Raw genomic sequence first — 62,156 nt, forward strand, 5'->3', positions numbered from 1 at the left:
TTTCTTAAAACAATTCGACAAACCCTTCCACAAAACCGCCGCCTGATGGAGCACTGTCAAAACGTCATCTTTGAAACAGGTGTGTCAAAGTATTTGAGAAAACTAATCATATTATCAAACTCTGGTAAGAAAACGAATACGGTGCTCTTTAAGCAGCATAGATTGCCATCTGGTTCATTCAAAATTGTGAAGAAAACTTAAAATTATCTTTGTTTTAAATCATCATTCAAAGCAAAATATTGCCTACCAATGTAACATTTATGACGTAAACTACCAAGTGGTGTACACGTACTGCATATGAGCAAAAGCGAAACATTTCCCCCAAATCATATGAACAAAAACTGATAATTGCTCCCAAATCATATAAACAAAGCTAAACATTAAACCCAAATTATATGAACAAAAGCTAAACATTTCCCCCAAATCATATGAACAAAAGCTAAACATTTTCCCGAATCATATGAACAAAAGCTAAACATTTCCCCCAAATCATATGAAAAAAGTTAAACATTTACGCTAAATCAAATGACAAAAATTTAACATTCATCCCAAATCATATGAGCAAAAACTAAACATTTTCCCTAAATCATTTGAGCAAAAGCTAAACATTTCCCCTAAATCATTTGAGCAAAAGCTAAACATTTCCCCCCAAATCATATGAACAAAAGCTAAACATCCCCCCCAAATCTTATGAGCCAGTAATTGCTCCAAAATCGTATCAACAAAAGCTAAAAACTGCTCAAAAATCATATGAACAAAAGCTATACATTTTCTCCAAAACATATCAGTGTGTGTATACCACGTGATAAATTGTGTCATTAATGCTCCGTCGGAAGGCAATATTTTGCCTTGAATGAAGACTTCAAACAAAGAGAACTTAACTAATTTTTCACCATATTAAATGAAACCTAGCACAGGCTACGCCGCTTACAGAGTCCAACAATCGGTCTTTTACCAGAGTTTGATTGAGAGTTTAGTTTCTTAAAACACTTTGACAACCCTTTTCACAAAACCGCCACCTGATAGAGCACGGTCAAAACGTTATTTTTGAAACAGGTTTGTCGGAGTCTTTGAGAAACCTAATAACCTTATCCAAATCCGGTAAGAAAATGAATATGCAGCATAGACTGCCCTCTGGCTAATTCAAAATTGTGAAGAAAACTAAAAATTATCTTTGTTTTAAGTCATCATTCAAAGCAAAATATTGCCTACCAATGTAACATTTATGGCGTAAACTACCAAGTGGTGTACACGTACTGCATATGAGCAAAAGCGAAACATTTCCCCTTAAATCATATTAGCAAAAGCTAAACATTGGTCCTAAATCAAATGAACAAAAGCTAAACATTCACCCTAAATCATATGGACAAAACTAAACATTCCCCCAAATCATATGTTCTAAGCTAAACATTCACCCTAAATTATATGAACACAGCTAAGCAATTACCTCGAATCATATGAACAAAAGCTAAACATTTCCCCCGATTCATTTGAACACAAGCTAAACATTTCCCCTTAATCATTTGCGCAAAAGCTAAACATTCATCCCAAATTTTATGAACAGAAGCTTACTATTCACCCCAAATCATGTGAATAAAAGCTAAACATTCATCCCAAATAATATGAACAAAGCTAAACATTTCCCCCGAATCATATAAACAAAAGCTTAACATTCATCCCAAATTATATGAACAAAAGCTATACATTCACCCCAAATCATATGAATAAAAGCTAAACATTGATCCCAAATCATATGAACGAAAGCTAAACATTTTCCAAAATAATATGTACAAAGCTAAACATTCCGCAAATTCATGTGAAAAAAGGTTAAACATATCCCCCAAATCATATAAACAAAAGATAAACATTCACCCTAATTATATGAACAAAGCTTAACTATTATTCTTAACCATGACAAAGCTAAACATTCCCGCAAACTATATGGACAAAGCTAAACATTCATCCCAAAACATATGAACAAAGGCTTAACCTAAACCCTAAGTCAAATGAAAAAAACAACTAAATGTTCCACCTAAATCATAGTGTTGCTGGTTCAAAATTGATTGTGTTTTTTTCTTCGACTGGAGAGAAGCCGCTAGTCTGCCTGCTCGACTGCTCGACTGACATGCCCTGAACACCCTCTCACATTCATAAGAATGAGACGCTGTGTGTGATTCCAACACCTCTTGTTGAGAGAATTAACATATCTATGTGAAGACAGCCACTCTCTTTGGTCTCGTATTGATATGATGCTGATGGCCATTTACTAGCAATAGTAAACCTGGATGGGTGTAATGTAAATGCATACCTGTTTTGTCAATTTAAATTTAATTATGTTAACCTAAGATAAAAAGGTCTGTATTTCCAAAGCCTAGCAAAATCATGTGCGTAATTCTAGTCCTAGTATCCTTTAAGGTAGCCAAAGCTTGAGTCATCATGGTGTCGATTCTGTTTCCTATTGGTGACACGAAGTAAATTCGATACAGAGTTTACTTAACATAAGTTGAAAAGAGTTAAATCCCTTTAACTCATTGTGGAGTTTTGCCAAGCCTGTATTTTGCTTGAAAGAAATGACTGTGAACGTTAAGAAATTAATATATCAAAGTAAAGGTGAGGTATGTTATAAGTAACTCAAATGAATGTTTCAGAGAACAACATATAATGCCCAATTTTCATTCGCGACGACACTGACCCATTTAAAAACCGTGGCTATGGGTTTTAAACAGGTAAGTTTTTGTTGTTATGTTCGTATTGGTTTGGTAAAAGATTATGATAAAGTTTGGAAAACTACCGTAAGTCAGGTTTATAACAGCTGTATTTTGATTGATTCGATGCTAATATTTAAAGCTGGGGGAACAACAACATACGAAATATACTACTTAGTTTGTGTCGGAATGAAAACCTCAGATAAACGTATTCGGAATCTGCAAGGGTTTAAGTGAGGTTTTGGAGCTTGATATGCAAGATGGCGACGAAACCATGAAGAAATAGGAATTTTTGGAACATGTTTTCGCCTGGTTATTAGTATAAAGTACATATTTCCAAAATATCATAGCGCGCATTCGGCTCTACAATCACCATGCCTCACTCGGCTTTTTATTTCATGCTTCTAAAGGACGGAATAAAACATTTATTGAAGGAAAACCTTCGGCCAGTCTGTTGTTTACAAATGAGGGAAGCGAGAATTTGATACTTTTTAGGACGTTTAAGCTCACAAAATACATATTTTTTGTAATGGTTACTGCTTAACATTATTTAAATTTGTTCTTTTAATTTCCTGACAATTCCTTTGCTGTACAAGAGCCTTCATGGTCATTTTTTTTTGTTTTAACCCCCTAAATGTGTGCTGAAAATTGTTCAACCACCTTTTGGCATCTGAAATGAAAGACAATTGACGAGTTTTTATAAGTGAAAACAAACTGTGTGACAAATTAAACTTGCGACAAACGTTCCATAATCTTATGACAAACTTTCGATTTTATTATACTATCACGTGTTGAATACTTTCTATGAAAATATTTTTAAAGCGATTTATTGACATTTGTACATTTTGTGAAACTTTATTATGTTCTGTGACAGAGAAAAGTTATTTGGAGACAATTGGTAGAAAAATAAGTTAGTTATTGCTTATAAAAAAAACCACCTTACGTACGAGGGCCTTCACATGTCAACCTTTACTATATAATAATAGTAAACATTGGGGAAAAAATTAGTGGAATTTTTGGTTGATATTTATGTTTTTTATGATAAATGATCATGTTCCAATCATTTTTGGTCTTGAACAAAATTGTTTTACTAAATATTTTAACAGGGGGGTGGCCATAGGGTAGGTCCTGTCAACGTAACTGCTGCCTGTGGATTGTACAACATGTTTGTAGCTCCAATTCACGGAGGTAATGTCCGTGTAAACTTGAACTTTACCTAGATTTCGACCGTCAATGAATTATGTATAAATAGAATCTCAAATTCGTGTTTATTTTGTATCAAATTTATTAAACTCGTCATTTAAGACGTTTAAGCAGAGCCTCGTTTTTATCGTTTTAAAATGAACTCCTTTAATATATTCGATACATAATACGCACTCATTTGAGATACAGAATAACCAGAAACCCATGGCTCTTAAATACATAGGGGATATTTTGATAGGACGCTTTTTTGGTGGCCTGTATCAGGTCGAATTCGGTGTGTAAACAAATAAGAAAAACGTTTTATCGTAATAATCTATTTATTATATACCTTTTTATTGATTTTCTTTTTCTTTTTCGGTTTTAATTCGATTTAAATTTACTGCTATCTGTCAAATGTCCTAACATGGAATTGCTTATGCGTATGAATATGTTACGAACTTTTGTGTATTGAAGTCAAGGGAGGCTACTCCAGCGAAACAAGCCAAGAAGTTACAGAATTCACTTGCTTGAGCAAAATCAGAAGCAAATGTTTCATATCTCAGCCAAATAAACAAATTGCTAACAATTACACAATTATTGAATGTCACAGTACAATAAAAGAATAAGCCTGAACAGTACTTATTTTACGAGTATAAACCAATCGTCATTTCATGAAGACATAACGGTAATTTTACAAAAGTGAATGTTCGTAGGATATTTTAATGATCGTTATATGTAGACCTGAGGGAAATTAGTGTGTAAATCACTATTACTATCTATGACGCGAATTCGCCTTTTTTGTATTGAGGAGCTAATCATGTGTATGATAATGTTTCAATTAATTAATCTTCGAATTGGCAAGCAACTAGTTGTCTAGATAGCTCGGAAGTGTTCTCTGCTTCATTCTTATCCTTATGTTTCTTCGAATACCATGTTCCTGAATATGTACATGCTTTTAGTGGCGTAACTTAAATAAGGGAATGTTATGTATCTAAAATTTGGCTGGTGTAACCAGTTATTTTTGTCACACTATTGTTAGCGACGCGAAAGTAGTTACTAGACTACACATCGTACTAGCATAATACGGAATCAGAAACGACAGTATGGTGATACGGAATGTTCATAACGGCGTCCGGTATTTTCACTATTTGGTATGGAAAAGGACATTGATAGAATGGCCTTCGGTAGAAACCTCAGAGTGAACAATAACAAATGCTGCTGATGAAAACACATGCACTTATTCATGCATGTCATCGGAATCGAAAAAAAAAACCCCGCCATTTTACATATATCTCACGTCGACAACTTGTCTACATGTATAAATGTTTATTTATCGGAATTGGAAAATAGACGACATTTTGGTACGATATAAATTTGGTGACACAGTATGGAAAAATATGGTGTTACCGCATGACCAGTCCTGGACCAAAGGCGTTGCGTCATTTATGCTAAAGGCGTGATATATTGTAATACAATTCATAATAATACGTGGTATTCAGCAACTGGTTATCATAAGTGTTGATATGCAAGTACCTTGCGTTTTTTTTAAAACAATAAAGTTTTTTTTTTTAAAACAATAAGGTTTTTTAAATAAATGCACTAAACTGATCTAGAAGTAAAATTCAATATTTTGTTCAGTACAGAAACCAATTCAAATGTATAAGATGTAATGGCTGCGCAAATATCAGCGTCGCATAAAAAAGTAATATCAGATGAAAGCAGAAATAAATTTATTCTGGTTATATAAAAACAAGAAAAGAGTTTGAACAAAATCGTGTGTAACCATTAATTCGTATTATAAATACATATTAAAATCGCTTTGAGAAATTTAAAGTAAAAGTATCATAACCACATTTCCACATTAGTTTCTGTTTAATTTATACTTGCGAGTGACGTTCTAAGAAATACATTTGTACAAAGTGAAACTTATGGAGAGTCTTAAACAAACACGATTCGCCTTTATATCATCTTAGATTTCCATTACTATCTTTACAGTTAAAACATTACATATCACTAAAAATTTTGGTCGAAGAGCACACACATTTATAAGAATCACATTTAAAATCAGGGCAATTGTGGTCGACAACATTTAGGGCGAGCTACTTGTGGATGATTGAGACGAGCGAGTCGTCGAGTTGGTGCCGTTAGATGTTGTTGTGGTGACGACTGTCGTTGTAGTTGTCGTGGTGGTGGTGGTGGTGGTAGGCTCAATGACCTGAAAGAATAAGTCGTTGTGATTTACTTAAAACTTGTCATACAATAGTTTCGTTTTGATAATTCTAAATGTTTGGTTATTCGTCATCTGATAACGATGCAATAAATGTATAATTTATAATCAAACATTTATAATTAGAACTTATGCAAGTTAACTTTTTAAATATAAATACACATTGAGAGAATTTTCGGAAGCGCTAAATAAACCTACAATAACAGAACAGAAGCCTCGGTTTTATTTAAATCTCTGTTCGATTGTAGCCTCGGTTTAATTTTAATCTCGGTTAGATTGTAGTATCGGTTTGATTTTAATCTCGGTTTGATTGTGTAGCCTCGATTTGATTTTAAGCTCGTTTTTATTGTAGCCTCGGTTTGATTGTAGCCTCGGTTTGGGTTTAGTCTAGGTTTTATCTGAGTCTCGGTTTGACTGTTCCCTCAGTTTGAACTAAGTCGCGGTTTAATTGTAGCCTCGGTTGGATTTAAGTCTCGGTTGATAGTAGTTTTATGTTGGTAGTTCATTGACAGACTTGATAAGTGAAACTCGTTAGACAGTTTTATACCGGGCATCTGCTGGAGGCTACGTCGGTCTGGTTTTTCAACGAAACTTGTGTCTGCCAGTTGTGCGCAGAGATGGCACTTTTATCCACTACTATCATCTGGCGACAACACTGGGAGCTGAAACACATGAATTTTTATGACAGAAATATGGTTGCTCCCTAAGAATCATCAACATTAGTACACCATCTTACATTATCAGCAATCAATAAGCTGAAAAATATAAACTCGAAACCCGTTGGCTCGATATCGCTTGGCTCGAGTTCCTCGTTGGCTCGAACTGGATGTGAAATACCGATTTTATTTACCTCTTTGTAAGAATTCCCGCGTGGCTCGTTATTCGCTAAGCTTGAAGTATTTTGGCCGGTCCATGCGACATCGAGCCTACAGGTTTCAACTGTATTCAATTCAAAAACTAGTAATGTATTCATTGCTTATGCACTAACACACATTGTCCTTACGTTATATTGACCGTGTTTCCGTTTCGCATGAAATCAGTAGCACTATCTGAATGAAAATGATAGTAAAATCCAGTTGGTCCGAACTCGAGAGACATTCGCCAATATACCGAACTGCAGTCACAAGATTGGTAACTCTTTGATTGTGTCGGAGTTAGAGTTGACGCTAACGAAGGTTTGTTTTGTGTTGCAGAGGATGGTGTCGTCTTTGCCAATGACAGGCTGGATACGGTTGAATTACTGCCATTCATGAAATCCGGGACCGGCGATGGATGTGAAGTCTGGGGATTGAAAAGCAATTTCAAACAACTTATAATCTACCATTTTAATAATTATTGATCATATACATTTAGCTTAAGCATTTTGAAAACAATCTTTACTATTTAACAGACAAAAAATTTGAATGTAGGCATATTTACATGGAATTTAAATAAAGTAAAACAAACACCAGCATACGTTTTTCTCATGGACTGTAAGACGTCTGATAAAATATTGGCCCATCTGGAATGTACTTATCCGGACAAAAGGCTTGGCGACGATGGTAATGGTTCTTAAGAGAAAAAAAAAACAAGCAGTTAGCATTGAGTTTGCTTGAAAAACAAAGATAACCTATAACTGGTAATTTTGCAGCAACACAAGTGTGTGTGAGTGTGTTTTTGTGTGTGGTAGTGGGAGTGTAGGTCAACTGAAAGTACTTTTTCCGAAAAATCTTATGACAATATAAATATGCATTTATTCCTAAATGCATCAGATTTTCAACGTGTCAATATCATGTGACTTCTTGATAAAACATAGTATATAAAAATGCAAATTATTTCACCCAAAAACTTGAGCTTTGCCCTATTTCTAATTTTGTAACATCATCCATTTAAATGCAAGTATCTTTTCAGCTAGATTCTTATAAAATATATTATGAAATGTGCTCACAAGTAAACAACAAACTCGCATGTGTATGGCCTTACAAATGTTTTTCGCTTACTAATATTGAAAGATAATGCAATTTAGAATACCATTCGTGTTTGTCCTTCTAGCCCACTTTTTGATTTTGGACGCTTGTTAATTGAAAACACTAGAAAATGACGCACTAAAATTGAAAAACGTCACATGTTCATTAAACAGATGAAAACAAGAAACGCCGTAATGCAACGAAACCAGGTATTCCATGATTGATAGGAGAACTTCAGTATGTGTCAATATATTTGTATATCACGCCTCCAACATAAATGACACTACGTCATTGGTCACGCGGCGACCCCATTTTTTCCATATTGGGTCACCAAATTTATACCAAAATGGCGTCCGATTTTCGATTCCGATGAATAAATGCTACATTAAAACATGTTAACAGGTTGTCGACGTGATATATACGTTACGGCGTTAGTAGGTAACCCCATATATGGGATGTACGAGGCGCTTGAAACAATATTTGGGTTTGAGCGTTGCTCTCACCCGATATGGTTTCCTTTGCCCCCTATATCCCATATCGGGTAACCGACTAGCCCCATACAGTGTGTGAATACCACGTGATGAATTGCGTCATAATGCTACTTCGGAAGGCAATATTTTGCTTCAAATGAAGACTTTAATCAAAGATAACTTCACTATTTTCTCACCATTTTAAATGAAACATAGCGCAGTCTACGCCGCCTACGGAGCCCCGCCTTCGGTCTTTAACCAGAGTTTGATTGAAAGTTTAGTTTCTTAAAACACTTCGACAAACCTTTTCACAATACGGCCATCTGACGGAGCATTGTCAAAACATCATTTTGGAAACAGGTTTGTCGAAGTGTTTAATAAAACTAATCACCTTATGAAACTTCGGGTACAAGACAAAGACAGGGCTCTTTAAGCGGCATAGACTGCCCTTTGTTTTATTTAAAATGGTGTAGTATAAAAACAGTTATCTTTGATTTAAGTCTTTATTTTAAGCAAAATGTTGCCTTCCGACGTAGCATAAATGACGTAATTTATCACGTGGTATACACACACTGTTATAATAGCTCCTAGAGTGTTTGGAATAAAACTGGTCTTAAAATATGACTCAGTGGATAACATGTTTCTATTTTACGAATAACTTCAAGGTTTAGATATAACAAAAGGGTTTAACTGGTTTTCAGGTTCTACGGTATGTTTTTAAGTGACACTGACATTGACCTTGACCCTTTGGAATCAAAACGCAATCTTATGAAAGGTTTCAATAAACTCTATCCATATACCAAGTATGAGTACAATATGTCAACCCAAACTAAGTTTTTGAAGTTATTCAGTACCAACCCTTTTTCTTCTTAAGGTAACAATGACCATATCCTTGACCGTATATTCTATACGCACTCCTAAAAGTCTCCAATTCCTCTTCCTTTTAACCAACTATGGTAAAAAAAGTCAATCATTCTGCTACATAGATGACTTTGACGTCTTGCGTTTATGCTGTATGAACGCAGAAGGGCACGCGAACAATTCCATGAGGGGGATGGCGCTTTTTGTCATTTGCTCAATTTTCCCACTGCTTTCATACAGCATAAACACAACAAGAAAAAAATGAGATCAATTTACAATTAATATAATTATTCCTTATGATTAAAATTAGCATTAACCCTTGCAATTGAGTATCTATTCTTTAAGAAATGTAACCGACAACATACGTTTGTTAAAAAGAATAGCTCAATTTTGTATCGCCGTACATCATTGGTTAAATGACGTAACGCTTATCCAATCGGAGCGCAATATTGAAATAAATAATGGCGTCATAACTCATTGCTTGTTATACAATGTAAACGTCAAGTTTCATCTATACCAAGGACTAGACATATGTATATATATTCTTATAACCAGGTTTTATTTTGGGAAAACTGTTTTTGTTTTGTTTAAATGCTGCTTACGTTGTAGCCCAAGGTGTAAGACCCGCGCGGACGGTGAAATGCCCGCTTGCGTTCATCCCAGCTTTTATTATAAATGAATGTATTTTCGGATTCAAGGAAAACTGCATGTCATCTTCAATCTGTACATCTATATCTTGTTCTGTCTTTCCGACATTTATGACATTGAATGGAATATCTAAAGTTTCATTGACGTAAAAGTCCGTATCTGTAAGTATAAACATGCATTTATTAGTCATGTTGACAAAACTATATTCGACTTGTGACAAATTATAATATTCGCATACATATTATATTATTTCTTAAAAAAACATAAATTGCGTTTTTAACAGCTGCACGTGTCCTCGGGTCATATTCTTTGATTCAGACCGGAAACTCCTTAGATTAATATCAGTATAACATGTTTATTGTCCTTGACTATTACTTAAATCATCGAGAAGATTAATGCATACACATTCCTTTGATTATTTACATTATTATTTGGTTCATTAGCTCTGTCTATTTAAACTTAGCCACACATGGGTCAGTAAGTTACTTACATCCATTGGTTCTAACTCTTCTGAAAACTGTGTTCGCAATATTCATACATTTTTGTAAACTTTGTGCTAGAAAGAGATTTTCCGCAAATACCGAAGCTTCGGAAATATTTTAAGTACTGGTGACATAAAAACAGCCATTATCTTGGCATAATGCTGTATTAAATGTTTACCACTTTTTAGCAATTTACCTTAATGAAACTTGGTACAGACAACATTTTGACCGCGATGCGACATCTTGCGACTGATTCCATTTATTAGAAACTCAGACGACCACTGAGATCGGTGAAACCACTTGTGCCCATATTTGGAATAAGATAATGATTATTCAGCGATAGGTTTTACAAATTGTCAGTGATTATTCGTCAACGTGTCAGTGTATGGGCTTGAAACCGAAAAGCTACTAGAAAGTGAATCATCTGCGACTGATTACGACTGTACATGGACTGGTCTGTGACTAGGTGTTGATCGAAAAGGATCAAAACGTTATTAATATTAAAAGCCGCTTGTGAGAAAAAAACAACACACAACAACAGTAGAACAGTTGCCGATGAATCAACGGTCGATCACCGCCTCGTCGGTGCTCAATCGCGGAAAGATCGCCACAACTTTGAAGAAGAGTCAATACGCTTGTCTTGACGAAACCGATAGCACAGTGGTAGCCTTCATATAAAAGCGCCTAGAAACATCTAGGAGACAAATGAAACCTCTGAGCGAACAAATCATTTGCAACCAGTCTTTTGTGCATGGCCAAAAGACTTGCAACGACCCACTTTGAGGTGCGACTTGAATTGAAAATTGTAGTAATAATAGCGAGATTTGTCATCCTGAGAAGCCTCCAAAACCTTTGCCATAATTCATATTTTCGTCTTAAAGAAGTTGCCTTTTGGTCGTAATGTTCGTGTGACCAGGCCAAAGCTTTTCAACAATACCTGAGTCAAATCTTAGTCTTAGTCTTAGCTAATTTTACCACATAAGAATATGGTACAGTAAAACACATCTTGTCCGACCACATATGGGACTTTAAAAAATGGTCTTAATAGCGGATTGGTCTCATTACAGAGTTTGTGATGATTACGGTTGTGAAGAATCATGTGGTGGAATACATTAAATCTTACTTTGTTTTGCTGGGTATTGGTACAACACTGACTTTATGAGGATTTTGGGATTAAGGAATGTATTAGAAATATGGACAAAGGGTCTTTTTATCATCACATGCAACGAGTAATTATGCTTTTAAAAGGTATAAAATCATGGAAGATTTTGAATCATAATACGCTTTTATTATGGTAAAATGAGTTGAAATTGGGAGATTACTTTGTTATGTTTGTGGCATTGGGCATTGGGTTTAAAATAATTGGTAAAAGCGTCGGTCAAACTCGAGAGAAACTGTCTTACCAGTAAGTGGTGGTACGATGAGTCGCAATGTGACCGGCGTTATTTCAATGGGATCAGTGCGACGAAAGGTGTGCCGTGTTCTATCTCTACCCTCAATAGCGACCATAAAAGGCTGCAAATTGGAAGTTGCAAACTGCTATGTTTGTTTTCTACGGAGTCTTGTCATTCGTATATAGGTCTTGAACAATAATTATTGTAGTAAACCATTACAAAAATATGTTCTTTAATTTAAAAGACTGACACTATATCTGAGCGACACTAATTGACTCCAATCAAATAGAAAGTGTTATATTTGTGTGTTTAAAGTAGTACATATTTGGCTCGGTTCTGTAGTTTCCATTTCGTATAATATTATCATTTAATAAAAATTGTCTTATTCAGGAACTCTATAGTAAGTGTTTTCCTTAATAAGTATTTTCCTGAAGACTTATTTCCCTTTGTTGTTGAAAATGACATCTAAAACTCACTTCGCGCATTAATTAAGCGTTCATGCGTGTTCGATTAATACATTGTGAGTTCAAAGGTCTCAAAATAAAACGTACCTGATATCTTTACAGTAATAAACAATTTAAAATCTGTATATGAAATCGTATGATTAAGTTATGTATACCTGTTCAGGAATTGTAATGTTTGTACTAAAATAAGACGCTCCACTTCTTCCTCCAATGTTTGTAAGCGGTCCAAAGCTTATTGGCAATATAGAGTCTCTTTTCATCAGAAAAGCGACCGAAATTTTGTCCAGCATGTAATAGTTATTGACTCTTATAATAAGCCTGTAGGTAGACCCTGGAATATTCATATGGTGATATTTATACTTTTAAATGCATGTTAATATATATAAGAACTTGTTGTATGTTGTAGAGTTGTACGTTCTCGTTTATAACATTCATCTGGTGATGCGGTCTTGGATTACCGGTCAGACTCTCCAGGCAAAAACTTTGAGAAACAAATTAGGCGTAGAATATTTAAGTATGCTATTTAATCTGACCAATATACTTGCATGCTCTTAATTTAATAAAACAAAACATCACTTATCGTACTATATTTCTCGAAAAAGTTTTCTCGACACTATTTAAAAGGAGACAGTTATACAATGCATATCGACATAATTTTTTTTTCTAGCTTATAATTGTACGAGAAATGGGTTAGTAGTTTCCACATGCCTTTCATGCCTTTCAATATGTTAGTGAATAAATGATGAACACTTTATAAGGGTGATATTTTAATGAGCGAAAATTATTCTCTCCTCTGTGCCTGCTGGTCTGAGTGATTGAATTGATATTGGTGAGAACGCGGTGTCCGTTTTTTTATCTTTCTTTCGCTACTAACATTGTCTGTAAAATCGCTGGTACTGGGCTTGGTTCTGTTTATTTATAGCGCTGTTCTTATCGTTCTTAATCTGACATCCGCGGAAGTCATAATTCAGTTACGCCATGAAAACCGGCAGCCACAAAACGAAATATGTCCTTATTTGTTAAACACTGGTTTCAGTTGCTTACCAAGTAGGCAGAAGAGATCTGTGCCACCTGTGAGCGAGTCTAGTTGGATTTGATCTATATAAACTATATTAACTTGTTTAAATGTTTTTCTCCTGTGTTTTGATGCGTTCTTTTATCAACTAATTTAAATTCTTCAACGTGTTTAGGTTAAACTACAAAAACAAATGTTTATAATTAAAGAAAAAAATTCTTTACCAATATGATATATAGTCATGTGATCTGCAAGGTGGCATAGTAACCTGACACATACCTAGAGGAACATCGTTTGCCTTTTCCGTTATTAAACATACATTAAAACTAATTTTAAGACTAAGAAGTCGAAGAGAGGTGCTCTACACATTCATTTTATACATTGAATATATGTGTGATATAAATATTTTGAAGTCATTCTTAGTCATTGACAGTAATGAATCAATGTTAGTCTAATTCTTCAGAAGAGTCAACAAAAATGAATTATCAGAAAATGACATATATATCATGCGCCGTATATCCATTGCAAAAGGATATTACAAGGGACATTTTTTATAATTGTATTCAATTACTGTTATTTCTTTTAACATTTTTTTTTTATAGTTTTACAAGACCAATCCGATGCTAAGCGTTGTATGATGTTTTATGAAGCACTGCGTATAAAAAACGTTACCAGCAATGAGTCTTCCTTGGACGGGGTAATGTCCCAAACCGTTTGGTCCCGGTTCAACAAACTGATAAGTGAAGTCAACGGGACTTTCGCCTTCAATAGTGACATCCCACACGGAGGGATCCATTTTCATAACGTTCCATCGCCCATAATCAGACGACTGAAATGTTGTTTTAATATGTAAGTGTCGGGCAGATTATGCATCATAAATGGTATTCATCAATTAGTCTAAATACGACAAAAAAGCTTTATATATAGTTTAATATTTTACCTGGGAAATGTTAACATCAAGTGTGGCAGCCATAGATCCGGAAGCGGCCTCACCAATGATGGTTGGTCGTATGGAGGACGGTAAATCTAAACAAAATTGTACATATCTTAAGTAGTAACTCATACCTAATGAGCTCTACATTCGGTTACCAATCCAAATCGGTAACCCAAACATTTATTTACAAAATTATTTGTCGCATATTTTAGTCTGCTTGTATATTTTGAGTGTGTCTGGCGTTAAGTGAAATGTTAAGCCTTGTCACTATTCCACTGAACAGAGTCTTGGTTAAAATTGTCGACACTTGAACTTGCACCTCTAATTTCTCTTATATTAAAAGAAAAAATCAAGTTGTGTTTGAGAACAGTTCTTGGCCCTGTTTCAATTAAAATCGTAAGACTCAAGATCGTAACTTTCTTGGCGTTACACCGTTTTTGGCGTTAATGCGTTTTAATAAAAGTATTTTAGGAACATTCAGCAAAGCATTTTAGCAAAGATTTTGTCCGGAACATATCGGGTGTACTAGAGAACTCTTAAGCAGCTATGTTTTAAGTCTTACGACTGAGATATCTTCTTGAAACACGGCCCGAATGAGCATTTCAGAACAGCATAGTAGAGGAAAAATGTAAATAATCAGATAAAATTTAATGTTGTATTTACCAGAAGGGTTCGTAAGTATCATTACTGGTTGTGCTCTAACTGCTTGAACTTTTACGACGAATTTAGTCAATGTGTTGTCTATTGATAAGGGAAACTTAGATCCTGCTGGTCTGGTGTATATAAACCGCATAAGTGTTACTCTAAACGATGATAAACTTTGCTAAAACACAAAACAAAACTTACTGAACAAACAGACCAATTGTGAGTTGACCAAAACACTCTTACAGTGAGCAATTGTTGAAAGGATATCATTGCATATACTGTTTACAAATATATTTATCTATTGCTGATTATTTTAAGTAGACACAAATATGTTCTCATGTTTTAATACGAATGGTTCATACCGAGAGCATATCCACTGCGTTAGCCATATTATTCTTGTTCGTGTAAAACACGGGGTTGCCAGAGATGTTAGCCAGCAACTGGTATAATTCCACACCGCTAGCGGAACGTGAAGCACGTCTTCTTGGGACTGCAAAGATTCAGTCAAAAAATCATAAAAATAAGCGAATGATAAAAATATCCACCACACCACATAACGCAAAACAATAATAATCTTTTTCAAAATAAACTTTGTATGCAACAAACGGATATCAGAAATGGTTGGGAAGGCATATTTACTCTGTGCCTTTGCAGGCAATACTTATCTAAGAAAGTTCGAATACCGGATTACCATTTGAAGCGGGGAAATATTCGGGCGAGATAGCGTTTAAGTTCAAATTATCTAGAAGTAAATTATTTAACTACCCAGTTCAGAATATTCTTCCGTCATCATTACTATGCTTATGTTTATTCCTGTCTGCTTTATTGCGTTCATTATCGATGCATATCTTTCAGAAATAGCAAATCTTTCGCTGTCTTCTAGTATAAGTACCAAATGTTTTACTCCAACCAGCCAGGAAATACCTGGAATGATATAAATATACAAAATGCTATAGCATATCTTAAAAAAAACATGTTAATACGACAAAACTGTTGTAATACAAATGGAAACATATCTTCAAATAAGTGTTACAACGATCTCACGTTTATTCAAAGTGTGTGGTTTGGTAAGAGTCCTTTGATTTGCATGGCCGATTAGCTTTGCTTAAAATTCAAACTAACAAGGTCAAAGTAAGTTTTGTTGACTGCAGTGTCCCTTGTATGCTAAGCAATGTTACCAATTAAATGAGAAAAAAGGTAAAACATAAAACGAAATTAACAATCTAATGTATTAGTATCTGTCTTTGAAGGTGGGGAACATATTATTTAAAAGAAACAGACTGTCCGCTGTATCATCGATTGCTGGATTATTTTGTGAATGTAAAAGTATTCCGGTCCCTGGCAGGTGGTTGACAAAGCGATCTACGTCAGATGATCTTACGACACTGACACCAAGGCCTGAAAGATGAAGCAGATACTTACATTAACTTCTGTATGTTTAGGAGGAGATATCTGGAATAAAACACTCGCGATTGAAATGAAATTACACAGTCTTGTCGCCCTATCCTTTCCTAATGTTTTGGTATATAATTTGCAATTTAAACATCTACTAGAGCGTCTGCTTAACATGTTGTTGTCTTAAATGTGTTAGTTGATGAAAAGATACGTGGTATTGTACTATATATTTTTTCGGAGTGATCAGGCAAATATCTCTGAGCTTATTGAAAGAAACTTGATTTAAAATGATGATATGTTCGGTGGAACTAAGCGCCATCTTTATTGAATAGTTTAGTGAACGCTAACAGTCGCTCAAGTTTGCTAACTTTTTTGTTTTAGTTGTTATCCCTGCTGCATCACAGCGTATACAATGACATTGGGGAATAAAATGACAAACATCCACCTTAAACACATTAAGTTAGCAATAACTCAACTGATCACATACTGAACACAAGATCGCGACAACGCTCAGAAAGCTTTCCGGATGTCAGCCATTTTAAACCTGACGGCGATGCAAAAACGCCTCACCGTATTTGGATGTGTGCGTTTGGAAACGTTGAAAACAATTTGGCATAGTAAAGAACATGTACTTATTTATAGATTGCAGTTTTCGTAGATCAAATGAAACGCACTATTGTATTTAAGGTATACGCATCTGTGTTTGTGTGTAACATTTCTGAGGAATGCCTTCAGATCGTCTCTCTCTAGACTTGCGCGAACGACGAATAATGTATCAGAACATTTGGCATCGTCGTCCACTGCTAATTCTGAAAATATAAACAGAATAAAATCCATCTTTTGAGCAGAGATCATTATTTTCAAATCTGAACTCGATTTCACTTTCTTCAGTATGTACAAATACGCATGTGTTCAAACAATATAAATATACATATATATATATATATTATACCTCACATAAATTTGTCCCTTCTGTATATATAAACTCGATCGGTCCGTATATCACTGTATTTTGATGAAAATCTAGTTTAATGACGTCAGCGGTACATATTATATTTTTGGCCGGTCCGGACCTCGCCAAAGATGTAATATGGACCGCTGAAGTCATACAATTGGTAAGTGCGACTTGCTATTTTCACAACGACAAAAACTTGTCGCAAGTAAACATTATTAGCTTTGTTCATTAAAACACATTTAAATCGCTTTAAAAATATTAAATTGTAATGAAAAGTGTTCGGTATAATATAAGAAATATAACACACTACTTCGGCCCATATGGCATTATAAGGACCGATCAGTCAGCCCCCGAAAGTGAATGGACCTCGGCTAACGCCTCGTTCCATATACACCTTCGGTGGCTGACTGGCCGGTCCTTATAATGTATTTTGACCCTCAGTGGTGTGTTATATTTTTCTTAAATATAAGTAGTACATACCTAACAGATCTGCAAACGTCTCATTTGAATAATCGTTTAAACCATACAATGGGCTCACAAAAAGACACAGTAGAATTAAAGGCAACATTTTGTGCCCACATATGTGTGCAAATGTTATCAATGTAATTTAGTCAGCGTTCATATAACCATTACTTGATTTATCTGTATGTCGCTCTTGAGTATCAACATGACTTTAGCCTTTGACCAAAATGCCACTTTACAATAACAAATTGAGTTGTGACTGTTGGGGGTAATACGCATTCATTAAGGGATCAGACCTACCCATATGTACATATTTGAATCCCAATTCCTTTTTGGTGGCATTTAAAAAGAGTTTTGTTTGCAAAAAACGTTTTAAAGGTTCAAACTTATATAACGAATCAGTTTTTTGGCATGAAAAGATGACCAAATATGTCATTTACGTCCAATTTCAATTGAAATAAAAAGAAAATATACAAACTGTGATAACTTTATGTATCGTACTTTTTCTTGACATATATAAGCGGGAAAGTGTCAATTTTGACTAAGTCTGTCTAAAATAACGTAAAGCCTTTCAATGATTACATGGCGTTTACCTCAACAATTTGAAGAATAAATGTAACTATCATACAGAAAGGTACTTTAACAGAGCTTGTGTCAATTTTCAGAATTAAGTCAACCTTAAAAAATGCCTTTTCTGGTGATATGTCGAACTTGTATATTGTTGGATACACAGTTCTCTTATCCCGCTAGTATATTTGTCAGCAATTAAATACCTTTCGAAATATACTAAAATTATATAGCTTATTTGTGGGTCGGACTCCCTAACATACCAATAGTCCTAGGGTAATGGAACAACGGCTGTCACCTCAGTAACTTCCTCTTTACCCTGGAATTTTAAAGCGATGGGTATAAAGGAATAAGAACATGCCATGTGTTGCTTGGGTAACAAAGTATGCCGACACCAAGGGAGTTTTGTCATAATAAGTTAATTTAGTCCTACATTATTTATTTTAAAAGCGATTTACCACACAGTCACAGTAAGGGGATTTTTGTACATTGATAACATTAAAACTAGAAATAGAGTAATGCAATACATACTGATCAGATGATCTTATTGTTTAAACAGGTTGTTAAACCCTTAAAGGCCATTAGCTATAGTTGTGATGTAATGAAAAGTAACAACAAAATGTAATAAACACATATATGTACATTATTTGTAATATTGGCAGTACAAAAGCCTTAAGCCATGAACAAAAACATTGAAAATGTGATGTGCACATACTGTAGATGTGTCATTTTTTATTAGTAAGTAATATACAGACAACACAATATAACAGGACTATGATGTGTTGCAAAGATAATTAATATTGTTATCTATGTCAACAAACAATTAAGATATATAGCATAAGGCTCATGTTTGCCCTCTAAATGTGTCTTTGACCTAAAGTGGAGAAAAATGCTTACATTATAAGCGCGACACAAAATACCTTGGTGTTTACATTAAATCATATTAACAATAACAAAGATATTTTCGGACAACAGTTATAACGGATCTTGTTCGTGATAGTCGAACTTACATAAAATAACAACAGAGAAATCCGGCAATTATCATTTTAAATGATATATCCAGTCACAGTCCCCCACCAAACGAGGTCTGTATTCTTGACGGAATTAAAAACGCAGAACTGCTCGTCGTGAAGTGATTTCCTTTTGGATCAATAATAGATGTAATGTAACCTTAAGCTTAAAAGCAGGCGTTTGTCTACGATATTCTCTTATGATTAAATGCGATACAGTATTAGAATGACATTGAATATTTCTGCATAAAATCACCTATTTTGGCGTGCTTCGTAGGAAGTTAGCCATACATTGTTCACATTGCGAATAGTTTAACGCCGAATCATTGCTGTGTAGATAAAAGACTTAATTTCAAGCATGGCAAATATGAATTACTAGTGTGTGTATACCACGTGATAAAATTACGTCATATATGCTACGTCGGAAGGCTACATTTTGATTAAAATGTAGACTTAAATCAAAGAAAACTTTTCCTTTACTTCATTATTTTAAATAAAACAAAGGGCAGTCTATGCCGTTTAAATAGCCCCGCCTTCCTTGTATTACCGAAGTTTGATCAGATGATTAGTCATCAAACACTTCAACAAATCTGTTTCCAAAATAGTGTTTTGACAGTGCTCCGTCAGACGGCCGTATTGTGAAATGGTTTGTCGAAGTGTTTTAAGAAACTAAACTCTCAATCAAACTCTGGTGAAAAACCGAAGGTGGGACTCCGTAAGCGGCGTAGATGTTTCATTAAAAATGGTGAAGAAATAGTAAAGTTATCTTTGTTTAAAGTCTTCATTAGAAGCAAAATATTGCCTTCCGACGTAGCATTTATGACGCAATGTATCACGTGGTATACACACACTGACTACGTAGACCAACACATTTAAAATGATATGAGCAACCCACGCATTCTTTTTAACGGGGATACCACGAGGTTCTGCATATGCGTTAAAATATTACAATTATTGTATGCCAAACGGGTTTCGCAGACTGAATGTGAACATAATCATTTTTAAAGCGCAAATAAACCTTCTGGTTACGCGATGTTCGAAAAATATTCTCTCGTTCATGTTTCATGGTGGGATTTTTGGAATCACTCCGTAACCACAGTTGGTGTAATCTTATCTTAGCATGTGTGTTATCATTCCCAAAAGGCGTTTCAAAACGTTTTCTCGATCAATTATTGTTCTTAAATGTTATCCATCTTGTAATTGTCTATAATGCACTAGTCTATTGTAACCATGGCCCCTCCAGGTCCGGGGGTATACCGGAGAAAGCCAGGGAAATGGGCCGTGCTTTAACCTTCCAGGTGGCCCCGCAGTGCTGGATGACTGCGGTGGTTTTGTCTTCGAGCAAAACAACGGAGAATGGACCTTACACTATTAGTTTTATTGTTATCTGCAATCTTTCGAAACAGCCCTTTGTGTTTTTACCATTTATATTATTGTACCGGAAATGCTGATACATACAAACACAAAACTTCATACGATTAAATCAAGTCATTTATGGGTTGTAAGCTTAAAATAAGATAAAATGAATAATGCTTCTACATCTTTGGTTAATTGGATATTCGGAGTAAGATATTCCGGATCACATGAATGCCCGTGACCATTCTTTTTACACCGACCTTTGTAACACAAACGTGTCCCAACAACAATATAATTTTCGAAATATACGACCCGTTTATTTTATTCGATCGTTTATTGTCATATGTATATAGCACATGATATTAAACATTGAAAAAACAGTTTCAGAAAAGATTAAGCTGTTGTAAACGTATGTGCTAATGGCCGCAGATACCATTGATTACCCAAACATATGTGTATGCGAGCTTTAAAGCCATTTAACGCTAAAAAATATGTGTAATTGGGCCCATATACCATTTTACAGCTTAACGTATGTGTTTATGGGTCCATATACCATTGGATATCCAAAGATATGTGTAAGTGGGCCAAGATACCATTAAACATCCGAACGTATGTGAATGTGGGCCCATATACCATTGAACACCTTAGCTTATGTGTTAGTGGGCCTATATACCATTGGATACCCAAAGATATGTGTAAATGGGCCCGTATACCATCGAACATCATTACGTACGTGTAAGAGGGCCCATATTTCTTTGAACATCCAACCGTATGTGTAAGTGGGTCCAGATACCATTAAACAACCAAACAAATCTGTAAGTAAGCTCAGATATGATCGAATACCCCAAAAGCAAGGACAAGCAATCTCCAGTAAAAAGTAAAGATGTTTTCAAAAATAAAAAAGTTTTTTTATGATTCTGTGTTTTTATTAATTTTGACGTATACAATCACATGTTTTGTACATAGGTGTTTCTGTCCTTTTCGATATGTCAGAATGCATTATTGAATTGACTGATGGTTCATAGTTCAAGGAAGAAACACACATACATTTTTAAGCTGAGAAAATAGGGCAGACAAGCGTTTGACTACTGCAGAACAATATTTTAAAATAACCATAATGTGTTAGTTATAAAAGTATAAACGTATTTACAATATGATTAATATGTTACGATTGTTAAATCAATGATAGAGGACGGAATGCATATGTTAGAGGTAGATCAGTAAAGTGTTAAAACAAACATAAACTATAATACAAAGAAAAATCATAAAACCAAAGAATGAATGAATTATTGAGACAGTGCTATATCAATGAATGTACAATATATACTATATAAGTAATGATTTCCTTCAGAGGGACAAAGAGAAGCCACAGGCCACAGAGTTTAAAAAGATGAACTGCACGGTTCCCCTCCAGGAAGCTAATAGTCATTTTATTATACCGAACAATACCAATATGTATATGAAAAACTACAGAAACAAGCTCAGAAGCCAAATGTTTAAACATTAACCCCGTACACCAAGATTTGTAACCGCTGCACTTAAGATTTTTATGAAATTTAAAACATTTATAAACCAACTTAACGGTTATTTCATTTATACTCGTATGTATCTACTTTAAACTTTGTTACAGCAATATCCCTCAGAAGTAACAGTCAAACCATAAACCCGCTTAGCAGTTATCTAATAAATACACATTTCAAAAAAAAAACAAAAAAAAAACAGAATATGTAATTTTGACACAAGGATCTATAGCGATAGCAGTAAAACCATTTTCTTTTCGTTCTGCCAATTTCATAAGCGAGCAATAGCAAATTATACTTTAAAATTTAGAAAAATCAAAATCAAATATGTTTCATAAATGCGTGAACTAAACGCCTTTTAAACAAATGCGACGAGGAAACAACGTTCTATTCTCTTACAACAACGGTGTGTAACGATGCACCATCGCCTGAAATTATGACACTCTGTCCATATATGTCATATAAGGAACATTTACCAATCTGAGTAATATAAGAATGTTGTTCTATGAATTTCGTAAACAGAAATGTTCCATCTTTCACACATTGTTCTAGAGTAACAAGATGAACATTATATAATGCCCTTGACTATGTCCTCTCTCATGAATTGTCTAAATTTAGACATCCCACACACAGTATTAAGTTCATACATCTTTCATTTAGAACTTCTTTCTTCATAGGAACTTTGTCTTTTGAATTCATACAAAGCTGATTAAATTTCGGTGAGACAATTATTACTATATGCGCATATATGTCAAATGCATTCTCTGCAAAATCCAACCAATACACATTGCACATAGGGCTAGAAATTATTAATTTGATCCCATCATCCAATAGATGGAGACAATTCAAATTGTTTGTCTTCAGTATAATCTCCTGTGTGGTAAAGCGAAATCACTAAAATGTATGTTGAAGATAGCGATCAGCTGTATACATTGCATCGACATCTCATATCGTCCTTGATGTGTTCCTCTGGATCATATTCATGTTTTGAATAATCGTGATTCTCCGAAACAATATCAGGATCATATTGCAGTGGCTTAATCTCTTCTCGACGGTAAATATCTAAATCAGCGTTAGAATGTAACTTTTTCGAATGTGAACACAAATCGTCGTTCTTTGTTGTCATGTTATTTGACAGAAATGTTTGCATCTCCGTTCCAGTGGAACTTTGTTGGTTGTACATCTCTGAGAAAAATAAAAATAAACATATCATACATTTAATGGTACTGAGTAGCACAGGTCGGAATATATGTAAGCCATCGGTACTGGCACATTCAGTCGAGCACCCGGGTTTTCGACTCCTAGACTGGCCATACATTTGACTTACTGTGAATGAATGCTATTGAATCCCATAGATCCAGCCTTGGATGCTATAAATAACTACCTTACAATTCAGAATGATTATTAGAAATGATCATTTAATTTAAGTTTAGAGGCACAATAAACCAGAGAGAAATAAATAATGTCAAAACACATACCACTATCTGAATTGACGGCAACTGGCGTCCGAATAGTAGGCCGTGATCGTGATGATTTCTTTGTCCTACATCGACGTACCACGAACACGATTGTTGTTATAACAATTGAACCAAACGCAGTTGCAGACACTATTGCAATTATAATGGAATGGTTAAGAGAAGTGTCTACTGCTGGCTGCAATGCGTTCTCCTCAACTGAAATGATAAAAAATGAAAATGGAACAGTATTATAAAAATGTCCAATGAGGTGTGTTGGGGGAGGTGGGGGTTTTAGTGCGTACTCTTTAACTGAACCGATATAAAATGAAAAAAACAGTGTCGCCATCGTATGGTGCCCAAACAGGCGACAATGTGATATCCTCAACTGAAAGGATAAGAAATACAAAAAACAGTGTCGCCAACGTATAAGTGTCCAAACAGGCGGCAAGGCTTTCTTTTCACCTGAAAGGATAAGAAATGAAAATAAGAAGGTACCGCTATCATAGAAGAGTCCAATGATGCTGGCAATGCGTTATTCTCAACTGAAAGGGTAATAAATGAAAATAAGACAGTGTCGTTATCGTAGAAATGTCCAATAAGGGGGCAATGCGTTCTCCTCAACTGAACGGATAAGAAATAAAAAAAGACAGTGCTGCAATCGGTACCAGTGTCCCCACGGGCGGCAATGCTTTTTAACAACCGAATGGAAAAGAAATGAAAACAAAAACAGTGTCGCTATCGTAAAAGTGTCCACTACGGCGACAATGAGATTTCCTCAACTGAAAGAAAAGACAGTGCACCTATCATAGCAGGTGTGTCAATATATTTAAATGACATAACTAGAGCGCAAAGACAGAGACAGATTCTAAAATCTGAACCATAAGATTTTATTTAATTTTATATTAAAAACATGGTAGGGTCTGCGTTTAAATTTTTCACTACTGATCTTGTCCATGTGTTTTTTTTCTGCACTTTTGTAACAAAACCTTCTTTTGACTATAAAATGATATAAGGCATTTGAAATTAAAACTTACCTAAAATGAATTGGTCGCCATAATGAAGGAGCAGTCGGTTGTTACGGCAATCATCTGAATGATCATGCTGGTTGTTGTCTAGAGGGCATACCGCATCCAGCTGATAAGGTTGAGAAAAAATGTTGGATTTGTAGCGAGTAGACATCAATATCTTATTTATAATAGGACGCAGATTGTTAAAAAATTGTAAACAACATATGCAAATTCTGTTTTAATATGATAGTGACATTTTGTCATCCATAATAACTATCAGACTTTACTGCTCTTTTTACCTTTGCCCGCGGTAAAAAATGTTGACGTCACTCACCGAGACCGAATAATTTCCGCTGTAATTGTATGATCTCTGTGATTGCAATGACTGTTCTGTGTCGCCTGGTATTATACCTGAATTTTGCTGCAAGATAGAGATTACAATTTTGACATTCAGATCCCAATATGACGAAAATACTAAGGTCAAATCTCAATCTCAGGTCTCAACTCATTTTACCACACAGTTTGAAAAGTTATTAAAATCATTTTTGTTTTCAACCTTTTAAAGGCGCATTCTATCACAGAATATGTTTAATAACGCCTTAGATTAAGATTCTAAGGGGAAAATATTCTACAGTTAAAAAGTATTTGAGTGCAATTCATCGTTTTGTAACAATGACTCAAGAATATTTTTTGCACTAGAATTAGTTTCCTTTTTGAAAAAATGACAAAATCGTTTTATCAGTCACACTGTATGTAAAAATACATCTCCAAAAAAGTATAAAAACATGCAAGACTTTGAATCCTACTATGCTTTTAAGTGGTTAATTGAGCTGAGATTGAGATTTGACTTCAGTATTTTAGAGATATTGGGACCTGATGTCAATTTATATGTCAAATTATCTATATATACTGATGATCAAACATGTTTATTTATTGTAATGGTGATGAAGATATAAAAAAACAACACTTTTTTATATTAAACAATATTTTTATAATGAAAATAGATACACACTTACTTTGTTAAGAATTTCACAACAGTTGCTGTGAATATTCCCATCACTTATGATCACCTCGGTGTTTTCAAGGAAAGGAGGCAAATTTCTGAGGCGGATATAAAAGACGCCGCTACTATTATTATGCCACCAGTTGAGGACAGGTTGGTTATAATTGCGGATGTAGCACTTGCAAATCTGACCTTTATGATTATCTGAAAAAAGAGTGGAATGGATCGTTTCATTACATAATATTAGTAGTTGCTTCAATCATCGTAGATCTCTATTAATGTCACACATTGCAATATATTTTATCTTTATTTCTAGTTACTTTCTTTTCACTTTTATTATAGGATAAATCTCAATTAGAAAATAAAAACAATGTATCAACTAACGAAAATATGGCATAAGATTGTTTCTATTTACGACTAAATTCGACTAACAGATACATTGAAATGGGTCATATAAAAACATTGCTTTTAATATTTAAAAAACATTTTGTTTAAAACATAACAGTAGATCGAACTTGTTGCATTACAACATAACATTCCTAGAAGCTAAAACAACTTTGGTGAATTTGGTTTTCTGGTCACCAAGTCTGACAAGTGGGTTTCCTCAGGGTACTCTTGTTTCCACCAGAACACAAGACCATACTCTCACGTAACATCGTCCCACCAGAATGATTAACGTAATTTTGTAATAACTTATTTCAAAATCGTTGTAGAATAATTTAGCTTAAAACCCCCAAAACGTTGGCATAGTTTCCAGACACATGGATCAAAGGATGTAGATTCTACCAAACACTCAAGAAGATGCACGCTGGGCATCAAACACAATCAACTGCTGAAGACGTTTTAGTTATGAGTTTGTTAAATAACATTTTTTTGTTGTTTAAAGGAATTAATATCCTGTAAAAGGTTAAATTAAAGGGTTCCTCTTCAATTCCTCTCTTGTAAACACTATATGTATAAAGGTGGTCGATTCACAGCATTATTTGAAAATACTGTACATAAAATGGACACATTGTACATGCATTTATAAAACCAACCGTTGTTATGTTTAAAAGCTAAAACATAAGTTATTGTTCTTCATATATATAACTTACCAATTGACATTGGAAACACTCTGTCATTTGAACACAAGACACCACACGAATTTCGGGCAACATCGCGTTTCCCACGTCGGCACGGTCTGGTAAACCTTTTCCCCGACACGCACCAAACTTGCACGAGAATCTCGAGATCTGGTTCTCTCAACAAAGGGAGACAAGTAAGGTGGAATGTAACCTGGTCCTGTAATAGAGAAAAATAAGACCGCTGTTTGGAGAACACCAATCTAACCATTCGATTAGCAAAGCGGTAATAACAGTGTGTGTATAACATGCGATAAATTGTGTCATAAATGCTACGTCGGAAGGCAACATTTGTTTCGAATAAAGATTTTAAACAAAGATAACTTCACTATTTCTTCACCACTTTAAATGAAACCTAGCGCAGTCTACGCGACTTACGGAGACCGCCTTCTGTCTTCTACCAGATTTTGATTGAGGGTTCAGTTTCTTAAAACACTTTGACAATCCATTTCACAAAAGTTTCACCTTTGTTTATTTAAAATCGTGTTGTGAAAGAAAAGTTATTTTTTATTTAAGTCTTTACTTTAAGCAAAATGTTGCCTTCCGACATAGCATTTATGGCGTAATTTACCACGTGGTATACACATACACTGAATAAGTAGCTATTTTGTAACTGGATAAACATAACATATCTGCATAATCCAATATAATCGCAAACGATCTCGACATGTTGACTAACTGGTATATTATTTAAATCGTTGACCAGTAAATTGTCAGTCTTTAAGCAATCGTGTTACACAGTCTCTTGGTACTCTCACCTCACTCCTTTGACACACTCTTTGACAACAGAGAAAATAATTTCAATCATTAAGTCATCGTCGGCAACCACAGTACTTTTTCTGTTACACTTCATACACAACGAAGCATACGTAGTGCGTATCGGGGGTATCCGACGATGTCCTTCAGTGTGCCAATTAAAAGCCAAACTTAAACAGTTACGCATGTTATTTTATTGCTTACGTGTTTCTGCAACAATGACTGCTTTGTCTTCAGCACAAGACAGACCTTGTCATAGTCGATGTCATTCACATGGAAGAAATTGAAGTAAAGAATAAACTTGCGAGGGATTCTGTGCTCTGAAAAAATATGCCATAAATGAGTTCAATAATAATATTCAGTTTAATTCGACCTTAGTGGATATAATTGCAGAAATTAGACCTTCCCTTTTTATCGACAACAGAGCAAAAGATACCATCCACTCGGCAAGGAAATTTCAAAACAAATATCAACGTGGACGACGTTTGGCAAGCATGGCCGACTAACAACGTTTGGTTTATGTTTGTGGCAACTTCGGGTTCTAACTCAGATCGCAAATTTGGTTAAATCAATTGCCTTCATACCTCACGCAGTTTTTCACGGCCATCACACAATTAGTTTACATAACATGTTGTGAACGAATTCAGAATTGTGACTTTTAATAAACAAATCGTAGACCCCCTTGGACACTATCGAGAATGGATTCAATGTCTAAATTACAAGATATGTGATATTAAACGTGATACAATCAAGTTATATTTGAAGAGATAATTGCGTCGTCATATAAAGTAATGTATGCAATTTGGGAATGAAATTCAAGATTTACGATCTAAAACACAATCTAAAACATCTGAAAATAAATATCGTCTTTTATCCTTCTTTGCATATCTGTGATTATTTCACAATATCGTAAACATGGTAAATCTTCATAATAAACTTACCATTTGAGAATATACCACAAAACAACTCTGTGCTAAGTGTTAATCTAAATCTAATCTACATGAGCTCTATTTTCGGTAAATGTAATAATTAGGTCTATTTGAAATTTGTTTTCATGAGAATATATACTATTTTGCTTTTACAATATGCCATAGTGTGTGCACAAATGTTAAACGTTCTTCCATTTCATGTACAGACCCGCCATTCAAGTACCTATATTCTTTCTTATCAATGAACTGATAGAAATTAATGTTCTGTTCTGTAAATATATTTCAGTTATTAATAATTGTTTTGAGGTACATTTTCGACGTTCGCCCATCATGCATTCGTCATGAAGGCTTCACTGTTCGTTTTATGTATATTTACCTTGTAGAGCTGTGTACGTCCAGCTGATGTTGCTCAAGTATTTTCCATTGCCCGGCATAGACGTGGTGACATCAAGAAAAATGCTGGCATTTATGTCTTCCACCAAATTTCTTTCCTTTTTTGCAACTTTACGGCAATCTCCTGTCATAAGTTATGATAAAGTTAACATAGCAGTTACTAAATTATTTTAATGACTAAGATGATTCTATAAATGCAAGGTTATTTATATTCCTGACAATGTTGATTTTATTTCTGCCGATTAACTCACGAGTTATAATACATCTTTATGCACCAGTCAATTGTAACCACGCCCTCCCTCCTAGATCCGGGGGTATACCGGGGATAGCCGGGGAAATGGGCCGTGTTTTTACCTTTCAGGTGACCCCGAAGTACCGGGTGAATGCGGTGGTTTTGTTTTCGCGCCAAATATAGCTGGGAATTCGCCTTACCTAGGCTCCCTGGGGTGCGGGGGCATTTGGCGGGGATTTGACCCTCAGTTCGTCCACGCAGGGCGGAAATTTTACCCGGGGTTGGCTGGACCGAAAGTCAAAGTCCCCGCTGGGGGGCCGTGGTTACAATTTACTGGTGCATTATAAGCAATGGTTGTCCGCTTCTACAAAAGTGTTCATAGTAGTAGTAGAAGTAGTATAGTCTACCCTGTAAACGCATTACTTAAAGTTTAAGTCACCCCAACCTCCGAAAAAAACGCGCCAAAAAGACGATACTGTACTGAATAGGCGTATCCCACCATCATTTTCTTTGCGTCACCATTGGGTAATTAATTGTATGAAAGAAACGTTATTTATATGAAAATTTAGTCTTATGCGTACCTTACCATAGCTGATCTAATTCATTTTGCTTATATCAAAATCCCTGTATACCTATACTTAAGAATGCCTTAACATACTTTCCCCGTGACTGACTCCTGAAAAGATACTTAATACAACCACGAACCTATAAACCTTACCAACTCCTCTAATCTCCCCAATCCATCCAAGAACCTCATGACCCTGTCCTTTGTATTACTCAAAGATACTAAAGTAGTGCGTTTTTACTACTTATAGTCAAGAAATATAACAACAACCCACCTTGTCTTATAATCTTTGCGGCGGTGATATCTACTGTCTCCCCGTGCACAGTCTACAAAATATGAGGAAACATCATTATTATGATTATAATTTATAACATACATTTATGGAAAAACGAACTCATAATAAAACCTTTGAACCTTATTATAAGTGTAACACTTAATTATAAAGATTTGCAGTTCTACAACATAACAGACATGACGTCATATTTTAGTTCCCCTGTTTTCGTTTTTCTCAATCCGCCCTTCTTAATCATTACGATTTAATTTGACGATCTAACGATAATTTAATGAAATCTGTAAAATTCCGTGACATTTTATTGTCTCTGGACTCAATTACTGTTTTATTTTTGCGTTTTATAGGTGTAATAAAACATTTGGGCTTCGCATATTTATTGTAGTCCGAAGAACTTCACGATTGTGCGTGCACCGACCGATCTTTGAAATATTCAATGTTTATATCAACACTTATTACTTGCATGAAGCCCTAGATGGTAACCTAACAGCAATGGTGAAACTAACACGTCCCTCACAACTGAACGTAGTTTAAATTCGACTGTTAAAACAGCGGCAGCGTCATTAAGGTGGTGGGATACGTTGCTCCGTCAAAATTGACGTTCAAAATAAAATATCTTTCAAATTCTTTGAAAATTGGCCAGAAGATGTGTCAGGCATGTTTTCCTTATTTTGGCTAAAATGATTTATGTCGGCGTTGTCGGTTAGTGCAAAAAGAGGCTATCTAATACATTACCCCTTTTTTACATTTTTGATACGTTTGGCGTTACTAAACAGCCGTTTGTGACTATAAATTTAATATGGAAATTGCTGTAAAGATGCCTTACTACAGTTATATAACTAATACAATATGCATTTTCAACAAATGTGCCAATTATTAAATGTGCAGAAGATAAGCTGCGTGTCATTAGATAACCTTCATCGGAAAGGTATTTTATTTCGCATAAATGATTAAAGGAGGCTTAGCACTTTATGCTGACCAATTTCCAGTACATTTAGAAAATATTTCATTTTTGACGTCAAAATTTTGTTGAGCAACGTACCCCACCACCTTAATGTCATTTTTTCTTCGACGTCACAAACATTTTACCATTATTAGACATTACTTGACCATTCACACGCGTCTTTTTTGTACTACTTTAAAAGAGATTCACTGAAAAAATGCATTCACCGGAATATGAATGCAATTGGTGTTTGAAAATCGGACTCCATTTTCTATCGATAATCATATCGAATCGGACCAAGCATTTCGATATACTATCGGACAATAATTGAAAGTTTATAATACCAATAAGGAATACATTCTTTATACATAGTATAATTATGATCATGTAAACAGTTTAACCTGGAATCAGTACGTGTGATGCTATAGTCATGCTTTTTGCAACAGTATGTAAATTTTCATGAAATATATAAACAATTAAGAACAGTATGTAATTTTGGGAGAGTTTTATAAGTTCTTAAGCAAAAGTGTTTACATTCACCGCATTTGTGTCGACTTTGACCACAAAACACAACTAAGTCTAATTACAGGAATTACTTTGGTGACATCGATTTTGGACAACCACAATCGATTGTCGTCGACATAGCATTGTCAGCGACAATTTATCGATTGTACTCGATAATAGTTTCATCACTAAATGCAATTGATAGCCCATGCGTTCGTCACGAATATAAATATTATATATTGAAAGATCTTTTGAAACACAATATACCTTTACGCTGAATGTGTTGAGACATTTTGCAAACAACTCGTCGACTTCCGTAGGTCGTATACACTGTACTGCACCAGCAAAGGCTAGGACCAGCAATACTTGGAGGAGATGCATATCATTTCTTTGACAGATATATTCGTGTTCGTGAAGTTAATCTAGCGCAGTCGGGTTACCAGTGTTTGAAACGGCATGGTTCGGGCAAGATTCATCGTATTCCACTGGAAAAAAATATCAAACTTTTTTTTTTACTTTCGACAAGCAGTTACAAAACAACTCGGTGTTATCGTATGTCACTGCACGATGAAACATATATTTAACGCGATTCTGGTCCACATCGAGAATTCTTCCCCGAGGGTACCAGCGGTATCGAGGCTTGCCGATGATCGGGTATTTTAGGTTCTTTCATGCATTTTTTAGGCACAATCCCATCGTCGAACAGTTAAAGGAACCCAACTTTAAGGTCATGATAAAGTCTGAAGTCTAAAGCCGTAGACAAAAGTAAGTCAAATAAAACAGAAACATTTTGTAAATATTTGATTTAAGAATACTAAGTATATTGTTATAACGTAATAAAGATCGATACATAGACACAATTAAGTAAGTCAGTAAAAGCAGATGCTAAGAGGTATGCTTGTTAAAACGGATCGATTTTGAATTTTACTTGATCAAATGTCTTGATTATTATTATATTCACTTCCATTGACGATATAGACTGGGTTTTCATTAGCCAGCCATTAAAATGTTAATTTTGAGTGTTCAGTAAAATTCCACGCTGCCACTTCAGTGTTTATTCATTGTAACAACGAGACGCGTTGGCGTGAATAATTGTGAAGAACATAAAAGTATACAATTCAGTGCATAATTAGGCCAATGAAAATAGTTTGGTTAATGTAACATTCTTATGATCATTTTTTTATATATTTGTTTGTATGTTTGTTTATTTGTTCGTTCGTCCGTTCGTTAGTTCGTTTGTTTGTTCAGGCATTCATTCGTTTGTTCGTTCGGCCATTCATTCGTTCGTTCGGCCGTCCGTCCGTCCATTTATTTATTTATTTATTTATTTATTTATTTATTTATTTATTTATTTATTTATTTATTTATTTATTTATTTATACATTCATTCATTCATTCATTCATTCATTCATTCATTCATTCATTCATTCATTCATTCATTCATTCATTCATTCATTCATTCATTCATTCATTCATTCATTCATTCATTCATTCATTCATTCATTCATTCATTCATTCATTCATCTCCATCCATCCATCTATCCATTAAGACAACATTTTACTTTTTATCAAATGACTATAAAACGGTTTAGGTCAACGCCTTGTCCGTAGGTAAGGTCGGGTAGCGTGAACCGAAATTATTCTTTTTTGGCCTTATGGTAATAATTTTGACACAGTTAATGATTTTTCTTCATTGTGCAAAATGTCAATTTGCAATTTACATTTTAAATCTGTATTCATCATAATCGCGTTAGAAATCAGCTCGTACATACTATTAATCGCCTTGGCCAGGGTATTTTGCAACAATTTTCAACAGTGTTGATTATAATTTGTAAATTCATTTATACATATGCTCGTGAACAATAATTAATACTGAAAATACAAAATTGCCATATCCCAAAATAATTCAGATACCAGCGAAGAGTTGAAAATGTGTGCTCTAGTGAAAATAATTAAGTTGTATTGACAAATCTTGGAATTAATCACACCTGATATAGGACCATGTTTTTATTACGTTTTAATACCACGTGATAAATTACGTCATAAATGCTATGTCGAAAGGCAACATTATTTTACTTGAAATGAAAACTTAAAAAAACAAAGATAACTTACTTTTTAAGACCATTTTAAATTGTTTAAGGGGCAGCCTATGCTGATTAAAGAGCCCCGCTTTCGTTTTAATAACAGAGTTTGCTTATGCGATAAGTTTCTACAAACTATTCGACAAACCTGTTTCCAAAATAATGTTTTGACAGTGCTCCATCAGGCAGCGGTTCTGTGAAAAAGTTTGGTAAGTGTTTTAAGAAACTTAACTCTCAATCAAACTCTGGTAAAAAATAAAAGGCGGCGTAGACTGTGCTAAGTTTCGTTTAAAATGGCGAAGATGTAGTAAAGCAGCTATCTTTGTTACAAGTCTTCATTCAAAGCAAAATATTGTCTTCCGACGTAGCATTACAATATGACGTATTTTATCACGTGGTATACACACACTGATTATGCCACAGCGATATTTCATAAAGATATAACTATTTTGCACATGATATGGCCAGACCTCAAATGTAATGAAATGTTATAATTTTAATTACGTTCGTAATATCTTGACTTTGGTGCAACGTCTGGTTGCAAAATACATTAATTTGTCAAGTTCAGCGTTAAAGAGTTTGACGCCATCCTGATATTCAGTCCTCACTACATGGTGGCACTTTATGTGACAATTAATTTACATGAAACGGCCTGTCAGTCAAACTAGCCCGTCGATACCCGACTGACCAGAGTCCAGATTAGGCGGGGCTTATCAGGTGCCCGTTGCTATCAGCCATGACCTCCGATAATCTGCACATATCAACAGTAAAGTATTAATAATTATGCTGTTTTCTATATTTTAAATGCAAAATATGTTTCTCATAACTAAGAGATGGTTAAGAAAATTAAGAAAATCCGAAATACTTACATTCTCCCTTAATGCTGCTCAAATTAGGCATTTTTTGTATTTGTTTTCAACTCTCCATTTAACGTATAAATTTAGCGTATAATATTAACAATATCTTGCGATATATATTAATTTTGAAAGTTGTCTCCTTCTTATGCGTAAAGTTTTAAATCCGAAGCATATTAAAAATTTGTCTTTAAGTATGTTGCACAGATTTTTAGGAGTATTTTTTTTAATTGAACACTCAACTCAGTTGATTTGAGTTGCATTTTCTTCTGCAATTGAGATAAAAGATCTAATATCATAAAACTTACGTATAGATAAATCCAAATCCTCTTTGTAAATGACGCCAAATCAAAGTATAAGCTTTTGAATTGATTACGGCGATAATAATGATCATTTCTAACTACGTTGTTGCTTGTTATAACAGTTTCGCATTTCAACAAATACGGATATTAAAACATTAAAAGAAACATTAAGGTAGTTATATCAATGATTATAATTTATAAAGCTTTTTATTGAGAAAGGAAGAAAAACAGCAATATTTTGACATTTAACTTTGATAAACGTTGTTTTTGTGGACTTTCGTAAAGGAAAGTAATGCATGTTTTGTTTTCCTAAATTTGAGTTCAAATAAATACTTTATTTTTACTGGAACGCACTCACGCCCACACCCACGCACTGACACACGCACGCACGCACGCACGCACGCACGCACACACACACGTTTTTTTCCAGTCAAGTATATGATAGCAATTATCATTTCATTTGTTGAAGCACGAATCATGAGTAAAAAACATACATGGTCAATTGAATTGATGCTTGTGTAATATGAACGCGTGTTGTAGGGTCCGGTGACGCCTTCCTTTAAACGACATGATAAAATGAGTGAAATGAGGTCTTTACATGTGTTTCATGTGATTTATTTCATATGCTTTGCATTTAGGCTATGGATGTTATGTCATTCAATGCTATATAAATGATATGTTATGTTATGTTATATTCATAGCATAGAATGCCTCTCAACAAACTAATATGTCTTTTGAGAAACTCAACAAGGACATATCGGCCGCGGAGAATTCCTACGTAATTTTGGATGGGTCAACGCTATAAACCTGTACTATATTACAATGCTCAAAATAAAATATGATCATTTTGATATATAATTGATATATAATAGCTTAACCAATATCATCATATTCAAATTTAATATTTAATAAACATGTGCAGATTTGAAACTGCTTTTCCCATGCGCCAAACAATACAGACTGCAATCAGGTAGGTGGGGATTTTGGGTATTCTCTCCGATCTGAATTGTGCGGGTATTCTTTGAAAAGTGCCATATTGATGAATTATTTGTAAATCCAATCGAAAGTCGGATAATTATTGTGCCTTTCATAACTTGCCATGTACTTAATTAGAACACTCGTTTAAATGTCCGAAGCTATGAGTTAAAGCTTTACTCTATCACAGATTGAACGTTTTGACTACTTTTTAATTTCTTGTCTTGGAACTTCCAGTGTTTGACACTAAGACTTTTAGAGAAGGGGTCCACCGGACTCCTTAATTCCAAAATCAAGGAGTCCGGCATAAAATTAAGGAGTCCAGGACAATTAGAACATTTATTCAAATTTATTGACTCAATGCTCCAGCTAGCCCTAAATAACAGGTTGGGACACCTGCTGCCCTTTTCAAGTACCCGGCTGCCATTTTACTACACCCTGCTGTGCCCTTTTGTTTGCCAGTCAATGTCCAGAAATGAGTTATAAATGTACATACTTTTGACACTTACTTAAAGTTAACAGCTGAGGTAATAAACTGTAAGTATTGAAAGAAGTAACATTAAATAAAAAGTTGAGTACTGGCCATAAAGGCCAATTTAATTCACATCAAAAGTGTCATTTCTGACCTACCCCCTAGCTGGAGCACTGATGACTATTTATTCAATGATTTCACAGAGCCTTTGGTATTTCATTTCGGAAGGGCAAACTAGAGATATGTATTCTGAGAGCACATTTAAGTTATATTTTAATTGTTTTATTCAAATAACACGAACATGACTGAAACTATTTATCTAATAGATTATAATATGACTTGAAAAAATTGCCATGAACTGCATATAGAACTTTGGCCTCTTGTGAAGCGGCTGTGGAGCCATCAGATATATAAGTGAATTAAACGGGGCATTATCAAATACTGAATTTGTTTTATTGGAACATTCATCTGCAATCAGTGCAATGAGACACTGACATGCCTTATATGTTGTGCCAATGCTAGCAAGCTTGGTACATGGTGACATAGTCTGTGTAGGACTGTCCTTATTTCTGAATAATGTTCAGCATCCATAAACAGAATGCACTACCTGTCAAAGATAGCTTTGTTCAGCTGAATTAACAAGCAGCCAGCTGGTGTTTAACTTAATTATTTTTCCTTTTTTTGCATTTTCTTAGCTTATAATATTATCATGGCCCTTAAAAGTTTTTTGATGGCTTTCAATCGCACGTTAGAGCGCACAGTGACAAAGCTCCCTACAGTCAGGTATTCTAATTAATACAGATGTCAGTTCAAAAATCAGCCAAGACAATTGTTTTAACCATGCTTGCTGAATTTCCTTTCTCTATAAATTACAAACTCTTTATGTTTTGTTTTTTTCTTTTTCAGTTCTTTAATTTTACGCTGCCGGTTGCGAAATCCATTTTACCGTTGACAAAAACATTGTTTACGTCTAAAATCAACGAGGAATATTTTTTGTAAACACTGTTTGACGGGTTTTATCAATTTAGTTACCACATTACAAACATTAAAAGATACATCAATACCAGTCTATGACGTCACTTACTACTTTAAAGAGCGTCTAAATAATAACGATTTGACGAGTCGCAAAATAATTACATACGAGCTTTCGGATACTTTTAACCTTGGGATACGATTTGTGTACAATTGGATTTTGAAATGAAGGAGTCCGACGGACTGCCTAGACGGAAAATCCGGTAGTCCGAGCCGAATTTTAGGAGTCTCGGACTACCGGACTCCCGTTAGTGTCAAACGCTGGGAACGAGCCAATTTATGCGAAAATGTGTGTAAATCAGTCATAGAAGACTGCTGACAGATACGCTTTAAGCCATAGAACATTAATTTTCGAACATTAATTTTCGAACGGAAATAAAAAAAATCTGCGATCTGATCTTTTGTCAGGAGTCTTTTATCACTGGTTTTCAGATATTTACGCATTTCAAGACATAAAAGTTTTAAAAACGGGAAATATGTGAGAGTGCAGCTTTAATTTATACTCGGTTTTCAATAATCCACAAATCGTTTTAAACACCACTCCATATATGTTTCCATATAAATAGTGTGTTTGTATCAAATAGTAAATGAAATAAGCTTAGTTCGAGAGCAAATATCTTTATATTTTCTAAATTAAGTTTTAAAACCATGTAATGATGTTGTAAAATGGTGTGCTTTCTTTGTAACGTTGTGAGTGTCGGGCCCTTTAACGACTAAAATGTCCGGCTGCTTGGCTAGTCTCTATTATTAAAGGGACTGTACTCCGTATGATGAAACAGCGAAGAAAAAAAAGAAAATTGTCGAAAACTGTCATAAACTGGGTATCGATGTGTACAATGCATTGAAATTTACTAACTGAAGTGCCACATAGTTTACATTTAATTTATTTTTCGCATGTTTTTCGTATTTTTCCATTAAAAAAATATTACTAGGTATGTCTACCTAGTAGTATTCATTACTGATGCTGGATTGGCAAGTCGATGTTATCACGTGATAGGACAATGTTAGGTATATAGTTTAAATATTTCAGCTGTTTATAGTTAGCCTTCGTAGCACAGTGGATACAACACTGGATTGCAATTTTGGCAACACCGGTTCGACCCCGGTCTCCGACTCGATTTTTGTTTACATTTTGGTATGTTTTTAACAATTATGATAACAAAGAGTAAAACATTTTATTAAATAATTGTCCTGAGATTCGTTATAGAAAAAACTTTGGTGCCAATCTGGTGTACAGTCCCTTTAAGTTCCTATTTATTAAGAACACATCCTTGAGTGCGCATGTGTAAGTAAAACAGACGGAATGACTAAGTGAACTTATTAGAACTAATAAAATAAGAAAAAAATTCAAATAGGCATACATACTAGTTAAGTCAAGTTAAAAAATTATTCTGTAAATAAAGGCTTCCGGACCAAAATACATTTCAAAATAGTAAACTGGGTTGAGACCTATGTTTTGCAGTTTGGACATGTTTATGAAGATTTTCTCATTTGTACAGATATTGACAAAAATAAAACTTAAGGTTGTCCTGTTAGCGCAGTGATTAGCGCACTCGTTTCTCACCTAGGCGACCCGGGGTCAATTTTTGATGATAACTGTTTAAATCCCTGACTGTGCGCATGTGAGTTTGGTTTGTTGTCACCAAAACGGACATGTGGGTTTCCTCCGGGTACTCCGATTCCCCCCACAACACAAGACCACACTCTCGAGTAACATCGTGCCAATATAATGCTTAAAATAATGTTGTAATAACTTGTTTAACAATCGTTGTAAAATAATTCAGTTTAAAGTAAAATAAAACTTACATTTTACCCGATTAATTGCGGTATAGTTACCTCCATTTTCTATTCTTTAATATAAAACAAAACCTTTACTCACACATTTTGTTCACTGATTATCATAAAGATTCTTAGCTAAGTTTAATCACATTATTTTTACATACTGTCTCAATCCTAACAACTATCTTTGTAAATGGTATTTACTGCTGGAAATGAAGTATAATAAAGCCTAGTTTATCTTAAATCCTTTGTAAGGTTGCGTATTGATTAGCACTTCTTAAAGTAAAAACACATATATCATCCAGCTATATAAAACAGTCTTATCAAGTATGGTCACATTCGGTTTAATTTTACTTTAAAACAATTCTAAAACTGAGTTTTTTTGCAGAAATAACATGTCTCTTTAAAGCCATAATCATCGGGCTGGTGAAAATTGAAGGCACGAAGGACGTGTTTGTAGACATTTCAAATTCCCATATGATTTTCTGTAATTACTTTGTTTGCTTGAGCAGGCCGTTAAGACCATATTCAATAGCACACAATTACCAAATCAAATACATGCGATTGTTAGATAGTTTTGCCAAGGACATCTATAGTATTATTATACAAACTCTGCTTTTTAGATCAAACAACGTTCTTATTTGAAAGAACATAGGCGTGAACATTTAATAGGTAAAAAATGAAGTTAGCAGATAGTCTATAATTTTTTATACTTCGAAAATAATCAGGATTAGTAAGCATCGCCGCGTTGCTAATCTTTTCAGATAGCTACAATCCTTCAGAGCATGGCGTGTTTGTAAATTGCTTCTACGGCCATGACGCATGCATTGAATTCCCAAGTCCGTGTAACATTACCCTTATATAGGCATGTAGCATGTTATTAATTCCCAAGTCGATGTAACATTTCCCTTATATGGCGCATGCAATTAATTCCCTAGTCCATGTAACATTTCCCTTATATGGGCATGTCGCATGTTATTAATTCCCATGTCGATGTAACATTTCCCTTATATGGGCATGGCGCATGCAGTTAATTCCCTAGTTCATGTAACATTACCCTTATATGGGCATGTCGCATGTTATATATTACCTAGACATGTAACATTGCCCTTATATGGGCATGGCGCATGCAGTTAATCCCCTAGTCCATGTAACATTGCCCTTATATGTGCATGGCACATGTTATTGATTCCCTTGTCCATGTAACATTTCCCTTATATGTGCATGGCACATGTTATTTAATTCTCTGGCCCATGTAGCTATACCCGTGTATGGACATTTCGCATGTTATCAATTCCCTAGTCCATGTAGCTATACCCGTGTATGGACATTTCGCATGTTATCAATTCCCTAGTCCATGTAGCTATACCCGTGTATGGACATTTCGCATGTTATCAATTCCCTAGTCCATGTAGCTATACCCGTGTATGGACATTTCGCATGTTATCAATTCCCTAGTCCATGTAGCTATACCCGTGTATGGACATTTCGCATGTTATCAATTCCCTAGTCCATGTAGCTATACCCGTGTATGGACATTTCGCATGTTATCAATTCCCTAGTCAATGTAGCTATACCCTTGTATGGACATTTCGCATGTTATCAATTCCCTAGTCCATGTAGCTATACCCGTATATGGACATTTCGCATGTTATCAATTCCCTAGTCCATGTAGCTATACCCGTGTATGGACATTTCGCATGTTATCAATTCCCTAGTCCATGTAGCTATACCCTTGTATGGACATTTCGCATGTTATCAATTCCCTAGTCCATGTAGCTATACCCGTGTATGGACATTTCGCATGTTATCAATTCCCTAGTCCATGTAGCTATACCCGTGTATGGACATTTCGCATGTTATCAATTCCCAAGTCCATGTAGCTATACCCGTGTATGGACAATTCGCATGTTATCAATTCCCTAGTCCATGTAGCTATACCCGTATATGGACAATTCGCATGTTATCAATTCCCTAGTCCATGTAGCTATACCCGTATATGGACAATTCGCATGTTATCAATTCCCTAGTCCATGTAGCTATACCCGTGTATGGACATTTCGCATGTTATCAATTCCCTAGTCCATGTAGCTATACCCGTGTATGGACATTTCGCATGTTATCAATTCCCTAGTCCATGTAGCTATACCCGTGTATGGACATTTCGCATGTTATCAATTCCCTAATCCATGTAGCTATACCCTTGTATGGACATTTCGCATGTTATCAATTCCCTAGTCCATGTAGCTATACCCTTGTATGGACATTTCGCATGTTATCAATTCCCTAGTCCATGTAGCTATACCCGTGTATGGACATTTCGCATGTTATCAATTCCCTAGTCCATGTAGTTATACCCGTGTATGGACATTTCGCATGTTATCAATTCCCTAATCCATGTAGCTATAGCCTTGTATGGACATTTCGCATGTTATCAATTCCCTAATCCATGTAGCTATACCCGTGTATGGACATTTCGCATGTTATCAATTCCCTAGTCCATGTAGCTATACCCGTGTATGGACATTTCGCATGTTATCAATTCCCTAGTCTATGTAGCTATACCCGTGTATGGACATTTCGCATGTTATCAATTCCCTAGTCCATGTAGCTATACCCGTGTATGGACATTTCGCATGTTATCAATTCCCTAGTCAATGTAGCTATACCCTTGTATGGACATTTCGCATGTTATCAATTCCCTAGTCCATGTAGCTATACCCGTATATGGACATTTCGCATGTTATCAATTCCCTAGTCCATGTAGCTATACCCGTGTATGGACATTTCGCATGTTATCAATTCCCTAGTCCATGTAGCTATACCCGTATATGGACATTTCGCATGTTATCAATTCCCTAGTCCATGTAGCTATACCCGTGTATGGACATTTCGCATGTTATCAATTCCCTAGTCCATGTAGCTCTACCCTTGTATGGTCTTAGCGCATGCAATGAAATCCCTAGTGTATGTAACATTACCCTCATTTGGGCATGGCGCATGATATTAATACCGGAATGAAGTGTAAACCAAAGTTGACGTGTACTCTTATACATGTAAGCTAATCACTTTAAAACACAAACAAAGGAAACAGCTGTTAATGATATGTGTCGCTTTATTTGCAAGTATATGTGCATATTTAAAACTGAAGCTATATTTATGTTTATATTTATAGTCATGAAATACAAGTAGATTGTAAATATAAAGTTGTAACTGGTTAACAGTATATCTGCCAATAGCACAGCTACAGCGGTAATATATAGCTGTTGTAGGATTTGATGTATAACCTCAGCTGTAACAATACTGTAATAACATCTCAAGACTTCTGTTTTCCTACTTGCTATAATTATGTTGTGTTTCATTAAGGGCATTTATTACAATTCGGAAGTGCCTATCCATTTTAGCTGTTTCCAATCTTTATAAGGTTTAAAGCAGAATAGTTTGTGTATAATGCACCAACTGAACAATCTGAATCTACCTGTTTTTACAGTTATATCGCATTGTTTGTACTCCTACACAGGCTATGGTTACTTTATTGGCTACATCATGGAAACGTTCAACCATATTGTTTCTTTTTAAGAAACGTGAACTCTTTTCTGACGTTGTTTTAATAGAATCAAGCCTACATTTTATGACAATGAAATAACAGATAGGCAATCACTAAGTACGGCCTAATCATTAAGAATTTCAACTTTCGCGGGGTTTTAAAGGTTCACCTTCGGCCACTCATCCGATACGAGATTGTATTCTAAGTCAATTAGATGACATGAAGTAATATCTTAATGAATAAGAAGGGATTGATCGCTACGCTCACTCCGTTCATTCTTGTTTATTAAGATTTTACTTCATGTCATCTATCTTTTATGTTATGTAAAGTACGCAAGTGGAAATTTCTTCCCATAAATGATATTGCGGGTCATGAACCATTATAAACCAATGCCGGTGTTAGTTCGTGCACAAATATAAAATAAAAAAAATAAAAAAAACTTATTTAGTGGTCTCTTACTTAATATGCGCAATTAAAATATCAACGTGACTGGAATATATGATATGATAGGGGAGTAACTACTTAAACCGAAACTTAATTTCGGTTGATACACGGCATTTCCTTGATAATATATTCAAGACGCAGTTTCACATGGAAACGCCCACATAGGGTCATTTCAGTTTATTTAACTTCATTTGAAACGCCTTATCAGAAACGAATTACGTTTAATTTCATTGTTATTAAACAAACCAATAATTAAACGGTTGAAACTCGTTAACGAATGTTTTTGTTCAACGTCAAGACGTGACAAGCGAGCTTAAAGCTGCACTCTCACAGATTGAACGTTTTGACAACTTTTTATGTTTTGTCTTTGAACGAGCCGATTTATGCGGAAATGCATGGACACGAGTGAAATAAGAATGCTGACAAAAAATCAAATCGCAGATTTTCATATTTATGTTTAAAAATTGATGTTTTATGCATTTTTCTTAAACGGTTTAAGCCATAAAACATTAATTTTCGAGCCCAAATATGAAAATCTGCAATCTGATATTTGGTCAGCAGTCTTATTTCATTGGTTTGCTGATATTTACGCAAATAATGGCTAATTCCAAGTCAAAAAAATAAAAAAAATGTCAGAGTTAGTGTTTGAGTTTTGGTATTCTAAACAATAACGTCAGAGGGCTGGGCGCAGCCCGGCGCCAACTTATGAATGCTAACTTCTTTAGTTTCCTTTCGAATGATACTACCAAGTACTCATAAAAACCTCAATAAATAAAATCAATGTGACTATAAATGCAAGATAAGCGATTGTTTTTGTCCGAGGAGTTCTAAATGATTAAATGATTCTCCTAACGGTTATCTGATTGGCGGGGGCAACAGCTTGAACACTAAAATCCAGAATTTGAGCGAACCCGGAAAACATTTTAACCAGACAAGCTTTCAAGCTTGTGCTGATTTAATACGACCACTGCAAAATATACAAGAGATGTCGTAGGGCAGCACGCCCGACTATACGCCGATCTTAGAAGTCGATACATAAATGATGTGAAATGTGTCTGTCAGAAGCAATCCAAAAGAAAGCCAAAATAAAAAAAGTAAAAGAGTTAATCAAAGGCCTCAGTTTGTATTTAGGATTATATGAATTTGCGTAGTCCAAGTATGGGATGGCCGTTAGCATATACAGTCGAAATCCGTTGGGTCAATTTCCCGGGGACCAGCCAAAGTACTTTGAGCCTCGCAAATATCGAGCCAAGCGCAAATGATAACATAGAGTAAAAGAAGATTTGTTTTTCACATCAATTTCGAGCCAAGGAAGAGATCGAGGCAAGCGATATCGAGCCAGCGGGTTTCGGCTGCATCTGTATGAAGTATAATATCCATTGAATAATTGTAATTAAACGATTTTGTTTTTATTTTACTCAAACTGACGCAATACTACTATTAAAACAACTTCGGTAGAAGTTTTAAACTAAGTCAAGAGTAGACACAAGGAAGATAGAAAGGTAAAACAAAATTGGTTGTCTAGATTAAACTATTTATTATATACGTGCGGGTGGTGATGACTAAATAAACCATTTATCACTGTTATCAGTGGGTTAATGAATATATACAAACAGACACGGGGTTTCTTTTCACGGAAGAGGAATAGAAAGTAAAGATTATACATTTGAACCACTATCAGTTAACGGATGAGCATATCGAACATACATATAGACTAGATAGATGAGAGAAAGTAACATTTATCATGATTAAGAATGGGCGTAGTGAGCGTAGTAAACGCACCCTTCTTAACCATTTAAATATTACTTCAGGTCATATAACTGTTTTAGAATACTACCCCATTAAGTGGCAGAGTGTGTATCGGATGGGTGGCAGTAGCCGCGGGCCTTTAAAAACTAATGAAAGTTGAAATTCTTAATGATTACGCCTATTATTTATTGATTGCCTATCAGCAATTTCATAACCTAAGATGTTGGTTGTATTCTGACTTTGTTTCTGTGTCGATTGCAAGGTTTAACGCGACGTGTCGCAATAATTACGCTGACGTATCTATTCAATTAGTGAAAAAGTCGCAATAATTATTGCTACATGTCGTGTATAACTCGCAAGTCGTCATTTAACACGTCAAAATAACAACATGCTCAAATCATAATTATGAATAATTACGATTTACCCTTTCGAAGGTGTTTAATAATTATGCATTACACTCAATTTATATATAAGAATTAAAACTTAACGATTTACTTTCGCTTTTGAATGGTATAATACACCTGTTTCAGGAATATGTAAATGGCAAAACATGTCACTACATTTCTCTACCTTAAACTATTTATCAAATCATGCAATTTATTAAGTATGTTATGTACCAAATAGAACATGTATATCTATACGAGTTTAAGACTTTTATTAAAATGTTTGAACTTTCTGAAGTTCAAATTCCTACAACAGTATGAATAATCAATTGAATTTGAATATCTCATACTGCGAATAAGTTTAACCGTATAATCGTTTTTTTGTGAAACGTTAAATTCGTAATACAAAAAAAACCCATACCTAATAATATAATATGAAATTTACTTACTTACCAACATAGTTTTCAGACTGGAAAATAAATCCTTATGTCAGCTAGCATACTTTTTATCACACCAACACTTTGCGTAACACAAATCTTTTGTAGGTTATTATCAGTACATAACTTCTTTATCTTTATGGAGCGTGGGTAGATTGTTGTCACCTTGCACATCGCAAATTCGTGTTCAAGGCTCACGTCTCGTTTCTACTTCAATAACAGCGATTATTGATCAACTTTTAAACCTGGGGTAGATATGCATCGTCATTCAGTGTCAGCTTTGAGAGTAGATCGAAGATTAATACTCGTAGCAAAGTCAGTTTAAACATCTTTAAATTATTGTAATTCGTCACGTACAGTCCATTGTGAAAAGCTGGTGATAGGATTACATACTGTTCAAAATTGATATTAATCACAGTTTAGACTAGAGTGCATTCAAAATGAAGATCACACTCGTGTAACATTAGATAGTAAATGTAATATTAAAGCTGCACTCTCACAGTTTGAACGTTTTGACAACTTTTTTTATTGTTTGTTTTGGAACGAGTAAAATTTTGAGAAAATCCATGGAAACCAGTTATAAAGACTGCTGACAAAAAAAATAGATCGCATATTTTGCAATTAAAGTTCAAAAATTTATGAATTATGCATTTTTCTTAAACCGTTGTAACGGTTTAAGCCATAAAACATTAATTTTCGAACAGAAATATGAAAATCTACGATCTGATTTTTTGTCAGCAAATAAATCATTTGTTTCCAGATATTTACGCACAAATTTGCTCTTTCCAAGACAAAAAAATAATAACTTGTAAAAATGGTATATCTGTGAGAGTGCAGCTTTAAAGTTGCCCTCTTACTCACAAATCAGATTTACCACATTTTATACAATTGTTTTAATGTACCAAAAAGGATGACTAAATGTAGCAAACGATGGTTCTTATGAAGGATACCGAGTTCACGGCTAAGAATTGAGTGGTAAACTGTTAGAACAAAAAATAGCAATGAAAATAAGGAGGGGGACGACAAATAACAAGTGCTACGCGTCAAAACAAGCTTAAGCATTCTCAGTGTATGTATAACACGTGATAAATTACGTCATATATGCTACGTCGGAAGGCAACATTTTGCTTGAAATGAAGACTTAAAACAAAGATAACTTTTCTTTTACTTAACCATTTTATATGAAACAAAGGGCAGTCTATAACGCTTTAAGAGCCCCGCCTTCGTTTTTTTACCAGAGTTTGATTAGGTGATTAGTTTTATCAAACACTTCGACAAACCTGTTTCCAAAATAATGTTTTGACAGAGCTCCGTCAGACGGCCGTATTGTGAAAAGGTCTGTCGAAGTGTTTTAAGAAACTTAACTCTCAATCAAACTCTGGTAAAATACCGAAGGCGGCGCTCCATAAGCGGCGTAGACTGCGCTATGTTTCATTTAAAATCGTGAAGAAATAGTGAAGTTATCTTTGTTGTAAGTCTTCATTCGAAGCAAAATATTGCCTTCCGACATAACATTTATGACGCAATTTGTCACGTGGTATACACACACTGATTCTGTATGCCACAATTAAATCAAGCCAATGGACAGAAACATTTGCTGCAAGAAAAGGTCCCACAAAATGACCAAACAGATTTAAATCAACTAGTTATAGCTTAAAGTAAAGGTCGGGAATCTTCAGTAACCTGAAGACAGTACCAGACAAGTTGACAAAAACATTATGTCACATTCGTTAAGAATGTTTTTACGATATGAGAGATCTATATGACGTATGACACTGAGTCTTTTGGCTTGTCCTGAGACAAATTAGGCATACTAGCAAAGTGAAAAAGGTAGAAAAATATATTGATATGTTTGTTGTTCATTTATGCGTATTGTTAAATTGCCAAGATCTTGGTTTCTAAATGACATTTAAGCATTTGTCCGTGTGTTCCTGACCCTTTTAATATGAAACAATTTAGCGAATGTTATAGCCAATTCCATAACACATATCAAAGCTAGTAGTAATATATACGCTGATCCGTTATAGCCATCTACGAAGGCAAAAACGCGAAGACGAGAAGGTGAAAGAAGGCGAAGACGCAAAAGTATGAAGAAGAAGGACGAAGGCACAAACGCGAAGACGAGAGGGTGAAAGAAGATGGAGACTTGATAGTGCGAAGGCGAAGGTGCGAGGAGAAGAAGTCGAACTTTGCTCCTTCGCGTTCTACTGCCGTTTCTTCGTGTATGTGCGAATACATAATGGTCCTAACAGAACACCGAAGGTCATTGACAATCAAGTATCTGCGCTAACGGGGGAGGGCTAGTCTAGACAATTTAAGGGGTGGGGGGCACCGGTGCACCCCCCCCCCCCCGGGTGGACCGTTACGCCCCCCCCCCCATTTAAAAGTATATACTGCTTTTTATATCAATATGAGAGAAAAACGTAGAAATAGGAGTAATAAAATACGTCCAAAAAGTACCATATCGGACTAGAAATTGTTTAAATGTAGTGGGTCAGTACCTCCAAGCCACCCTATCAATCACTTAAAGCATAAAATACGTCCAATAAGTACCATTTCGGACCAGAAATTGTTTAAATGTAGTGGGTCAGTACCTCCAAGTCACCCTATCAATCACTTAAAGCAATTAAATTTCGGTTCTGAGGGAGGGGCGCATGTCAAAAGGCTTTGCCTCTAAGCTACATCCCCGCTCTCGTTAAATACTGGTCCCGCCCCTGATCTATGTACTTTAAAACGAAAATTGAGTTTGGGCGAGTCCTTAGTTGGAGAAAGGTCACCTTAAGTCCCTGACCTTCAAACTCAAAAACGAAAATTGAGTTTGGGCGAGTCCTTAGTTGGAGAAAGGTCACCTTAAGTCCCTGACCTTCAAACTCAAAAACGAAAATTGAGTTTGGGCGAGTCCTTAGTTGGAGAAAGGTCACCTTAAGTCCCTGACCTTCAAACTCAAAAACGAAAATTGAGTTTGGGCGAGTCCTTAGTTGGAGAAAGGTCACCTTAAGTCCCTGACCTTCAAACTCCAAAACGAAAAATGAGTTTGGGCGAGTCCTTAGTTGCAGAAAGGTCACCTTAAGTCCCCGACCTTCAAACTCAAAAACGAAAATTGAGTTTGGGCGAGTCCTTAGTTGGAGAAAGGTCACCTTAAGTCCCTGACCTTCAAACTCCAAAACGAAAAATGAGTTTGGGCGAGTCCTTAGTTGGAGAAAGGTCACCTTAAGTCCCTGACCTTCAAACTCCAAAACGAAAAATGAGTTTGGGCGAGTCCTTAGTTGGAGAAAGGTCACCTTAAGTCATGACACAATATATACACTATATACCTTCCAAGAAATCTAAGTTTGGCAATAAAGCCATGGATGCTTGTTGATTCCATATCTGGTTTTGTGTGTTGAGTATCGTTTGCTACATGGGAAAACATTCCGACCCAGTTGAAAGGGGGCACCTTTAAGAGACTGGTATGCACGTTTGCTGTCCGAATCGAGGTTGGTGAACAGTTCTTTCATGTAAACTGTGATAACTTATACATCCATAAGATAAGCACCTGAATAACAAGCATTCAAAACATATATCCCATTAATATGAAGATGCCATGGAAACGCACCAATAGCCCAGCGCTGCCAAAACCTAGTTCAAAATGAATAACAAAGGCTCGGTTCTGTAAATGGCCTACAGGCATAATGTCAAGACACCAGTCAAGATGTTGAGTACTTTCCATGCCGCTTGGGTAGATAAAAATCGTATACCCAAGATTGTCACAAAAAATAACAATTACATTGGCGGCGTGGAATTTAAATTAACGACATGTTTCTGACGTTATTTAACTTCCAAAGAAAAACCATGAAAATGTGAAAAATAGTATTTTTCAAATTACATCAAAGATTCGTGATCACCGCTTTTATATTATATAAACCGAACACTGATCGACAGTTCACCTGGCTCCAAATTATGGAAGAAGTTATTGAATCTGTTGCAGGTAAAGATCTCGGAATGAGGATGGAGTTTGTTAAGGCATCAATTAAAGGTTATAATAAACTTTATTTGCCGGCCAACTGGGAGGGGGGGGGGGGGTTATGGGCATTTGTGGCCCCTAGGTCCCCCATTGTCTAGTTAGTCTGATATTTACTGACTAGTCCATGACATTCACTAATTATACTCTCTAAATGCGCTCTTAAATATGATTTTGTTTCACCTTGAAACAAATGAACTTTTTTACATATCGTGTATAATTTTCCACAGTTTGTATATTTAGACCGATGAAAATGTCTACGGACTTTTATAAGTTGGTTCATTCGCAATTTTTTAAAACATTTCTTTGATAACTTTTCAATTCGATTTTTAAATAAGGTATTTTGAGAGTACACAATGTCGTCTGCTATTTCCTGTGTAAATAACAAGGTTTCATTACAAACTATAGACGTTCAAGGACAGTTGAGACTTCTTGTTGATCAATATGTTCAATGCAATAATTACACTTTGCATTATCCCATAAATTTTTAAATAGTTGTTCTCCGTTGTCTAGATTTCTATATTTAAAGATGCACTCTTACTCCCAAATAAGATTTACCATAATTCACAATTCCAAAAAGGATGAATAAATGTCGAAAACAATGGTTCTTATGAAGAATACCGAGTTTAATTTGAAAGAAATGAGCATAAAACACGGTATTTCCACCTCATGAGACTAAAGTAAACCACATAAGTTTTTTAGCACTCACCAGTCATTTAATATTTTGCGCTGTCTGCAATTAAATACACGGTTACAATCTTGTTATCAGTAATTAATATTTTCCATAAATGCATTATTTAGTACGTAGTTGAAGGTGTATCAGTCAAAGTTTATGTTTGTTATACATGTGTATGTATTGATTTTGAATAAGAGTGTCACTTTAAATCATTGATTCCTTTAAAAATCGTAATTCAAATTAACGTGAGTATTTGCATCAGATAGCAATGGACAGAAGTTCTTGACATTAAGTTGATGAATTTAAATAAACTAGAATTGCACCATCGTCGGCAACCACGCTACTTTCTTCAGTTACACTTCATACATGAATCATAGCTTAGTGTGTATCGGGGTTATCCGACGATGGAGTTGCACAAAACATAGTCAACTGTACAAGCATGTATCCTATGACATCGCCGCGTGTGGCCATTCATTATATAAATATTGTTTAACTGGAAGATGTCCTTTAGCTTACGTTCTTAATTAATATTTGATTTTTCAGTATTACTTCGTTTAATATACATACTAAACGTGTAACGTTCAAACTAAAGCACCAGTCAATTGTAACTACGGCCCCCAGGCCCGGGGGTATACCGTGGATAGTTGAAGAAATGGGCCGTTTTATTACCTTCGGGCTGAATGCGGTGGTTTTGTCTTCGCGTCTAATATAGCGGGGAATGGGCATTACCTAGGGTTCCTGGGGTGCGGGGGCATTTGGCGGGGATTTTACCATCATTTGGTCCCTGCAGGACGGGGATTTTACCCGGGCATGGCTCGACCGAAAGTCAAAGTCCCCGCTATTCCCCGGACCTGGGTGTGTGTGGGGGGGGGGGGGCGTGGTGACAATTGACTGGTGCATAATTTAATAACATTGATGAAAAACAATATCTAGATGTCCCTGAATGTTCCAATACGGATCATCCGTTGAGTACAGAGAAACCAACAGCAGATAAAATATTTACCTGGTTTACAAGGATTTTACTTAAAAAAGATGGAACTAATTTACAATCAGTATTAAACACAGTAATGTATTTAGAAATATGTATTTTGAGAATATTCAATTCAATTTAATTCATGTCTCGTAAGTTAAAGTCAATTCAATTCAATTTAAGTCAAGTCAAGTCACGTACGTTCAAGTCAAGTGTTTAAAAGGTAATAAAAGGCAACAGGTCCAACATAATAGCGTACAACATTTATTAAATAGATCAGTTATCAGTTGTGTCATGGGAGTGTATCAATACAAGCATAAGTTAGACTTTAACAATGGTTGTTTCCCTTTAACTATGATGGGTAAATAGGGTGGTTTTGACTTGAAATGAGTATAGAACGCATTTAAATCCGTGAATATTGGAATACCAGTTGAATAAGTATTATTGGCGTACTATGTGAAATAATAGCGTAAAATTGCACAACAAAAGACAGTTGTGGAGTTCCATAGACATTTCTAAATTTCTAACATGATATACTTACTTACAATTTAAAACATTGATATTCTCAATATATTGTCAATACATACACACATAATTGTCTCTTTTGCTATTATTACGTGCAATAATGTAATTTACCTAATTTGCGTGAATTTATGACATCCAGGCATCTTTTTTACTTTTGGTAAATACATCACTAACATTGATTTCATAATTATTTTTTTGTTGTTGAATGCAGTCTTCAGAATTGATCAGTGGCAAACACAAAAATGCGAACACCAAATATCATTGGTTTAACAGATCCATTACATTTTATTTCATGGGTGCTTTCCATGCTAAAAATGGAAGCAAAAGATAAATCAATTTTTAACAATTCAAGTCCGAAGTGGTACATTTTGAGCTTATTTCATTGTCTTTTTTCTCCGATATTGACATGAAAAATCAATTTGACCCTTTAAGGGGGGCGGGGATGCGAACCCTCTGAATCCGCTAGAATTTCGTGGCACATCACCGTTGAAATGAGTTAGGTTTCAATTTAAGATTAAATTAAACTTCTTTTGACGGCAAGCTCGGGGGACATGGGCCATGTTGCCCCCCCCCCCCCCTCCCCCGCTAGAGCCGCCAAAGCTTCTACGATTGATTAAAACATTTATTGTCTCTACAAGGAAATAATTGGATAGATTTCTTAATCGTTCTTAAAGCTGCACTCTCATAGATTGAGCGTTTTGACAACTTTTTTTTTTATTTTTTGTCTTAGAACGACCGAGAATTTCATATTTAAGTTCAAAAATGGATGTTTTATGCATTTTTCGTAAACCGTTAGTAACGGTTAAAGCCATAAAACATTAATTTTCGAACGGAAATATGAAAATCTGCGATCTGATTTTTTGTCAGCAGTCTTATATTATTGGTTTGCAGATATTTACGCAAAAAATCTCTTACTAAGACAAAAAATAAAAAAGTTGTCAAAACGGTAAATATGTGAGAGTGCAGCTTTAAATATTAATATCATGTTATTATAGGTGTTATAAAATATGTTTTGTTCAATAAATTCACTAAAAGTTATGTACATTTTTTATTTCAAATTACTGAAGAGATACTAAAAAATGACTTGAGAAGTTAATGAATACTGTCCCAGACTATCAAATTCCAGAACAAATGAAACTCAAACTCTCAATATAATTTCAATGTATATAGCATGTTTCATCATAATCTCTTACAGGCGTAAAAGGAATATATGTGTTACACAAACACTGTACGAATTTGGCCAATCTTTATGACAGCCATAAGGTTTACACATCAACTACCTATTCTAGTTTACGCCACTGTCCACTGTGAGCTGAGGTTCGGCGGGGTTTCGTTTGAGATTATTTCGACGGCGGCACTGTCGTTTACTTCAGTGATGTCCTCGGGCACTGAGAGTAATGCAGGGGAGCCGGAGTCCTCAATCGCGGTCCGAGCTGGTGAAACGGCCTTACGCTAACTGTCCGACTTTGAAGTAAGAGGTGTGGGTTCGGTGCCAAGTTCAGAAAAGCGATTCTGGGTTTCGAACATTAACCAATATTTGGATGGATGAATGGTTTGCTATTATGTCTGTTGAGGGAAGTAACTTGCGGGACTGTCGGCCTTGTCTGTTCGTACTGGGTCGTGATTTCAGATTGTAACAGAGCTGAGGAGAACTGAGGAGTGGGGCCTGTGAGGAATGCCCTTGCGCATATCTGAAGAAAGGACCGTTGTAGATCCGCTGCCATATAATGGCTGTTATCAATATTGGTGTTTTCGTGCAAACCCATTATGAATTTTAAAAGGTGAACCCCCTTGGCCACTGGGATGATTCCTTGGGTAATTCCTGGGGTCATTCCTGGGGTAATTCCTGAGGTGGTCTTGGGATGATTCCTGGGGTGGTCCTGGGATGATTCCTGGGATGATTCCATGGGTGATTCCTGGGGGGATTCCTGAGGTGATTCATGGGGGTAATTCCTCAGGTGGTCCTGGGATGATTCCTGGAATGATTCCTTGGGTGATTCCTTGGGTGATCCCTGGGCTGATACCGGGGGTGATTCCCGGGGTGGTTCCCGAGGTCGTTCCTGGACCATCACGGAGTCGTTCCATAGGTCGTTCCTGAACCATCCCGGGGTGGTTCCTGAGGTCGTTCGTGGACCATCACGTTGTCGTTCCTGAGGTCGTTCCCGGACCATCACGGGGTCGTTCCTGAGGTCGTTTCTGGACCATCCCGGTGTGGTTTCTGAGGTCGTTCTTAGATCATCCCGGGGTGGTTCCTGGTGTCGTCCCTGAACGATTCCGGGGTCGCTCCTGAACCATCCCGGGGTGATCGTTCCTGGACCATCCCGGGGTCGTTCCTGAGGTCGTTCCTGAACCATCCCGTGGTGGTTCCTGGGGTCATTCCTGGACCATCCCAGGGTCGTTCCTGGATCATCACGTGGTGGTTCCTAAGGTGGTTCCTGGACCATCCCAGGATGGTTCCTGGGTTCGTACGTGGACCATCCCGGGGTGGTCCCTAAGGTCTTTCATGGACCATCCCGGGGTGGTTCCTGGGATGGTTCCGGCTCCTGTGGTTAAATGATTTTGTATTTTGAGAGTGAGTCCCGCTTGACGTACTGTTTCAAGCTGTGCAAACTTGTAGAAGGTAGCCAATGTATAGCCGTTCGTTGGACACCGGCTGTTTCTGGTCTATCAACACGATATACGTTACTTATTTGTGACATCCCTGTCACGCTGAAGTATGCTGTCTTTAAACAAGTTCCGTTTTGAGTACCGCGCTAATAACTTTTTATTGTTTTCATTTAGTATACAGAGTCACTTAGTCCATATAAACAGCCGCGTCAGAGGCTATGAATATTTCTGTTTATGCAACGTTATGGGGAACATAATGAATGTCCAAATGATAAAAACGATCCCATAACGCGCATAACTCTGGCTAGGGGTAATAATGATCCTTGCAGCGCCTCATTTACACCGCATATGAAAAGATCGTTTTCCACGAGTTTCCACGAGGCGTGACTGTAAATACACACACCGAGATTTCAGTCATTGAGTTCTGTTGACGAAGTACACGTAAGTTGATTTTTTACGGGATCTCTCTTGCCTACCAAAATATTTGTATGACTTTCCTTGTTTTGTGGATTTTAATCGGATACTTTTGATTTCAGTATTGTAATATATGTTGCCATTGGCAAGAGTTTTATTATCATGCTGCCTTCAACTGTTTAATTGTAATAAGTCGAGAGTTTTCCTCTTTTAATAAAAAAGTTCATGAACACTCCCGTCTTGGTTGTACGATTCATAGTCGTTTGATGGTAATGAACTCGTGCTTAAGTGACATATGACCTGAACAAAATGAACTGCTGTTTAACCTTAAAGTATTTTTTAGCTCGATTATTCGAAGAATAAGGAGAGCGCTATGACTACTCACCCTGGCGTCTGTGTCTGCGTCAGCGTCACACCTTGGATAAGGTTTTGCATGTAAGCACCTTAGTCATTATCTTAGCAAATGCATCAATTGTATTGAAACTTAAGATGTGTTCCCAACGTTCTAACCTACTTTATTTATGAAGTTTGATAACTTTATCTTTCATTCATGCAAATTATTTCCCTTTATTTTTCGACTTAAAAATTCTGGTTTAACACACATAGATTAATATCTCGGCAATCCATCCCTCATCCATCCTACTTAAATAACCAAGTAAGATAACTCTACTTTGCATGAAATGCTAATTATGGCTTTTTTTTATTCGAATTAGAATATGTATTGCATTGAAACTTTATACATGTGCTCCCAACCATTCAACCTTCTTAATTAATCAAACAGTATAACTCTTGCATATAGTTTAAATTTTGCCCTTTATTATTCGACTTAGTAATTCATGTTTAGAGTTTGCATGTAAGCCAATCTAAGTCAATTATTCAGCAACTTAACCTGATGTATTGTATTGAAACTTTATACAATCAGGTATGACAACTCTATCTTGCATACATGTACCCCGGTATAATGCAAAATTTCCCATTTATTATTTGATTTAGAAATAATGGTTAAGGTTTTGCATGTAATTTTACACTGATCCATGCATGTCCCACCAAAACTGTGCAATTCTTAAACTTAATAGCGGTGGAATAGTCGAGCTTCCGTCTCTGTGACAGCTCTTGTTTTCTTCAGATTTGGGTCTTGTGACTGTTCGTGCAAAGAGATAGTTCATGCTTAAGATTTTGGGCTCCTGTCAGCTCCCCTTTTATTGCTAGTTTGGTTCCTTTTCACATTTCATACCCATTCTTGGTGTGTTCAAGTTATTGGCTACTTTTGAGTTGTAATTAATATAAACGCACAGACCACAAAAATGGTTAAGCAAATTAATTGTAATTTAAGATATTAATATGATAAACCCGCTAAGCTCCGCCGTTGACCAGGCATGACTGGTACACGTTTGTCCAAAATGGCCGTCAACGAGTATTTTGACAATTTTATGACATTGTTAATCTCAAGACAGGGAAACATAGAAATTGTCAAATTCCTTGAACGCTTATTATTGTAGCTACCACACACATGTATGTAAAGGTACATTTATATTCTTTCATTTTCTGTCTCTGCTATCAAAGTGGGAAAATTTAAGTTTGTATAAGGGAATTGTGTTAAATATTACATATTTGCTTATTTTTTAGTGAATTTCTTAAAAATGCAAATAATAATAAAATAACCCATTATTTACAAAACGTTTTAATGGACATTTTCCATTAGAAATGAAGATGACATGTACCATATCGCTAAACGTAAGACGTAAAAATAAAAGCTGGAAACATATAATGTCTGCTTTCTAAACTTTAGACTAAAGCAGACGTCATGGACCATATGACATTATTTCAAACCGTTTCCAGTCATAAACAAACAGTATTTAGGCAAATGAATGAAGTTAAAATTGCTATGCTATTGCTATGCCCGTTACCTGCAGGATGGCTATAAACTATCATGACCCCTACTTTCATGTGCTATGGTGTGGGAAAAGGTCAGCTAAATGACACGACATCCCCGGTTGTGGTTATGCCTAAACGTTGCAATTTTCGAATGTGATTTGTTGTTTTTTAGCTCGACTATTCGAAGAATAGGTGGGCTATACTACTCGCCCCAGCATCGGCGATTTTCACTATAAACTCCAATACCATTCATTCAATTGACTTAATACTTCACTCAGTTGTTCAGGGCCATCATATGATGAGGTTAGATAACTCCATATTATTCTTTACACAGATTATGGCCCCTGATTGACTATGAAACTTAGGTTTAAGTTTTAGGGCAAGTTGGAATATTTATTAATAACTTTTATATCCTTTGTTCAATTGACTTAATACTTCACACAGTTGTTCAGAGCCATCACATAATGAGGTTAGATAACTCCATATTATCTTTTATACAAATTATGGCCCCTGATTGACTATGGAACTTAAGGTTAAAGTTTTTGGGCAGGTTGGGATATTGTTTAATTACTTCTATACCCTTCATTCAATTGACTTAATACTTCACACAATTGTTCAGGACCATCACCCAATGAGGTTACATAACTCCATATCCTTAGTACAAGTTATGGCCCCTGATTGACTTAGGTTAAAAGTTTAGGCGAGTAAAAGTTAAGGGCAAGTTGGGATTTTATTAAAAAAAACTTCTATACCGTTCATTAAATGCTCTTAATAAAATTCAAAATAATTAACGACCATGTTACAACAAGAAACATAACTCCGTTTTAAGCCTAAATACAAATTATGGCCCTTGAATTTTTTTTATATATATATATATTTTTTTTATTTCCTTTGAAAGGCATATTTGTATAATCTTAACCACATTTTCATAATGGGAAATCAAGTTATTTGACTTGCGTCATTGTTTCGGCGGGCTGGTGGGAGGGCAGCATCAAAGTCACCTTATGTATCGAATAATTTTAGTTAGGTTTGACATGAAGAGACCAAACTTGGTATTATTATATCGTTATTGTATTCTAAGTCAAAGCGGCGTAGTCGAGCGCGCTGTCTTACGACGGCTCTTGTTGTTGCACTACTTTCTTTAAACATTAAATAGCAGTAAATATTGTGATCAGCAATAAATTGATGATAGTAGTCGAATACGTTTAAGGTATAATTTGCAGATTGCGGCGTTGTTACTTGATATGTAAGAGGTAGATGGCCACCTGACAGCACTGTTAATGCTTGATATGTACTTGGTGGATGGCCGCCTGACAGCACTGTTGCTTGATATGTACTTGGTAGATGGCCATCTGACCGCACTGTTGCTTGACTGTTTCTTGACATTTACTTGGTAGATGGCCATCTGACAGCCCCGTTTCTTGATATGTACTTGGTAGATGGCCGTCTGACAGCACTGTTGCTTTATATGTACTTGGTAGATGGCCATCTGACAGCACTGTTGCTTGATATGTACTTGGTAGATGGCCGTCTGACAGCACTGTTGCTTTATATGTACTTGGTAGATGGCCATCTGACAGCACTGTTGCTTGATATGTACTTGGTAGATGGCCGTCTGACAGCACTGTTGCTTGATATGAACTTGGTTGATTGCCTTCTATCAGCACTTTTATTAGATCTTGATTCTTTCTTTTGCATGTGAATTGTGTCTTTGATAACTTGCAGTTAATTTATCAGATGATATGACTTTTATATTATACTAAGTTGACTTTAAATATATGCTGCCTTAGATGAGGGTAACATGTTTAGTTTTGCATTCATTTTTAAAAGTTTTGGGTGACACTGAGTTTCTAATCCAGCAGAAATATATTAATCCCAGAGATATTCATGTATTGTTGCACATTCTGATTGCATGTATTGGTCTGAATTTAAGTATAAAATTCATAAATAAATTTTATTACTGAAACTTATACAAAATATAAACCTTAGGTAGAATTCCCAATCTAAATTACATGTATATAGAGTGCATCCTGGACCATATCTGTGACCGTTTTCACATACATCGTCTTAGCCGCAAATGTGGACTTCGGACTCAAGACTCCGACTCATGGCTGTTAAAACGGTATCCACTAATGTTTTTGGGTCCACAGTTTGAGTAAAAAATCTGAGTCTGAGCCTCAAATATTAAGTCTATAATTTAGGAGCTTAAATGCAACCTTCAAAAATTGCGGCTTGACATAAGGCAGTTATGAGAAATATGATTATTCAGAGGCAAGTCTGCCACGTCCTCATGCCTTTCGTGGCAGAAGTAACTCTCTTGAGGACCTGAGGGAAGAAGAGATCTTGACATTTAGTTCAACGTACATTAAGACTCCCAAGAAAAGGGTCTGAATGGCGTAAAACAAAGAAGCAGCTAGAACAGCTTTCCATTTTCACTCTTCGTTATTGTCCACCCAGTATTTCTGATAATATAGTTTTGCATACAGAGTGCAATTATTTATCGTAGGCAGCTTGAATTTGGTAATTATTTTTTAAAGTTTTTTGTTTTGTGATACTTGATTTAAAAAAATGACTTAAGTTTGGAAATGACTAGAGGATTCAAGAATACCTACCCTTAAACATCTGCTTTCACTTTCACTCCTCGAAATGGTACCGGCCGTTTAATTCTGAACAGACATGTTTGGACACGTATGTCATTGTTATGGTATCGTATATGGAATTGCTTAGTTGAAGTTTCATTTTGTGCCCCTATGATCTTATGAAAATTTGATAAACGTTTAGTGTTAGAAAGAGCGCTCACAGACTAGTTAAAACCCCAAACCCTGGTTTTAAAAAATGGTCTATTTTCACTGTGATGTTCATACTTGAGCTCATAATGGACTTATTTTTCGCCAAAAAACTGTTGAAGGTTTTGCAATTAGATGTAAGCATAGGCAGGAAATGTGTGATTTGTTGCATTAAAAGGTTATACAACGGTACTTATCCATGAAACATATTTCATTAATTTTAATCTCACAAATTATTTAAATTATGGCATTTTATTATGCTCCCTTCGAAGAAGAGTGGTATATTGTTTTGCCCATATCGGTCGGTCGGTTCGTCGGTCAGTCTGTCGACCAAGGCTTGTCCGAGTAATAACATAACAGTTCCTTGACGTATGTTCATCAATCTTACGGCATTTTATTATGCTCCCTTCGAAGAAGAGTGGTATATTGCTTTGCCCATATCGGTCGGTCGGTTCGTCGGTCGGTAGACCAAAGCTTGTCTGAGTGATAACATAACAGTTCCATGACGTATAGTCATCAAACTTGACAAGAAGGTTGGGCCTGACCAGTAGATGACTTCTATTGATTTTAGGGGTCATCGGGTCAAAGATCAAGGTCACAGTGATATTTAATGGTAAATGGTGGTCAAAGCTTGTCCGAGTGATAACTCATCAATGCTTAGACATATGATCATCAAACTTGACATGGAGGCTGGGCCTGACCAGTAGATGACCCCAATTGATTTTAGGAGTCATCAGGTCATAGGTCACTGTGACCTTAAATGCGAAAAGTTTGTTTGAATGAAAACTTGACAATGCCAGCATCCAACTGGCCCTCAATCTTAAGTTGGGGGTTGAACTGTACCAGTAGATGACCCCTTTTTATTTTAGGGGTCACCAGGTCAAAAATTAAGGTCATAGTGACCTTGAACGCAAAAAGCTTGTTATTTCTCGATTTTCACATTCAGGTTAGGAATTTGCATTTAAGAAATTCTAGTTTATTTTTTGCATGTGAGGACATGTAGTAAAATTTCGTAGCAACCGCGATGTTTTGCATTAGAACCATAAACAATAGTATTCAACCATCCAACTAGTTATCTAATCAAGTTAGATCACTCTTTAAAGCTTAAGTAAGAACTTTTGATTAAGGTTTCACATGCATCTATACAAATCAAAGCACTGAAAGTGCTGATGGACGGTGACAATGTTCGGTCTGCTGCAAGTATAGAACTAAGTCCTTTCTCTTATAAACACAGAAAATCATCGGGACCTAATTTTGAATATAGGAGCATAATTTGAACACTCTAAGGTGAGGACAATTAGACAATGCTTCAAACCAAATATCTAAGCTTGACATTTATTTTCCAAACATATTCATTTTAATGCTGTAGATTTGAAAAGTTGATGAAAAGGTCACCTGGCAATATCATCGTTAATGTTTGTTTGCAGAACTACATCATGGTCAAAATTTCATTCCAGTTGCATAACAAATATGCCAAAAGGACACAATCAAGATAACTGAAGCATAAAATTAACAGATGTTACCAAAACAGTACACATGGTCTGTGTACAATGCATTGAATCTTACTAACTGAAGTACCACATAGTTTACAATTTATTTTAGCTAAGCAGTTATTTCGTATTTTTCCATTCAAAATATTACTGTGTTTGTCTACCTAGGTATATAGCTTAAATATACCACCCGTTTGGAGTAAGCCTTCGTAGCACAGTGGATACAACACTGGACTGCTATTTTCTTTTTACATTTTGGTCCTTTCTCTTTAATTATGATTCAAAGCCTAACAGTCATTCTAATAAATAATTGTCCTGAGTTGTGTTACAGGAAAAAAAATGATGAATTGTTTTCCAAACATAGCAACATTTTATTGCAGAATTTGCCCAAAATTGCAACAGAACAATTTCAGGGGCGTAGCCAACGTTACCACACTTACGCACATGCGTAACATCAATTTGAAAAATGTAAAAAAAATGGCCAAACCTTAAAGGGAAGATCAGCTATAGAAAGCATTGTTTCTCTGTGCTAGATAGCTAACAGAGCCTTAAAAATCACTTGGTAACTACAGTCGTCGGCCTCGAAGCTATAAATCCCGACAAATACAAATCAATGCTAAACATGTTAGTTCTGTTCCATTCCCCCCCCCCCCCCCCCCCCCCCCCCGTTAACCTCCTACGGTTGCAGGGATTCCCCATCCCATAGCCTCCCACATTTAGTACAGCCTGGCTTCGCCCTTGAATTTAATTAATTGCCAAAAAATGTCAAATCCTGTCTACATTCTTGATTTTTTTTTTTTCATTGAAAAAGACCTTTTTGGGCTATTTAAACACTGTAAATATCCGTAAAGCTATATACATGTATACAATATTGATATCCCCAGCATGCACAATTAAGTTATGCATTATCTTTTACCATTGTTAATTTTAACATACAAGAAAATACTGTAATTAATACACTTATCTGAAAAATGTGTAGTCAATGATAGAGAATAATAAGTGGCAGATTTCAAATCAAGGCATTTAAGGCTCACCAGGGGCTTAGCACCGTCAAGATAATACAGACAGGCTAGCTCTCACATGTGTCCTAATAATGCCAGGATCATTTATAGTAACTTCATCTTCTTGAAAAGTTTAATAATTGACTAGTCCAAATAAACAGCAACTTCAGAGTTTTTGACAAGTTTTGTTTTGGCGATTATTCATGTCCACATCCAACTTTTTCGCCTAGGCAAGAATGACATTTCAAGCACTAAGTTTATTTAGTTCAAATAATTGTACATTGAATGATTTTTTACCATTTTTGATAAATTGGCACGTC

General features: G+C 35.6%; 2 protein-coding genes across 7 annotated transcripts; both read right to left on the reverse strand.

The window, feature by feature from the left end:
* Nucleotides 1-5,602: 5,602 nt before the first annotated feature.
* LOC128217933 (uncharacterized) lies at nt 5,603-17,963 on the reverse strand. Its single transcript, XM_052925398.1, has 15 exons — nt 17,804-17,963; nt 17,043-17,177; nt 16,255-16,371; nt 15,739-15,897; nt 15,336-15,463; nt 14,992-15,151; nt 14,335-14,420; nt 14,067-14,223; nt 12,535-12,710; nt 11,925-12,036; nt 9,994-10,198; nt 7,571-7,664; nt 7,118-7,395; nt 6,662-6,776; nt 5,603-6,102 (listed from the first exon to the last, which is right to left on the reverse strand). Exons 1-15 carry the CDS (start codon nt 17,889-17,891, stop codon nt 5,977-5,979), a joined length of 2,136 nt encoding a protein of 711 aa, XP_052781358.1. The 5' UTR covers nt 17,892-17,963; the 3' UTR covers nt 5,603-5,976.
* Nucleotides 17,964-21,033: 3,070 nt separating this feature from the next.
* LOC128217865 (uncharacterized) lies at nt 21,034-45,687 on the reverse strand. 6 transcript variants are annotated; one of them, XM_052925291.1, is made up of 11 exons: nt 45,509-45,687; nt 31,705-31,922; nt 29,976-30,027; nt 28,888-29,028; nt 27,787-27,902; nt 26,800-26,986; nt 25,719-25,909; nt 25,037-25,123; nt 24,730-24,829; nt 23,717-23,911; nt 21,034-23,423 (listed from the first exon to the last, which is right to left on the reverse strand). In XM_052925291.1, exons 2-11 carry the CDS (start codon nt 31,816-31,818, stop codon nt 23,158-23,160), a joined length of 1,449 nt encoding a protein of 482 aa, XP_052781251.1. In that variant the 5' UTR covers nt 31,819-31,922; nt 45,509-45,687; the 3' UTR covers nt 21,034-23,157. The 6 variants fall into 6 exon arrangements, with proteins under 6 accessions (XP_052781251.1, XP_052781255.1, XP_052781253.1 ...); XM_052925295.1 differs by having other exon boundaries at nt 45,505-45,687; XM_052925293.1 differs by lacking the exon at nt 45,509-45,687 and adding an exon at nt 39,033-39,331.
* Between the last annotated feature and the right edge of the window lie 16,469 nt (nt 45,688-62,156).

The sequence above is a fragment of the Mya arenaria genome, chromosome 14 (genome assembly GCF_026914265.1).
Source record: "Mya arenaria isolate MELC-2E11 chromosome 14, ASM2691426v1".
In the NCBI taxonomy this organism is placed as follows: Eukaryota; Metazoa; Mollusca; class Bivalvia; order Myida; family Myidae; genus Mya; species Mya arenaria.

Excerpts from the sequence above, each read along its gene's own strand:
- LOC128217933 (XM_052925398.1), bottom strand. The coding sequence starts at position 17,891 with ATGTTGCCTTTAATTCTACTGTGTCTTTTTGTGAGCCCATTGTATGGT. Across the intron at positions 16,372-17,042 it reads CGTATACCTTAAATACAATA|GCCTTGGTGTCAGTGTCGTA; the intron begins GTGCGTTTCATT and ends TTCATCTTTCAG. Across the intron at positions 6,777-7,117 it reads GGAAACACGGTCAATATAAC|CTCCCAGTGTTGTCGCCAGA; the intron begins GTAAGGACAATG and ends CATGTGTTTCAG.
- LOC128217865 (XM_052925291.1), bottom strand. The coding sequence starts at position 31,818 with ATGCATCTCCTCCAAGTATTGCTGGTCCTAGCCTTTGCTGGTGCAGTA. Across the intron at positions 29,029-29,975 it reads CGCAAAGATTATAAGACAAG|GAGATTGCCGTAAAGTTGCA; the intron begins GTGGGTTGTTGT and ends AACTTATGACAG. Across the intron at positions 24,830-25,036 it reads GCGGAAATTATTCGGTCTCG|CTGGATGCGGTATGCCCTCT; the intron begins GTGAGTGACGTC and ends CAACCTTATCAG.